Here is a 50,486-nt window from a genome sequence, read left to right as displayed (position 1 = left end):
CTTTAGAATACTTTAGTTTACCAAAATACCACTGGTTTGTAAAATTACTAGAATACCCTTGGTTTATAAAATCACTAAAATACCCCTGATTTGTAAATTACCAAAATACCCCTGGTTTGTAAAATTATCAATACCCCTAGCTTGTAAAATTACCAAAATATCCCTGATTTGTGAAATTAGTGAAATACCCTCGACCTGTAAAATTATTGAAATACCCTCGACTTGTAGAATTACCAAAGTACCCCTGATTTACAGAATTACCATTTTACCCTCGATTTACAAAATTACCAAAATACCCCTGTAGGGTAGAATTACCGGAATACCCCTGTAGGGTAGAATTACCGGAATACCCCTGTAGGGTAGAATTACCGGAATATCCCTGTAAGGTAGAATTACCGGAATACCCCTGTAGGGTAGAATTACCAGAACACCCTTGTTGGGTAGAATTACCAAAATACCCCTATAGGGTAGAATTACCGGAATACCCCTGTAGGGTAGAATTACCGGAATACCCCTGTAGGGTAGAATTACTAAAATACCCCTGTAGGGTGGAATTACCGAGATACCTTGTGGGGTAAAATTACCATTTTGCCCCTAAGGTGTTAAATGACTATTTTGCCCTTGTGGCCAAGTGACTAACTTGGACTATGTGGTTGACGAATTTGATTGTGAATATATGTTGGTATATGAATGACTTGACTGTGATTGTTTGATTCAAATATGGGTATGACATTCTGCATACATGACATGTTGCATGGGTTAGGATTTTGTACGGAAGAAGATCTCATCTGTTAGGATCGCATAGTTGCTTGACGACTGTGGATCCACCGAAGGCTTAAGAGCCGTATATTCGTACTGATTTGATAAGGTCGCACGGGTCGCCTAAGACGACTGTGGACCGATCAATGGCTGAGTGCCAATCATATTTACCCGAGGTCGTGTGCCGATCAGATTCACGTGGGTGATGGCTATGTGCCTAACATGATACTGACTACCGATGGCTTAAAGCCTTCGATTATGGCTTTGTGTTAACCTACATATGGCTCTGTGCCAACCTGATTATGGCTGTGTGCCAAATGTATTTACCTAAGGCTATGTGCCAATATATGGTTATTGACGACTCTGTGTCGATCACATTTACCTAGAGGCGTGCCGTTATGTTATTCTAGTTGATGGCTATGTGCCTAACATGATGCGATTATCGATGGCTTTGTGCCACGTATTACGCTAAGTGGCTTTGCCACATTATTCGATACGGTGGCTCGCCACAATATCTATTCTGGTGACTCGTCACAATATTCGATAACCGAGCGACAATGCCGCAAGCTGTGGAGTGTAAATGGGTGGGTTGAGCTATTCCCCATATGGGGTGTAGAAATACGGGTGGAGTGTAGCGGTTGGTTATAGGTGGGTTGGGATTGCATTCACATTCGATTTTGATTCATTGCTGATATCGATTCGATTTTGATTCATTACGATCTTGATTTTGATTTTGATTCGGTTACTTGATACTGATTCTGATTCTGATTCTGTCACCTAATTCTGATTCTAGTTCTGATTCTAATTCTGATTCTGATTCTAGTTCCGATAATGTTTCTTATTCTGTAATTGGTTAAAGCCCATCCGCATCGTCATTATAGTGGGCTAAGGCCCAATTGATAATGAAATCGTAAGTAAGGCTAGGGCGACTTTTAATTCTTTTATATGACCGATTGTTCCTTTTATAGTAGGGATTTCTGCGAGTTTTCGTAAACTCACCCCGCTTATTAACCTTCGGTAATTTCCACCTTAGACGGATCGGACCGCGAGGGGCTCGGAGGAAGCCACACACACTGTTTATGTTACAATTTTGATTATTACTTTTAAATGTTTTATGTGGGTTGTAGTAAAGCCATTGCAATTTTCTAGATTTCAAATTTGGAATTTTATTTATTGTTCTCATAATTGCTAGTATTAGAACACGATTTTCCAAAGCAACTACTGTTGTTCAAAACATCACGTAACCGCAATTGTTTTTAAATTAAGCTTCCGCAACTGCCAGGATTTTTACAAAGTTGTTGAGAATGTTATTCAACTGAGGTTTTCTAACAAGGTTTAAAAAGGGTATAAGTTTTTAATTATTAAGAAGGGTTTTTAATGGAAACATAGTATTCGAAAAACACTTCAATGTGACACACCAAATTCGAGCCAAACTTCCAGGCCGGGTTTGGGGTGTTACATTTAGTGGTATCAGAGCCTGGGTTGCAACAACTCGGCTATGGATTGGGTTTTCAAAGGTTGAATTTCAGAAAATTATTTTCAACCACGTGGTCGGTTTGAAGTATTTCTTTTAAAAAGTGTGGCACACCGAGTCTCCGGCGCCGAATCCGTAAGTCTTCTGAATACTTTTATCTGTTTAGAATTTGAAATACTGTGGATTTTTTAGATATTGGTCTGAATTTAAATTTGGTATTTATTTTATGTGGATGTGATGTTTGGATATAGAAATTGTATATATGTGTGATAAATATGTGTCCTCTTCAGTGAATAAGTGTTGTATGTATAAGATGTTTCAAGTTCTAGTTGAAGTGTGATAATGATAGTAGGATCAGAGTACGCAGCGGTAGCGTAGTGGGGTAGATGTTACACGACTACCCTGTTAGATGGAAATTTCGGGGACGAAATTTCTTTAAGGGAGGTAGAGTTGTAACACCCTGAATTTGGGCCTAGAAGTTTTGGGCCTTGAGCATGGGAGCGGCTGAAGGTAGCTTATAATATTCTGTTGTACGTGAAAATTTCGTTAATGAAGGCTTGTTTTAGTGGTTAAGTATGCTGAGAAGTGTTGGAGAAGTCCTGGGTTCAAACCTAGACTCTAGCAAAAATTTTGGTTTAAGGTGAATCAAACCCTGAGTGTAGTAGGTAGGCCTTAAGAATATTGTTGGAGAAATTGTGACACAAAAGCCTTGTGGCTTAGTGGCAAGTGGCGTGTGGAGCATTTAAGGGAGGCATGGGTTCGAATCCATGGCAAGCAAAGAGCATTTATTTTACTAACGGGGCGGCAAGAGTTGGTGTTGAATTTAAACTCGATGATGGAGGATCCCACATCGAGAAACTAACATAAGAGTGGATCTGTCGGCTTTAAATAGAGAGAACCATGAGGAGAGTAAGGTACCTTTCTTGGTGATCCTTTCGCTTTATGGCGTGCTCGTTTGGGTTGGGCGTCGGCTAAAAGTGCTCGGAGCGTGGATTAACTCCAGTCTCCAATCAGGTGTGTATTTCTTACTACTCTAGCTGTAGAGTGCCTACTCCGGGCCGCGATGGGCCGAAAGGGATCATGTGGGCCTAATGGGCCTACAGGTCCAATTGGATAAGTTGTTTGATTGTGTAGTAAATATTGGACTAGACTAGGTGAATCTCATATCTGTGGCTAGATTTGGGCTAAAAGGGCCACACGAGCGTGTGGGCCCATTTGGGCCGAGAATAGGCTTTAGGGCCATTCGTATTGGTATCCCTCTTTAGAATACTTTAGTTTACCAAAATACCACTGGTTTGTAAAATTACTAGAATACCCTTGGTTTATAAAATCACCAAAATACCCCTGGTTTGTAAATTACCAAAATACCCCTGGTTTGTAAAATTATCAAAATACCCCTAGCTTGTAAAAGTAACAAAATATCCCTGATTTATGAAATTACTGAAATACCCTTGACCTGTAAAATTATTGAAATACCCTCGACTTGTAGAATTACCAAAGTACCCCTGATTTACAGAATTACCATTTTACCCTCGATTTACAAAATTACCAAAATACCCCTATAGGGTAGAATTACCAGAATACCCTCAGAAGGTAGAATTACCTAATATCCTGTAGGTAGAATTACCTAATACCCACAGTAGGGTAGAATTACCAGAATACCCCTGTAGAGTAGAATTACCGGAATACCCCTGTAGGGTAGAATTACCAGAATACCCTTGTAGGGTAGAATTACCAAAATACCCCTGTAGGGTAGAATTACCGCAATACCCCTGTAGGGTAGAATTACCGAAATACCCTTGTAGGGTAGAATTACTAAAATACCCCTGTAGGGTGGAATTACCGAGATACCTTGTGGGGTAAAATTACCATTTTGCCCCTAAGGTGTTAAATGACTGTTTTGCCCTTGTGGCCAAGTGACTAACTTGGACTGTGTGGTTGACGAATTTGATTGTGAATATATGTTGGTATATGAATGACTTGACTGTGATTGTTTGATTCAAATATGGGCATGACATTCTGCATACATGACATGTTGCATGGGTTGGGATTTTGTACGGAAGAAGATCTAATCTGTTAGGATCGCATGGTTGCTTGACGACTGTGGATCCACCGAAGGCTTAAGAGTCAGATATTCGTCTCGATTTGATAAGGTCGCATCGGTCGCCCAAGACGATCGTGGACCGATCAATGGTCGAAAATACCGATCATATTTACCCGAGGCTGTATGCCGACTATATTACCGTGGCTGATGGCTATGTGCCTAACATGATACAGCTACCGATGGCTTAAAGCCTTCTGATTATGGCTTTGTGTTAACCTACATATGGCTCTGTGCCAACCTAATTATGGCTGTGTGCCAAACGTATTTGCCTAAGGCTATGTGCCAATATATGGTTATTGACGACTCTGTGTCGATCACATTTACCTAGGGCTGTGTGCCGGTTATGTTACTCTAGTTGATGGCTATGTGCCTAACATGATACAGTTATCGATGGCTTTGTGCCACGTATTTTGTTAAGTGGCTTTGCCACATTATCTATTCTGGTGGCTCTACCACAATATCTGTATCTGGTGACTCTGTCACAATATCTAATAACTGAGCAGCAATGCTGCAACTGTGGAGTGTAGGGCTGGGTGGGTTGAGCTATTCTCCACATGGAGTGTAGGGCTGGTACGGATGGAGTGTAGCGGTTGGTTATAGGCTGGGTTGGGATTGCATTCACATTCTGATTTTGATTCTGTTACTTGATATTGATTCTGATTTTGATTACATTTCGATGTCGATTCGATTTTGATTCGGTTATCGACATCGATTCGATTCGATTCGTCACCTAATTCGACTCGGTTCGATTCTAATTCGATTCGATTCTTGTTACGATAATGTTTCTTATTCTGTAATGTTTAAAGCCCATCCGGTACTCGTCATTTATAGTAGGCTAAGGCCCAATTGATATTGAAACGTAAGTAAGGCTAGGGCGGACTTTTAATTCTTTTATATGACCGATTGTTCCTTTTATAGTAGGGATTTCACATCGAGTTTTCGTAAACTCACCCCATTTATTAACCTTTCGTAATTTCCACCTTAGATGGATCGGTCTTTGCGAAGGCTCGGAGGAAGCCACACACAATTTGCTTATGTTACAATTTTGATTATTACTTTTAAATGTTTTATGTGGGTTGTAGTAAAGCCGTTGCAATTTTCTAGATTTCAAATTTGGAATTTTATTTATTGTTCTTATAATTGCTAGTATTAGAACACGGTTTTCCAAAGCAACTACTGTTGTTCAAAACATCACGTAACCGCAATTGTTTTTAAATTAAGCTTCCGCAATTGCCAGGATTTTTACAAAGTTGTTAAGAATGTTATTCAGCTGAGGTTTTCTAACAAGGTTTAAAAAGGGTATAAGTTTTTAATTATTAAGACGGGTTTTTAATGGAAACATAGTATTCGAAAAACACTTCAATGTGACACGCCAAATTCGAGCCAAACTTCCAGGCCGGGTTTGGGGTGTTACAGAACCTTCTCCATGATCGTTTTGTTCATTCGTTCTGTGACACTGTTTTGTTGTAGAGTATGACGAACTGTCAAGTGTCTCACGATCCATCGTCTATGCGAATGTATTTTATTTATTTTCTCATCTATTTTTCAATAATAGTTTTTCAATACTTAAATGCAGAAAACACATCGATTTTCTGCTTCAGGAAGAACACTCAAACTTTTCTGGAAAAATCATTAATAAAAGTTAGCATATAATTAGCTCCACCTCTCGAAGGCACTTTAGATGGGCCTCACAGATTAAAATGAATATACTCTGACGTTCCCTTCGTGTTATGGATTCCTTTAGTGAATTGAACTTTCTTTTACTTCCCAAAAATGTGGTACTCACAGAACTTTAGTTTGAAAATTCCTTGTCCATCAAGAAGTCATCTTTTACTTAATTCTGCCATGCCATTCTCACTCATATGCACTAGGTGTATAGGTCAAAATTTAGTGATATCATCATCTGAAAAGGAAGAGGAAGCGACAGCTGCATCACCAGTAATAGTAGAACCCTGTACAATATATAACTTGACAGTCTTTTTCTGCCCTTTCATCACAACAAGGGAACTTTTGGAAATATTCAAAACCCCACTTTCAGCTGTGTATCTGTACCCTTTTGAATCAAGAGTACTCGATGAAATTAAATTTCTCTTCAACCTGGAACACGTCGCACGTCACTAAGTGTTCTAACAACTCCGTCAAACATCTTAACTTTAATCATTCCAACACTTGCAATTTTACAAGAAGCATTATTTCCCATCAAAACAACACATTCAGATACTATTTCATAAGTTGTAAACCAATCCCGATTGGGACTCATGTGGAAGGTGCAGCCCGAATCAAGGATCCATTCCTCGCTCACTTTAGAATTATTAATAAAAGCGACTAAAAGTTCACCATCGTTGTAGTTTTCTACAACATCAACTTGACATGATTTTTCTGGTTGTTTTCCCTTTTGATTCCAGCCTCCCTTTTGATCTTTTCTGCAGCTTATAACACTCAGATTTAAAGTGCCATTTTTTCTTGCAGAAGTTACAAGTTTTACCTCTGTTTGAAGACTTTGATCTACCTTTAGATTTACCTTGAGGATTTCGTTCCTGTGTCCTTCAATGATCATCATTAGTATTTCGATCTTGTCTCCCACGAATAATGAGACCATCCCACTAAGAGTCCGGTTTAACCACAAAATGCTTTATCTTATCATACGAGGTTAAAAAATCATAAACCTCATCAATTGTAAGAGACTCGCGGCTATATAAAATCGTGTATCTAAAGGTTGAATAAGACAGGGGCAACGAACAAAGTAAAATCAACCCTAGATATTTCTTGTCATACTAAACCTCCATGGCTTCCAAGTTTGAGAGAATTTCTTTAAACGCTGTTAAGTATTCGTGCACAGACGCACCACCTTCTTCCAAACGATAAGCATAAAGACGCTGCTTCATATGCAACTTGCTAGTTAGAGTTTTCGACATACATATTTGTTCCAGCCTTTTCTGTAACAGTCCGATTTTAGCTAAATCGAAACAGTGATTTTAGAACCGCAAATCTAATTTTAAAAAATTATTTTAATATTATTTTATGTGTTTATAGCATGATTGTATATATGTGTGAAAATTTCGTGAACTAATTTTATCGTATAATAGCTTAATTTGATAAAAAAGGACTAAATTGCATAAAATACAAAAGTTGTATTCTATTTATTTAAAGTGTTTAATTGCTATGGTTGATTAAATTTAAAGTCCTTATGATATATTAGACCATTAGTTGTGTTAATGGACATAAATGGGCTTAATATCATGAAATTTGGTGGCTTTAAATTAAGGTTAAATTGGTAATTAGCTTAATAACATATTATTAATAAAACAAAACAAATATTTGGCTTCATTATCATCTTATAGCTGAATTTTAAAGAGGGAAAAGAAGCCATTGAAGCTTCCTAGGGTTCGGCACTTGTGAGCTTAATTGTACGTTCACCCGGTTTTGATGATTTTTACGTTTTTTATATCGTTGTTTTGTATTCTAGCTAGCCCATGCATTAATTTTTGAAGTTGTAAATGATTTTTTGAAGTTTCATTGATGAATGCTTGAGTTTTTGAATATTGATGATGAAAAATGAATATTTGTTGATAGTTACACAAGTTTTTTTAAGTGATTTTAGCTAAAAATGTATTTTAGGGATTTAATTGTGAAAAGTGTAAATTGAGGGGTTGAAATGTGAAATAAATAAAAGTTTAGGGCTGTTAAGGACCCTATAGAAATTCGGAACCCATGAATTTAGAAAGAAAATTGTGTAATTTTGTGTATTTGTGAAATAGAGACTAAATTGTAAAAATGTAAAACTTTAGGGGCTAAAGTGTAAAAATGCCAAAATATGTGTTTGTGGATTGAATTGAATGATTTGATGAATAAATGAGTTAATTTTGAATGTATATAGATCAAGAACAAAAGAAATCAGATTTAGATCAAGGAAAATCAAAGGTTATCTAATAGTCAATCCAATCCGTTTATCCCGAATACAAGGTAAATTTATATGCAAATAAATGTCTTTAAATTGAATTATATATGTTTAATTGTCATTGAACTGCTATGAATGTTGAATGATCAAATAGAACAAGAATCGACAGGGTTACAATATCTGAAAGTCCCGTACGAACCTCAGGAATAGTATAGGATACAAATGTCATGACAGTAGGATTAACGAGATGTGATTATGTGTAAGATCATATCTGGGACATTGGCATCATTATGTGATTACGTATAAGACCATATCTGGGACATTGGCATCGTTATTTGGTTTCGTGTAAGACCATAGCTGGGCTATCGGCATCGATATGTGATAACATGTAAGACCATATTTGGGATATGGAATTGTACGAGCTATATGTGATTTCCAGGTATCCTTAACAATTCCAAAATGTTCAACGGGCAAAAGTCAAGTCGAGAAAGAATGTGTGAATGAGTTAAATGACTCAGGTACGTACGAGATTCATACGAGTATTGAAAAGGGAAGTATTTGATGATATCACTTATGATATTAAATATGTACATAGTCATAGTTTACCTATTGATAAAAATGATGTTGATACATGTGGTAATTTTATTTGTATATGGCTTACTAAGATTTTAAAGCTTTTGTATATGGCTTACTAAGATTTTAAAGCTTACTTTGTGTGTTCTTTCTCTATTTTATAGATAATCGAAGCTAACTCAGATTCGGGGATCATCAGGAACATTGTCACACTATCGATCAACTTTTTGGTACTTTTGATGTTTTGTAAATATGGTATATGGCATGCATATGCTAGTGATATGATGATGTGTTTTAAGATATGATATTAGCTATGAGATTTGGCTCATAAATGATATAAATGTTGGTATGTATTTGGCCATTTGGGTTGGCTTATTTTATGAGTTTGGTAAGTGAAATATGATGTATATAAATGGCCTTGTGTTTTGGCATGTTTGTCATTGATGTTGTGATGATTAATTGGTATGATTTGAGGTTTAAAATAGATGATAAGATGATGAGAAAAATGTATAGAGAAGATAGGTGAAATTGTTGGTAATGGCATATTGTTTTGGTATGTTTTGGATTATGATTTGAGTAATGAAATGGATGGATTTTAAATGGTATGATTTGTATGTGAAATAGCATTTTTGGTTAAATGTATTGAAATGGTATGAAATGAAGTAGTTTTGGTTTGCTTGAGGAGGGTTAGAAATGTGGCTTAAACCAAGCCTAATTTCGCCTCACACGGTTGAACACATGGGCGTGTGACTCGACCGTGTGCCTGCTGTAATATAGTTAAACAAGTCAATGAGTTACACGGCTTAGACACACGGGCGTGTCTACTGGCCGTGTATGACACAGGGCTGGCACATGAGCGTGTGGCCGGTCGTGTGACCCAAGTCAGTATACTCTCCAGATTTCACACGGCCATGGCACACGAGCGTGTCTCCAGCTGTATGGTACAAGTCAGTATGTATGCCCTATTTCCATACGGCTTGTGACATAGGCGTCTTTGGAGGCTGTGTGAGGCACACGGCCTATTCACACGGCCTATACACACGGGCGTGTGATCCCTGTATGCATGAAATTTTATAAGTTTCCCAAAGTTTTCAAATGTTATTGGTTTAGTCCCAAACCTCTTTCAAGCATGTTTTAAGGTCTCATAGAGCCTTATAAGGGACAATGCAATTATGTTTGATTGATATTTAAGTGATAATGAATTTATGTTTGAGAAATGTATGTCGTATATTGCGATTTGATCGGTAATGCCTCGTAAGCTTATTCCGGCAGTGGATATGGGTTAGATGTGTTACATCTTCCATAATGCAGCTGCGGTCTTTTCTTTCATCACATCCTGCAAAATTTCGTTAGACAAATGCAGATGTAATTGTGTTAACGCCTTTCCATCCTTACGCTTCTTCTCTTCATCTGTTAATGTCGAAAGCATATTATCTATCCCTAGCAAGGTTTCCTCCAGATCCATTTGCACATGAACTGCTTGCATCTTAATCTGTCACAACGCAAATCTGGCGTTGCGATCCAACAGTGGAATTTCATACTTCAAAAATGCCATTACCATGATCGAGATAAACAATTCGGAAGCTCTGATACCAATTTATAAAATAAATAGAATGTCGGTAATGACAATATATAGCAAAGAAAAGAAAAATAAAAATAAAGAACATAGATTTTTACGTGAAAACCTTTTCGGTAAAAAACCACGGGTAAAGAAGAAGAAAATTCACTATGTCGAATTTGAATGATTATAAGAGGAATAGACTATGTCTATTTATAGGCTTGTAAAACCATATTCTAATAGAAGTGTAGTAAGATTGAAACGAATTGTTCTAATCAATATAAAATAGATGGAATTTAATAAGGTTTAAAAATCTTATTCTAAAATAAAATAAAAGAAGTGTAATTCTATATGAATTTTGCTTTTATTTTATTTTACTATTGTATTTTATTTAAATAAAGATTCGAATCACTTAATTCTAACAATTATAGAGGTATTTACCGATTAAGTTACTATTATTTTAGTGCTATTTAAGTATAAAGATTTTTTAATATATTTTCAATTTATTAAAATATTTATTTTAATATTTTAAATCTATTTAATTTATTATATTTTTAGATTTATTCTTATATAAAAATTAATATAATTTTTTTAATACAAGCGGTCCTAATTTAAGTTATATTTTATTTGAGTCTACTTAAATCTATTTTTCAGAAGTAGTTGATCTCGATCCTATATAAAAAAGGAAACACAGAAGCCAAGCAAGCAAAGGAAGAAAGCCTTTCAAACTTGTTGAATTTGAAAGAGAGAAGAAAAAAATGTATCATCCAACCAGAGGCGGCGTTCGTGGTGGCAGAGATCGTAAGTTTCCCCCTTCTTTATCCCCTTATTAGCTTTATGCGTTTCTAGGGTTTTCTAGGCTTTCGTCTTCTTAGATTCCATAATTCAATGTAATTTTAACAAAATTTTGCTATAGCAACAATTTTATGATTCTGGGCCCTTATGTTTGGGTTTTCTTTAATTGAATGATAAGAGATAAAAGGAATTGGAAACTTAAATTTATTTATCGATTAAAAATAATTGGTTGCGCTAGAGAATTTTGCGATCTGGATTTATGGGTTAGTTTTGCCCTTTTAGGTAATTTTAAATTCTGAAATAAGTTCAATTTAGATTTTTGAGTGGTAATTTTAGTTTTGTCATGTCATATAGCTATGAAGTACTTGTCTTCTTCGTTCCTATTATTTTAAATAATATGTTGTCATTCTGGAGCCGGATTACTAAAAAATATACGCAATTTGTTTCCTCAGAAACCTGAAATAAATATTAAGGGGTATTAAATATGTTTGAATTCCATGGAAGAAAACTTGAAGTTGAATTTCCAATTCATCTAACCTGATAGGCCTGTCTTGTGTAATCGAATAAACTTTTGCTGATGAGCATCATGTTTGAAGTTAAACTACTGTCATTCTTAATCTAGTTTAACTTCGAACATAAATATATATTTCTTAACTTCAACTTTGTGGATGTATATTTCTTGATGGATAAGCCACCTCTGGTTAGCTTAATATTGAAATTAAGAAGCAAACTTCAACTTGTGTTTCGATTGCTGCTTCTGAATGCGCGAATAGAGAAACTTCAGGAGCTAGCATTATTTACCAATTTGATATGGCTGAGTCTGACCATGAAGGAGACCGGGTTTCTTTCTCATTTTCCATCTCCATTATGGAACTTTTTTGAGATCTATTATAAATGTTGGCATCTTTTAAAAATCTAGGAATTTCTCAATTCTCATTAGATTACAAGAACTTGGAAAATTCCAGTTTTTATTTTTCCAATATAACTTCTTTTTAAATTTTGTTTTGGAAATTTGAAATTCTCTTTACAAAAGAAACCTTTCGTTGACCTCCCTCACCCTAATGTGCCCTTAGAGTTCAGATAAAGGGTTAGACAAAACGATTACAAACCGAAGAAGCTATGCAATAAATGAAATAAACTTCTAATTTTTACATGATATCCATTAAAACCAATGGTTTGAAAATATAAAAGATATTGGTTCTCCTTGTTGAAAATAAATTGAAAGAAGAAAAGCACGTTACCTTTAGTGCATTTTATGAAAAAGAAAGTTTTTATGTATCTATATTTCTTGACGCCTTCATGCATAAGTAGACACATAAATATAATCTTTATGGATATTGGTCCACTTCCTTTATTTGAGAGAGTGTTGTGAGTGATTTCCAATATATTTTGAAGAAAAAGGGGAAAAAAGAAATGCAAGGATTATGTTGGTATAGCAGGAGTAGAGGAATTTCCGGTTACTAGACACTAACTATGGATATGTTGTTGGCTACCTATGGGCAACCTGGGACTATCATGTTATCAAATGCTGTAGTGGCCACTTGGAGAAGTGTGAATGAAAAGAGTAAAAATGCTAGATCTAAAAGTACAGTTCTCCCACCTTAGTTGAGGGTTAACTCTATTGATTTTTCAATTCCTACTAGTCTTTGACATTTTAAATTTTGAGATCTTCAGTGCTTTTCATTATTTAGTATATTAATTCTTAGACATGGGATTAGAGATTTTAGCATTTGAGGGGTTTATTATTATTTTTTCTTGCGTATTTGATTAAAATATTTGTTTCTACATCTTGTTTGCATATTAGTTACATAAAAAATTCTACTATAGCTTTGCTTAATGTTTATGAGTTTGTGTTTATTTTGCATGTACTAGTCTAGGTGAATTATACCAATGAGTATTTTTTCTGTGACATGCAGAATTTAGTTGGGAGGATGTAAAGGTTGATAAACATCGGGAGAATTATCTTGGTCATAGTATTAAGGCACCTGTTGGGAGATGGCAAAAAGGTATGGTTTTCTCTTACTTTTTCTGTGTGCAGTACAAAGTTATTGTATTTTTTTTAAGCTACAGGATAACTTTATGTCATCCTCTCTCTCTCTCTTTGAATAGTTGCTGGAATACATAGTGCTATGAAAATTTCACCCTAAGCAAAAGCCTATCAGCACATGAAGTTGTTCTTTTAAATTACAGGGAAGGATCTGCACTGGTATTCAAGGGATAAAAATTCCAAGGGTTCAGATGCTGAGGCTCTAAAAGAAGAAATTAGAAGAGTCAAGGAAGAGGAGGAGCAGGCCATGAGGGAGGCTCTTGGACTGGCTCCTAAGCGTTCTAGTCAACCTCAAGGCAATCGTCTTGATAAGCATGAGCTTTCGGAACTTGTGAAGCGAGGGTCTACTGCAGAGGACTTAGGTGCAGGCCATGCTGAAGCAGCACGAGTCCACGGTCTTGGTTTTGCAAGGTATGTGGTAGATTTATATAATGCGAAATAGATGAGTTCTCAAGATATATGATTGTACGAAAGAAGAGTCAGTAGGCTTTTATATGTTTTTTCCCTTCATATTATGCTCAATTATGAATACTTTATAAAGAACATTTATAAAGAAACTGCTGCTATATTGGGTTCTTGGGAGTGAGGAAGATCATTTTAGGTACTATCTCTGAGGAGTGGTTGTAGATAATTTGTATCTTGTTGAATGTGCTCTGTTTGATCAAGCACCCAAAATAGCAGCATCTACGGACACATCAATGCTTTTTGGTTAAAATATCTAGGCAATTACCATACTACGAAATTGAGTAATTTAATCCTTCTACATTTAATAGTCAGCAAACAAGTAAGATTGGTAACAATGTTAAATGGTAAATTGTAGCCTCCTGAAATTTAAAATATAGATCTATGGGTAGCACTAGGGCAGCAAAAGAATTCTTCTATCTAGAACGTATGATATTATCAAATTTAACTTTTGCTTGTTTGCACCAATATCAAGCATGCAAGGATCAAATTGCTTAGTTCTACAATATAGAGACAGCTATACTTTTGACTATTGTACGAGAATTGCCTAGATATCTCATAAGAAAAAGTGCATGGCTGCTATTGCTAGAGCATTAACGGCATCAAATCTTTGAGAATATCATTTTTTTTTACAGAAGCTTTCACCCTTTTTAACTTTCCCTTTGGCCTCTTTTTTCCTAAATCTTTTGCTCTTGCTGCAGATTGCCACGTGCATGGGAAGATCCAACTACACTTCCATCCACTCAGAAGGAAGCCTCACCTGAGCCAGTCAAGGTAGATGAACCCGCTCCATCAACCACCAATGCTGAAGAAGGTGAATCAGACTATGAAAGCAGCAGGAAGAGAAAGAAGCGCGAGGAGAAGCGACAGGAAAAGCATGACAGACATGAGAAGCAGCATGACAACAAACACGAGAAGCATGAAAAGCGACATGAGAGACATGAGAAGCGGCATGAAAAGTACGGGAAGCATGAGAGACATGAGAAACCATATTCCCGTGAATCAGATGATAAGAGAAGTCGTAGGAAGGACAAAGAAAGGAGGGCATGAATCCAATTTTGGACTGAATGTCTTTTCTTTCTGGCCACCTCTGTATCGTTTTCCTGTGTTATGGATTGATATCTTAGTTCTCTTCTGCTCTTTTTCTTCTTTTTCCTTTGTGCAATGGTATAAATCATACGGTATGATATGTTTTTAGTAATTTGCAGGAGAATGTAGATCACTGTCTGTTGACATCTCGCCTGGAAATCTATGAGACATAGTTGAAAATTTTATTGACCAGTTGAAATGGGGGTTTGTCAGGTCAGGTCTGGTCCCATATAGAACTAGGGATCACTTAGAATCAATTGAAAGTGAATCGAAAATCAATTCAACCGATATAAAACCTTACAAATTTTCAAGAAATCAGTATGTTAAGGGTTTAATAGGTACAATTTGAAGTTTCGAGAGATAGTATGTACCATATTTAAATAAGCTCTTATATAAAACCTAGTAAATGGTATCAGGAGAAACATTCATAGAAAGAGAGACAGTAAGTTCCATTTTCCAACATAAGGAACACCAACCGTCATAAGGATCTGGTCCTGTTTGTAGCTTGGTGACAGTTCGTGTATAAAATGACATGGGGTAACATCTCCTGTGATAAAGTTAAATAATGGAATTGCTTGTACAATACCGTTTTCTGCGCACACGTCAGCCAAGAATAAGTGGCATTGATGCAAAATCTCGCCTTACAACTCTTTTCACACCCTCACGGTTGTTTATGTATTGTTATGGATAGGCTTAATTCAATTGGAGCATATTAAACTAGTCTTTAACTATTTTTTAACTGGTTTGGGTACTTAAATTTTGATTTCGTTATTGAAATTAGCCCCGTTAGAGCTGTTAAAAAAAAAGTTGCAGCCAATGGGACAGTGCTACATCATTTAAAATTATATTTCCTTTAATTTTCATTTAACAAAAGAAAAATAAATAAACATAAATTAAACAATAATCAAATTATAAGATGAAATCATAACTGTTCTTTTTGGATAATTTGTATTACTCCTACACTAACAACAATATTAATATCAATCGAATTAAGATTCAATCGGTAATAAAAATAAATTGTTAAAATTTAAAAGAATGGTAAAAAAAAAAAGAATTTCACCCATGTTTACCCTAATTCTTCAGTTCCCCTAAATCACGCATAAGATGAAAATGGTTTTAAAAGGAAAATTGCACGGTTCGACTTATTTACACCGTGGTTGCTGGGATTTTTCTGTTTCATGGAACGCAACAAGATTTGCGTTGTAATGCTTTATGATATTCATTTATTTTTCTTCTGCAAGAGAAAGAGGGCTTCAAGAAAAAGATCCAGACTAACCACCACCACTGATTTGTTTCCTTTGTAAATATGAAAAAGAAAAGTTCGACATTTTCAGCCTGCTTTCTAATCAAAATTCAATAAAAATCTTTTTACTTTTACAATAAATTCCTAAACGCTAATTGACTGCAGTTGAAAGCCCAAAGCTGGGATGAGATCCCTTACCAAAGCAATGTTGATTATCCTTTGAAAAGGGCTAATATTAATTTAGGAGAGAATCTTTCATCAACTCTTATATATGAATTTTATGCACCATTTATGAATAAATAATGATACTTCATTATTAAATAAAATAAAAAGTGGAGGATTTATAAATAAACACTAATAACTTTATTTAAACCTAATTAGATAATATTTAACTATAACTAAATGCTAAAACTCTAAACTTGAGACCCTAAATCTTAAATTTGAGAACTATTAATATTGAGGGTATCTTAGGACAAGTTCAATGATTTTCTGGGAGGGAGTTGCAAGTACATCAACATACAGAGGGTAGTTTCACCCAATATGGCAGGGGAACATGTTGGTGGTTACCGAAGATTGGTTGGTGTGAGGTTAACACAGGTGGCGCAAGGATGTTGGAGTTTGGACATGCATCATCTGGTGGTGTTATTAGGCATGATACGGGGCAGTGGAGGATGAGATTTGCCTCAAAGATTGGAATATGCTCAATTGTAGAAGTTGAGTTGTGAGAAGCTTATGATGGTTTATGACAAGCTTGGAGTATGGGTATTAGGAAAGTGATCTTCGAGGTGAACAACTTAGATGCTATCCAAATGTTACATAACTCTATGTTAGATGTACATCGATATACAGTGGCTCGAGATGTTAAACAATTGAGTCAGAACCAATGGGAAGTGAATATACAACATGTCAACAAGGAAGTTAATAGGGTTGCAGATACTTTGGTTAAACAAGCCCTTAGATGGGAGCTAAGTTTTTATAATTTCTTGCAGCCAACTAATCATATTTTGAAGCTGATTCATGATGATTTAGAGGGATTGACGAGAATTGAATGAGTTATTTGTAATAGTTTTCAATATCTTTATTTACTAAAAAAATTACGTTTAAATAAAATTATTAGTATTTATTTACAAATAGTCTATTTTTTTATTTAATATAATGATGATGTATGATGTTATTATTCATCAATGGTGCATATGACTTATACATCATGCTATTGTCGTATATATACATATGCATACACTCTTGCATTTGCTGGAACTGCATGTAGCTTTCATAAATACATTCAACAACTGGATATATCCATCCAGTTACAGGAGGAAGGATTTCTGAAACTGAGCCTCAGAAGTTTGCTCTTCCAGCGGATTTCGAACATAAGGCGACTGAGTTTTGTTTCTTCTTGATGGCTACATCGCACATAGCTTTCATATATACATTCAACAAAAAATTTTCTAGATTCCAGTCGACAGATTACTTGAACGAGGAAGGATTTTTTTAAGCTACTTTCATCTGATGCGTGATTTAGGGCAAGGATATTGAAGAATTAGGGTAAAAAAGGGTGAAAAGTTTTTTCTCTGTCTTTTTTTAGCAATTTATTTTGATTTTTTTTTCTTTTTAAAATGAAAATTAAGGGAAATACAATTTTAAATGACGTGACACTATCCCATTGGCTGCAATTGCTTTTTCTTTAACAGCTTTAACAATAGTAGTCAACTTTAATAACAAAATCAAAGTTTAAATGCGCAATTTGACCAAAAAATAGGTCAAATACTTAATTCAAACAAAAGACGATAGTTTAAGGTTTTTTGTTGAATTAAACCTTATAAATAATTGGTAATTTTGATGTTGCGGTTTATTTACAATAAATTATTTAATGTCCTTAAAATATAAATATATTTAATCAAAGGCTTTCAATTGGCGAATGCAATGGAACTTATCTAAAAGAGTCTCATTTCATTGAGATTTCTTTGGGTGATAAAAAAAGGTTATTTCGATTGAATTATTTGAAAAAAATATATCAACTTATTTTTTTCGATAATAGCAAAGGTTGAATATCAATAATAAAAGAGATAAATAGGAGAATGATCATACCTAGCCTGTTTATAGGCAACTTATTTGGTGGGATTGGGATTATCAAAATTAGAGAGTGAGCATATTTTGTTAATAAAGTAAAATTATTTGTTTATTTTTAAAAGATTATTTGTTTTCACTCTTAATGAGTGTAGAAAGTTTCAATGGAAAAGTTTATACTAAGTGTATTTAGATGATGTTGTAATTATCTAAGGGTTAAGATAGATTGAGCTTAAAGTCTGAACCACGTTAACAACTCTCTATGTTCTATTCTCCAGATTTATCTTTATGTGTGTCAAATTATATAACAAAAGATTTGTCTACTACACTTGTCACACCTCACTACCAAACTTGAGATTTTTCAATTGGTATCAAAGCCTACCACATAAAGTACTTAGTGTGATTTTAGTGTCTGGTTGATAGCGATAAACTTCATGAAAAAGGGAAGCTTAATAGTTTGATCACCACAACTCAATGGGTGAAATTATGTTTGTTAGAAACCTTAAATGAAAACATTTATTAAGTCAATGGATGAAAAGACATGGAGGGCTTTTTTGACTGGATGGAACCATCTTACACTAGAAAAGTGGTGGAGCTTAAAAAGTAAAACCAAAAACAACTAGGACTACCAACAAAGAAAGGATTGTAATTTCAAAATCCTCGTGTTATATTTAATGGTGCAAATGGTAGAGTGTTTAGGAAAATTTCAAGATTTGTTTTTGCCAAAGAAGCATAAGGCATTCTCAAAACAATCCATTAAGATATTTCTGGAGTGAATTAAATTGTCAAAACTACAAATGCTCACAGTTAGGTTTGAAAACCTTATAATATTTAATGATAAAATCTTATTTGATTTTTATGCTAGAGTTTGTGAAATCATTAAAGAAACTTTTGATATTGGTAAACAATATTCTAAAGTAAAATCGATATGAAATGTATTGAGATACTTGCCAAAAAGATTTGCTATCAAAGTTACTATCATAAAAGAAGCAAAAGACACTAACACTATGAACATAGATAAGTTTGGCTCATTACATGCATTTGAGATGAACCTTGAAAAAAACCAAGAGACAAAATTAAGAAAGAGAATATTGGCTCTCACTGTTGCTTTAAGTGTTGCCATAGAGGAACCCATTCTGTAAACAAAACTTGCACATCTTGCCAAACATATCAACAAAGATTACAAGTTCTCCAAAAATAGTATGAATTTATATGCTAATCGATTTTCCAGCAAAAGAAAAGGAAAGGTTGATAAAGAGCCTAAGAAGAAAGAAACCCAATGCCATGACTACTGAGACACACATACAAGTTGAATTCATAAGCACTTAAACAAAAGAATAAATCTCTCAATGTTACTTGGAGTAATGGGGTTCATGAGAGTGAAGATGAAGAATAGATGAAAAACTATGTTACTTTTATTGCTAAATACAAAGTTGTTACTCCTTATGTTGCCACATTCTTTAAGATAGATCCAGAAGGAGGCAATGAATTATATGATATCATTGATATAGAAGAAACATAAGATAAGTTGTTGGATAGATGTGATGTGACATGTAAAGACAATGAACCACTCAAATTTGAAAAAGGTAGAAAAAGAGATGGATGTCGCCAAGGAAATGTTTAAGAAATTGGGATCTAGAAGTGATAAACTTGATTAGATTTTGGCTATTGGCAGAAGAGAAACTAGACACGGAGGTTTAGGTCATATTGATAAATTTGATACATGCATAGATGTGTTAAATCTTATTAACTTAAATTTATGGAAGTTGTTGTTTTCAAACTTAAAAAATTAATTAAATTGTAATAAATTTTTAGATGGGATCTAAATATTTTTAAGTTAAGATGCTTTCATACCGGTTACAGTCGCAGTTAAAATTGTGTTTAATATTTGTGCGTAGCAATGTTGAAAAAAATAAAAATAAGAGATTTAAATTTACTAAGATAATAAAATGAGAAAATATGAAGTGTAATAAAATAAAATAAAAACAAATTCAAAAACTCAAAAATAAAATTTAAAAATAAAATAAATAGATAAATAAAATATTTTTAGGCTTAGCCTTAAACTTCGGTGTACTCCAATCTTGAATCATAGAGAAAATCATGCCTTAAAAGTAGATTTGTGGAATTGTAGCTAATAGAAAAGAGAAGGGACTTAGAATGTAATTAATCCAAAAAGGGTTGAAAGTAAAAAAAATAAATAAATAAATAAATAAAATAAAAGTTTGCAGTATGAAAATGGCGTAGGAAAAGGAGAAAAATAAGAATTTATTAAATGTCAAATGTGAAGGTAAAGTGTGTGTTTATTTGATTGTAGCCATTAGACATTTATATAAATTTTAGTGTTAAAATTTAGTTAGATTTTTTAAAATATTATTACTAAATAATCTTAAATATTATCACTAAATATTTTAAAATTTTAAATTTAAATTTAAATTAAAGATTAAATTTAAATTAATTATAGGGTTGTAACAACATAAAAATATTTTTGTTCCAATTTAACCTCTTTTTATAAGAGTTTGAATTTAACACATCAATTTTATTATTGATAAGAAAAATTTAAATTTAATATTATTTTATTCGATAACTAACTAAAAATAAATATAATAAAAATATAAATTTATGTTGTTAATTTAACATTTGAATCGCAACCTAACATAATTACTAATGTTCACAAAAGGATAAAATAGAACACTGTCAAGGACGCCCTTCTATGTTACAAACTTACAATAAGGGGAAAATAAATAAATAAGGGAAAAACATAGTTATTTTCCCTTAAATTATTTAAGTGACCGAAACCAAAACAAATGAATATCTCTTTCTCACTTTTACTTTATTTATTTGCTTTTTATTTAATTAATTATTTTATTTAATTAAAATTAAATAAAAGGGCAAAACAATGACGTGGGGGAATAAAAAAGGGTAAAGGGGGTGCACTCGGCGAAGGAAGTTTGGAGGGGAAGAAAAAAAACACTCTGATACGGAAAAAAAAATCTTGTAAAATTGACGAAGATGGTGTTGGCAAACAAGGAAATGGTGGTCTACTGCTTCGACACTTTGATCGCCCATTATAACAGCGAGGAGGCTGCTCCGCCCGCTTTCGATGAGGGCCAACAGTATTTTCTCTTATCATTCTTTTTTTCTTTTTTTTTTGAAACCCATTTGTTTTTTCATCCCAAGTTTCTTCTTTTTTTTCTCTCTCTCTTTCGTAACGATGGGTTGCATGCTGTTCGATTCTATTTTATTTTATTTTTCTTGAGTTTTCTTATTCTTTTCTGTGTCTGTCATTAGTTGTTGTTGCTGTTGTTTTTTTTTTTTTAAGTGGAAGTTGGGGAGTCAATCTTATGTCAATGTTGTTGTTAGATCTTCCAAAATTTTGTCATCTGTTCATGTTTTCGCCGATAACATAAATCAAGGTTGTCAGTTCAAAAAATATGTGCCTGGTTTTAAATTTTTAAGCAATTTGGCTCTTTTAAGAATTAAAGAAGAAAAAAAAAACTCTCTTTTAAATTTTATTTGCTTTTACTACTTTTAAGTACCTGGATATGATCCTTCAAAGACCCTCCAAATATATGTAAATTTTGAAACAAAATCCGTGTTGGTTGTTTACCCATGTTGGACGCTCATACCCAAGTCCAAGTAACATAGGGCTTTCACTGTGTATTATTATCTTTACTTATCCTACTATAGATGGCCTGCATAATTAGCTTGTCTTTGCAATTTGCCCCCAAATGTGCGACAAAGGAAATTTCATACTTTCTTTTAGTCTTAAACTGAGTTACATTAACTATATGCATAAAAGAATATCAATATATCCGCCGTCTCTTACATCCATCACCTAGTTGAAACTAGCTTTCATTATCAAACCAATAATTCAAGTCAAAATTCTGTATATAAGGTATGTGTGTGTATACATGTACAATATTTTTTTCTTGTAAAACAAGTCCAGACACCAATATCCTTCTCATAGACCTTAATTTGTCATATCCTTGTCTTTTAAGTTCAAAGCAGTTCACGAGTCAAAGTTCTATGAGCATACAAGGACACACTTGTATACTCGAGTCTGACCAACATTGGTTTTAATGTAGCCTCAAAGCATTTGTAGAAGAGATATACTCTTCCTTAAACAATGTCTATTTATGTAAAGCATTTTGAATGGAAACACACATTCTGCAATCAATTTCAATTAAGCCATTTACTAGCTTTGACTTGGAAAAATGTGATAGTTAGTGTTTACTTGGTTATTTATTTTCTACCTGTAATACTGCGTTGATTTAATTATCGAGAAATGTTTTTGTTGGCTTCTTCTCCTTAGGTTATATCACCCCCCCTTTCCTTTGTAAAGTTCTTCTAGCAATGTTTATTTCCTGATTCGTTTCTGCCAAGGTCATGCTGATGTTATGGCACAGATTGGTATTAGAGAATATGAATGTTCTTATACACTTTCTGGTGGCTTTTCACTATCAAGTAGATTCTTCTGCTGTGTTGCACATATTTCTTTTTGTTTTTCTTCTATTGCTGTTTTTCTTGGATATGTCTTTTCTGTTGGATGTTCTGCAATATCAGTGTCAGTTTAAACTGTTCCTGTACTTTTAGTCTTTTAGTTTTTATTTGTTCTCATTGTATTTCTGTTTACTTTGAAAATAATGCTTTCATTTGCGACTCATTTTGTTCTGTTTTCAGCCCATTGTTTGTCACTTGGAAGAAGGTTGTGAATGGTGGGGAGCCTCGTCTACGAGGATGTATTGGCACACTTGAAGCTTGTCAGTTGATTAATGGGTTTAGGGACTATGCTCTGACGAGGTATTAAGACCAAAGTGAAAAACATGTACTTTGGAATTTAAATTCTCTCTCGTTCTCTCTTTGGATATGTATGTGTACAACCCTGGTAGGTGGGATATCTACAATGAGTCCAAGATGATGTGTATAGTGAGCTCATTCTTAAAACTCTCATATTTGTCTTGATTTTTTTTGTCTTTTAAATAAAATTTAATTCCTTTTTCCTAACCATGAATCATAAATGGTATATATAAGAAAGAAAATGATTTTCATATTTGGAAAGTGCATTCTAGAAATAGCACTTCGGATAGACCTAAAAGAAGATGAAAAGAATGGGAAGGCTTTATAAAAACAAGTTATTGGACATTGAAGATATGCTATCTCTTTAGATTGATTGTTCCTATCTTATACCAGAATTAGGTTGTTAGCATGCTTTTATTACAGATAATATGTTCAATTATGAATATAGAATTAAAGTTGGGGGAGTTACATGGAAGAAGAGTGGTTTGTAACCTCTTGCCAGAAGGAGTGTTATAAAAAGAAGTGGCCATACTTATAATCTGGCAAGTACTAAGAGAAGTGGCAGCATTGCAAATCATGTGTCAATTATTAGCTTTTTTACTGCTCTGATGGACTTGTGAACATGGTTTGACCAAAATTCGGCTGCATTGTTTCGTTCTACCTCTATTCCAGAAAACTAAATTTGATTTTGAATCAATGCTTGTTTTGATGGGAAAAAGGTTCGGCAGAGGGTAAAAGTCCTGAGAGCAGCTTATTCTTGTAAAAGTAATAGGATGATGCTTGAATATCAGTATCAATTTATTAGTATTTATTTATTTTGCTAATGGAATGCCATTAACAATTTTCCTCTGTATGATTACTCTAAAGAAATTAACAAACCTTGAATCCCAATACTACTCTCCATCATTAAGATTTTTTCCTATTAATATCCAACCCTTCTGGTGTTGTAATACAATATGCATCATGATCTATAAAGGCCATTAGAACTCTTTCCTACTTTCGTTTGGTTTGCAACCAAATGATTTTGGTCATTTTAAAATTGTCTTTTACTCCATGTGCTAAATAAACTAGAAGTTCTAATCAATTCATTTTGTTGCTTCTTCCAATTTGGCGTGCTTCTTGTTCTTCTCATGGCATGCCTTGTGATATTTTCAAATTTCTGTTATCTGCAGTGCTTTGAGGGACCGCAGGTTCCCTCCTATTCAAGCTAAAGAACTGCCTAACTTAGAATGTACAGTTTCTATTCTGACTGATTATGAAACAGCTAATAACTACCTTGATTGGGAGGTATGTAATTCATCTCAATTTGGATTGTTTAACGTCTGATCTGTTAATATAGACTGCTGTCTTTGTGAGTAATATATCATGAGCATATTTCACTGCCTGAATTGGTCGATCAAATAATCTGCAGTTTTGAAGAACCTGATTGGAGTACAGTCTTCCCTTTTGTAGGGCTGTTATGGTTTTATTTTCTTTTGGATGGAATGTTGGTGTGGTATTGACATGTTTATGTACTTGGTAATGTGATGGCAGATGCAAATATGTGAGTTGAACTATTGAAGGATTAAATTATCTAGGATTTCATTTAAATTTTATGGGTTTAATTGCTACGTATATATTTTGGATATTTAATAATCTTTTAGGTTATTAGGATTTTTAGTTATTTTCCAAGTATTAAGGTTTAGGGTTAGTTTTGTTTGACCTTTTATTGGGATTAGTCATAAATACCTGTCATTCTTAGTTTCGGGTGTTGAGTATTTACTATTTGAGCTATTGGCTGTCAAATATTTTTCTCTCTTTTCTTCTGTTTCTCCCTAAATCTTTCAGTCTACTTCTGATAGCTTGTCCGGTTCCATCACTTCCTTCCTACTTTCTAATATGCAGTCACATTTTTCTTTCAGGTAGGAAAGCATGGCATAATTATTGAGTTTGTTGATGATTATAATTCAAGGCGAAGTGCCACATATTTACCTGAGGTGCCGGCACATGAAGGTAGACTTTATTGCCCGTTTTAAGTTAATATTGATATGATGTGATATAAAATGGAATGATATGATATGGAGACCTTTCTTTGCTTTTCTTTCTCTTATTTTTTTATTTGTGATATATATATGTGTGTATGCATATATGAACAAGTAAAAATATTGCAAAAAAAACTAGATTGATAAAATGTATATTTACTCAAAAAGTATTATATTTCAATGGGCCTCGCCTGGAAGGGTCTGAGGTGTTTCTGTCGTATGCTAAGGTGCAGGCGTGCCTAGCTGCACGCATTGCCAACACTGTTAGGACCAAGAAATAACCCTACCCTGTACCATGTAATAGTAACAATGGTATTGTTGAAACTTGCTTGAACATAAATAATAACTCCATTTGGCATCTTAATTGTCGATGACATGAAAGCAGTCCTTTTATTTGTATTTTATTTTGGAACTTTAGTTTTAAGGATTTATATATATTTTATGCATGATGATCTTCCATTGAAAGGTTTAGCCCATTTGAAAACTTATCGAGCATTTATTTTTGGTTTCAGGTTGGACTAGAGTGGAGGCAATTGACTCACTTATCCGGAAGGCAGGTTTCAGTGGCCCCATAACGGAGTCGCTCAGGAAGCGTATAAAACTGACCCGTTACCAAAGCACATTATTTACCATGCACTACAGTGACTATGCCTCCCATGTTAAGGCAACCAGGGGCGCAGCGCCTACTATTGCTGGCGCTAAGCTCGGAAACCACTGATTCTTCCAACAGCTTTTTACCAGAAAAGAAGGTAAAGCTGCTTTGGCTAAAATATAAGGACATTATATTAAAACAAAAGAAAAATGGGTGGAATAGGTTCGATTGTGTTCCGACCCAGTTGTTTTAGTAATTACAAGACACCTTTCAAATAACATTCTTCAAATTCATTTGATTTTGAAGAAAGAAACCAAAAGAAAAAAAAAAGAAAAGAAGAAGCAATGCCTGATGTAAACTCAGGCATACAAGTTTGTGTTTGCTTTCATTTAGACATCAGGCATACAAGTTTGTGTTTGCTTTCATTTAGACATTCATATTCCTGCAACTTGTGGGAAACCTGTTTGCTGTAAGACAAATCTCAATTTGACCTCGAAATGGTTCTGGGAAATATGTATGTTCCCAGCACGACAATGTTTGTGTCTTTTGGTTTTAGTTAACTTTATGCAATTGCAGTCTTGAATGTGTTGAATGCGGGTTTTTAGTTCTTGGAAGGTTATATTTCCATATCTTTGCTAGGGTATACGTTGGATGCGAATACAATTCTAGAAAATGAAGTCATTGGTCATAATTTGCTTGCTTCAACTTTTGATGAAAGGAAAAGTCCATTTCCTAAGTCATTCTGGTTCATCTTTTGATGTTCTCGATTTCAAGTTTATTTTTGATAATTCGTTTTCGATTGCGAATTTATTGCCAAGATGTTTTTAATGCATTCTTATCATTGTTTTTGACAATGTTCCTAATTATTTCTATTATGAATGCAATTTTTTTTTTTAAAAGTTGCTTTTTTTGTATGTATTATTAAGCTTTAAAGATGAATAAAAAAATACTGATACTAAAGCAAAAAAATGAATATATCAATTGTTAGTGTTATATGATGAATTTAATAATAAAATAACTTAGTACTAGTTTTGCCCGAGATTTGAATTAGTGTCACCGGCTTTTATTTTATTCTCAACATTTGTTCCTCCTATTGTAATGAGTAGCTTAGAGTAAAATGTTTTTCTATGTTTCCCTTTGAAAGCGATGGAAAATTATCACCTTTTAAGAATTGGTTGAAATGTGTTTTCAATGTTTAAAAGAAGCAAATAGTTTAATTTTTTAGAAATCTAATATTCTTTTGAGTTATTTTTTCACAATGAAGGGAGAACTTCATTCATTTGATAATTAGTGATGTTATAGGCCAATTTTGGGCCGTTTATAAACCACTCAGGCCCAAATACATTACAATTAAACCTAACTACTCATTTATAGCCCAATCCCTAAACCCACTAACCCAACATGATCCATTTACACAAACCCAAATATCATCAGCCCAATACCTAATTAAACTAAAGTAGCCCAACATCAAAAAAACAAAAATAAAAATAGAAAAACCCTAGCCCCATACCCTGCCACGCACGCCTTTGCAGCACCATGCCCTGGTGCCCCAGCCCCCATGCCACCATGTCGGCCACCATCCCTGCACACAGTAAGGAGAAAGGACAGAAAATAATAGAAAATAAATTGTAAGGCTATAAGAGCCAGGAAATCAAATGTAAAGGGGTTCCTTTTTTTCGGTTTTTCGATAGTTTAAGAACAAGAAGCAGAGAATACGCATATCAGTTTTTAAGAACAACAATAGATCAGTATTAGTATTACCAAAAACCCAGATCAAAGAAAAAGGTGAAAAACCCTATTCTCTTTCGTATTGCCGAATCTTTTTTTCTTTTTTTTCTTTTTTTGCTTTTTTCTAGACTCTAATACATTCATACATATATATATACAATATTATCAAAAAAAATCAAATTTTTTACCTTTCCGCCATCAGGCATTGGTGGCATTGCCATGTATGGACCTCCGTGATCGTCCGGATGGCCAACCCCTGGCGGAGCCCTCTCCTTTCCCCCTTCTCCTCTCTTCCTTCTCTTCTCTCCTTTTTTTTTTTCCTTTTCAGCTGCACAAATGAAAAAAAAAAATTTTTTTAACTTTTATAGGGGACCAAAACGGTGCGTTTTGGTCCCCCCCCTTTAAACAATAAAACGACGCCGTTTGAACGCAAGTCGGGTCGACCCGACCCGCACCAGGTCAGATCCGCGTGTTTTCTAAAGCGGAAGGGCTATTTGCGCAATCAGCCCTTCCGCATTTTACAATTTTGCAATCAAACTCGTTGTTATTTTTTAATTTGGCCCAACTGTTTATTTCGACTTCTGATTTCATCCCTGACGGTGCGCTGCGTTTTGAGGAAAGGGGGTTTATTTCGTTTATGGCCCCTCTACGTTGAGCGCGAGTTATAATTTCATCCATTTCTTTAGTTTTTTATTCAAATTTGCCCTAGGGTTCCGTTATTAATTCGATTTAGTCCCTTTTCGTGTATTTTCAATTTTTTTTTTCTCTTTTCGTATTATTAATATTATTACTATTATTTTATTTCTATCATTATCTTTATTATTACAGTTACTATTATTTTCATTATTGTCATTTTATTAACATATTAATTATTTAAAAAAGAGGTATTATTATTACAAATAACAATTATTATTATTATTAATACTAATATTAATATATGTATATTATATATGTATATATTCGTACATTTATATGTATAGTACTGTTTTAATAACTTTATTTCAATATTACTATTATATTATATTTATCTTTAATACATATACTTCATTATACTTCTAATAGTATTATTATTCGTTGTTATTTATTTTAAATATGTATATAATATGTAAGTGTTTTACTATTATATGTATTTTACTCATACGTTATGTATATAAATTTTAATATTATATTTTGTATACATCATTGTATATATTTTAATATTATTAGTTATATTTTTCTTTTACACTATTATACACATATTTCTAATATTATATTGTATATACTATTGTTTATATATCTATACATATGTGTGTATGTATTTATGTAGTGTAAAAATAGCTTTATTATTATTCTTATCATTTCTAAGGTATGCATATCTTGTATTTGTTTTATGCGTGTTGTATGGATTTTTAATATTGCTAAATATACATATATCATCTTACGCACGCATTCTTAATATTATTACGTGTATACATTCATTATTTTCATTTCATGTTCAATTCTATTACGACATTATGCCTTCATCTTTTCTAATATTATTGTCACCTTGATTATTTGTTTCAATATATTCCTAGCTCTTTCATTTATTGATTTTTATTTCATATTATTTTACTCTGCATTATTTCGACAAATATTCTTATTCATGATCTAAATCAATTTCAATAATCAAGGCAATATACCGATTTAACATTAAGTCATCGAGTTCATCGCTATGTTGGGTGAATATCAATTGACTCATGTTAAGACGATATATCCTTCTCAAAAATCAAAAAAATTAAAAACTTTTTGTCTTCTTTAAATCGGATCACGACTAAATGTTACATTGAACTCGTATTTTTAAAAATCAAGACAATACTGTTTATGAGATACCAATTTTGGGCGTCGCGAGGGTGCTAATACCTTCCTCACGCGTAACTGGCTCCCGGACCCTACTTTTTCTCTGGATTTTAACGTGGACCTAAATTCATTTCTTTTCATTTCAAAATTAAATTTATAAGGTATCCGATCACACCTATAAAAAGGATCGGTGGCGACTCCCTTTTATTTCAAAATCGAACTTCAGTTTCCAAACTCTTTTCACTAGATCGCCACAATTAGCGACCCCGAAACCAATTTTTTACGTCGCTACAAGTGAGAAAGTTATTTTTTCCATGTAGATTGAAAGTGAAAAGAAATTATTTGGACAATTGTTTTTTTGTGTGTTTAGGATATTAATTGACTTATTCATATCATAGGGGTGTAAATAAACATAACATTTGATTAACCGTTCGTTTATGTACGTTTATTAAGTTAAATAAACGAGTATGAACAAAATTTTTATGTTCGTTTAATAAACGAACGAACATGAACAGAGGTGTGTTCGGTTTTTTTATTAAACGAACAAGCTCGCTTATTAGCTTATTTATAAGTTTATTTATTTATTGATGATATTTTCTTATAAAAATATTAAAATAATATTTGTGCGTATTTATTTATTTATCTATTGTTTGTCTGTTATTCATTAACATTGTTCGCAGATATGTTCAATTATATGTTCATGAACATGTTTGTTTAATGTTTGTGAACATGTTCGATTAAGTTAAATGAAAACACATAATTTTAAAAAAATAATATAAACAAAAATTTGAAATTCTTAACAAACACAAACTGAGCACAAATAAGCTTAAAAATAAACAAATGAATATGAAAAGATGTTTGCTCGTTCAAGCTCAGTTCATTTACAACCTTACTTACTCAACGGAAAAAAACAGTTGTTTATTCTGTCATCTTTTGATTTCAATTATTCGATTCATTATTCTATAATAAGTTTTTTTAATTGTTAGTTTTAATTTTTAATATTTTGCTACAACAACTAATCTTTTGATAAATTATGTTTTAAGAAAATATCGTAGGTAATTTCGAATATTTACAATCAAATCAAAAGAAGTTATTATAAGAAATTTTAAATACTTCAAAACTTTCTTTTGATTTGATTGTAAGTAATTTCTTAAAACATAACTTAGTAATAAGCGTCTTCTTGGGCATCGGACTTTATGGCAAAGGAATTGATACCCACATTGGTAGTATGTAATTTTCCATAAGGGTATCAGACCTAATGCCCTATATGGTTTGGACTATTAAGTTTGGTCCAACTCAAGAGGTACCAGACTTCCTCTATTTTAGTTTGATACTTACAATCTTAGCGATCACATTGTTAAGGAAGGAGTTAGACCCCAAAAGGTTAAGGTGCCGATACTATGCTTTTACAACTATATTTAATACTCGAATGAATAAACCCACTTATAATACCCAAGGTTGTATCTCCTTCCATCCATTGACGAACTAATGATGACAACTACTACATACCTCGAAGAGTTTACTTCATAAACCCACTTATAATATGTATTTTAAAGCAACGATTGGATTTCAATCCAACCAAATTAGATACATATTGTGGTTTCCAACAGTTGATAGAGAATATCGAATGAGAAATGGCTTGCTTTAGTTGATTGAATTCTCTACATTTTGCTATATTCTATATTGTAGAACAATTTCATTAAATTCACACCTTAAAGACTCAATTGGGAAGTGAAAAATATGATTTGAAAATTACTGCATTGGTGTACTTGTTTTTATATTTGTTGTTGGTCTTGCTATAGTTTGTATATTGATGCAAACGTATAATGTCAGCATAACTCCAAAAAAGGAAAAAAGAGTAGATATTTTTATTTAATTTTAAATGAAAAATATCTCATTTTTTGTAAAGTTAGCGATTAGCCTTTTAGCTCAATTGATTGAAATGGGTGATGGTTAGGGTAGTGGTTGCCTAAAAGAAAGGAAATTTAATATTAATCTGTAATTTCTATAGGCTCTATATTGTTCTAGTGGTGATACTTATAACTTTAACTTGGATAACTAAGATATAATTTAATAATTGTCTATGATATTTTCCTGGCTACTTTGCAAGGTTCATATTGGTGTTTTATTGTAACTTTTATGTATTTATGATTTAAATTTATGCATCACATTCTGTTCTGAGATTAATTTATATTATGATTTGAAGATATGTAACATTTTATTATCTTGCAGTAATGGCTCGTTTGCCTTTAATAGTACAAAGTGAGGCGAAAAAGAATTGGTCTTGCATTGACAGTATGGTTGCAAGTGTGCACAGTTGCGAGTTGGTTCTTAGTTTTGTTGGGTGTCGTCTCAAGCCTACAAACTTATAGACCCATTATTAGATCATACATTTTAGATTTTTAATTATGCTCAAGGAGATTATGTGAAGCGACTTGTACATGCTAGTGACGAGACTTGTATTGAACGAGTTAAGATGAATAGATTTTTTTTTTAATTATGTGAAGTTACAAACTTTAGGAGGATTGAAGTCATCAAAGAACATGCTTGTAGATGAACAAGTGGAAATGCTCTTACATATTATTGCTCACTTTAAAAATCAAGTTATCAAGTATCACTTTAATAGGTCTGGGAAAACTGTTAATAGATCATTTCACAATGTATTAAATGGTTTGATATGCTTACAAGAAGTGTTATTTAAAAAGCCAGAGCCAGTTCCAGTTAATTCTACAGACACAAGGTGGAAATGATTCAAGGTATTGGAGTGGGTATATATATTATTTGGAAATAACTCACTTGATTTATATTTCAATAGAGTATCCTAACTTGACCTTTTACTTTATTTGTAGAATTGCTTAGGTACTTTAGATGGAACCTATATCAAGATTTGGGTTTCATCCGTTGATAAATCTAGATATCGAACTAAAAAAGGTGACATAGCAACAAATATGTTAGGTGTTTGTAGATCTGATAGGCAATTTGTTTATGTTCTTATTGGTTGGGAAGGTTTTGTTGTTGATGGATGAGTTTTTCAAGATGCCATTACTAGGAGACATGGGCTAAAAGTTCCTCCTGGTAAAGTGTAGATATGGAGAAAGTTGAATTATTTTTTTAGATCATACTAATATTGAAAACAAGAGATTGGTAAATAGTGTTTTCTTAATATAAGTTGTTATTATCTAGTTGATGCTGGTTACATAAATTGTGAAGGATTTCTTGCACCTTTTAGGGGAAAAATATATCATTTGAATGAATAGTGCCAAGGTCACCAATCAAGTACTCTAGAAGAATTTTTCAATATGAAACATGCATCAGTGCGCAACATTATTGAAAGATTTTTTGGTTTGTTAAAAATTAAATGGGGGTATACTTAGGAGTCCATCATTTTATCCTGTGAGGATGCACAATCGAATCATTATTGCTTGTTACTTGCTTCATAATTTTATTCAAACTGAAATAAGACTTGATCCTATTGAAGCGGAGCTGAGAGAAAGTTTAAATAGTAATGTGATAAAGGATGTTAAACCTAATATAATCAATATTCTTCCAACTGATGCATGGGAAAATTGGACGATGGAACTAGCAAATCAAATGTTCAACGCATGGCAAGCATCTAGAAATTAATAGGGTTGAAAGTGTTGTTTGAATGAATTTATGTTATTTTGTTTATCTTTGATGTTGTGTTTATGGTATTTTGGTATTCTACTAGACTTGTATTAATTGATTGTTTTTTATCTATTAATTAATTGTATACAATTTTCTTTAAAAGTATGTCAGGCTTTTCACAATCAACTACAACTTCTTCCGAAAATTCTAGAGGAACCTAAAGGAAATGGGTTCCGAAAGAAGACGTTGCATTGATTTCATGTATGGCAGGCTTGCACAATGTTGGAACTTTTAATGTAGATAATGTAGATACGAGATTCAATGCCGGTTATTTACTTGAATTGGAAAGAATGATGGAAAAAGTTTTATCTCATGCAATGCGGCTAAAACAAATCTTGAATTAAGGATTAGGACATCAAAATTGGATTGAACAGTCATTTACGATATGCTTAGAGAAAAAGACAATAGTAGCTTTGGTTGGGACGAGCATAGGCAGGTGGTTGTTGCTAAATATGCAGCGTGGGACTCATATATAAGTGTAAGATTTTATTTTATTTTATTTTTTGTATTTCTTTTCTTGTTTTGACTTACTTATATCCATATAGTATATGATGCTTATGAAATAATTTTTTTATATAGTCATAAAGAAGTCGTAGGGAAATATGCTCAAACAGTTGTTGATATTATTGAAGAATTACGTGCTAAGGATGTTGCTAATGAAAGAAACCCTATTGGAAAAAACAGGTTTGTAAAAAGCAGCGTAAAATAAATTTAAAGAAAAATCATAGTTTTTAAAAAAATTCCAAAACAAGAACTTGGTTATGATATCTAAAGTAATAAACACTTAATCAAAATTGTACATTTTCGATTCGTCTAGGATGAACGCTTTGACCGAGTAGTCTTCCCTGCTATCCTCAAGCTCACATCTACCAAGTGCGAGCTCACTTCGAATCAGAAAAATTTTCACCAAAAATTACCAATGGGGTAATTTCGTAATTTCTCTAAACTTTTGGGTTAAGTTGTAAATCAGAAAAATATCTCTAAAAATTTTCTAAAATAATCTCTTCAGAGAATTTTCTCTTTACAACTTTATCTTAAATTCAAGTGTGTAAAAGAATAATGACCCAAGTCTCTCTTTATATAGGGAGAGTTTAGAGAGTTCAACTATGATTAAATTTATTCACTTTAATAGTAAATTAATATAATATTTATTAAGGTAAATATAAGATTAAATTTAAAATTAAATCTTATTAAATTAATAGAATATTTATCTACAAGATAAACATTAAATTAAATTTAATATTAAGATAATCACTTTAATATTAAATTAACAAAATACTATTAAGATAAGTATTAAATTTGATTTAATATTAAACCTATTAAAATAATATTATTTTTAGAATAATTAATCAAATCAAATTCTCTAGTAGAGTTCCAAGATAATTCTTCTAGTACTCAACCACCGAAGACCCACTTGATTCAGTTGTTGCTGGTTCGGTCCAGTCTAGCCATCGGTTGGATCGTTGGCCCGGTTTCACATACTTGGTCCAGTTCGACGAGTTTTTGGGTTTTGATCTCGGTTTTAGGCTCTTAGGTCCAATTTATGATTTCAAGTCCAATTTTCAAGTCCAATTGCCCAATGAGTCAATTGTCTGACTTGAAAATTAATTTTAAAAATATTATATTAATTTTAATTAATTTGATTAATTTATTTTACTTGATCAAAATTAATTTTTCCAAAAATACTTAGATTTTTCAAATTAATTTTTCAAGAAAATTCTTTAATCAAATTCTCTAGTTGAACAATTCTCACGACCACCTAATTTAATTCCACATCGAATAAATCGACTTAATTAAATTATTTCCAAATTTATAGAATTTTCTTCTGATTCAAATGCAGTCCGATCGAGCTTTTGTTGAGCTAGCGGAGGAACCAATTTGACATATACAATTAGGCTCTAGTAATTACAATTATGTCCAAAAGCATCGTTCTGATAATTCACAATTACTTAATCATGGTGTAACACCCCCTACCCGTATCTATCGCCAGGATAGAGTACGAGGCATTATCGAGGAGTACAAAAACACTTACAGATAATTTAAATATATTTTCATAACAACTTGTCTCGATTTCATACTATTTCATATTTAAGCTTTACTCATCAAAGTATTTGAAATATCATCTTTATGTAAATAGCACACATGAGGTACATAATTCCATAGTTAAAAATGAACATATTTATCAAACATATTCCACATTCATATATCAATGTCTTACATTTCCATATATCAATAACCGTCATTTTTCTTGTTTTTCTGATAATTATGTGTAACCATTGATAAGCATGTAATTCATTGTTTCTTCCTGTCAATCACAATTTCAAATGACAAATTCGTGTGAATCAGCTCAACCTCATTAGGTGTTTAAATTCTGTCACTTTGATTCACATACTCATAATTTACAAACATATCTTGTCAAACACAATCTCTGAATGATAAAATCACATAATTGAGCTCAATAATAATAATGATAACATTACTTACATTTCTTTTTTCACATGTTACATTTACGACTTACCAACTTGTCCATCCAAGGAACAGCTTACGGATTTGAGTACATCGTGATCTGAAGCCCGAAATCTAGCTTAAGCACATAAGTGCTAAACGGCAGCCCGAAGGCTAACTGAAGCACATAAGTGCTAAATGGCAGCCCGGAGGCTAACTGAAGCACATAAGTGCTAAATGAAGCCGGAGGCTAATCAAGCTCATCGAGTGAATCGAAACCCCAAAAGGGTTAACTGAAACTCATATGAGTTAACGGAAGCTCGTAAGAGCTAAACGGAAAGCAAACACGAGAATTCGCAACAAATGCTGAATCTCGGTTTACTTGGGTAATTTATCGTCAATTCATCTTTTTCACTGAAAGATTGTACTCATTTCCTGCGTTCCGTTCCTCCGAAATTCTCAGTTTAATTTCATAACTTTTGTACATAATTTACTTATTTTCAACAATTAACATACATAAATATCAATCACCATTCATAAAATAATATTGAAATTTAATAATATTAATAAATGGTCACTAAATTTAGTTATATAAACTCACAAGTTCGATTTTTGTATTATAGCGATAATCATAATTTCATAATAAATATTCCAAATAAAACATTATATCGTTTCTAATTCAACACTTATCGATTATAATAAGGCATGTAATCAATTTATACACGATTCATTCATATATTTTGTATATTTTCCTCCTCCTCCTCTCCATCCACATCCTTAGTATAAACAACACACTTGTATGTAACATTATCTATAATTTGCACTATCTATTTATGTGAATATTCAAGCTGTCCATCTGTATCATAGTCACTAAATTATTTTTATCTTGAGCTAAAGAATTCCAAATTAAGATCCATGAATTTTCCCAGAAACTATATTCACATATCTTCTTACCATAAAATTTTCATAATTTTTGGTTGGGCCAATTAATACAGTTTATTCATTGAAGTCTCCCCTGTTCTGCTGTCTGACATTCCGACCCTTCTTCACTAAAACTTAATTATCTTCTTGTACAAGATCCGAATGATGTCCTCGTTTGTTTCTCTTGAAAATAGACTCATTCAGTATTCTAAACATATAAATATAAGCCTCTAATTATTTTTATCCAATTTTTTATGATTTTCCAAATTCAAAACAGGGGAACCCGAAATCATTCTGACCTTGTCTCACAAAAGTTATTGTATCTCATGATTTAAAATTTCATTGCTCACATAATTTCTTTTATAAGAAACTAGACTCAATAAGCTTTAATTTCATGTTTTATTCATCCTCTAATTCCATTTCTACAATTTTTGGTGATTTTTCAAAGTTAGACTACTGCTGCTGTCCAAAACAGTTTTAGTGCAAAATGTTGATTTCCATTTTGCCCCAAATTTCACAATTCATACAATTCAGTCCTTGCTCAATTAACCCCTCAATTAAGATAATTTTCTCAATTAATACTTTTCTTAAACATTATAAGTTATTTCATAACTATTTAAATTCATAATTTCCACATAAAACTCTAACTTCAAACTCTTTTACAATTAGGTCCCAAACATTCACTTTCTATTCAATTCTTACAATAAAATCAGCATATAAATAATTTAAAACTCTAATTCCATGCCAAATCATCATATACTTCCAGCACATATGTATATAAACTTTCAATTTCTTTCATAGAATCAAAAACTAATGAATTCAACAGGGATTGAATTCTACATATGCTTCTCTTCTAGTCACTTGTAAGAGACTTTCAGTTCTCCAGATTGCTTTCTATATTTTTAAGTGGTATTAAAAAGTTTAGAATTCATATTTTGGATTTAAATTTAAAATTTTATATTAAATTAATATTATTTTAATTATATTTTTATACAAATTTTATATTAAAGCTTATAGTAATAGATATTGTGCGTCACTATCTTATGGAATAATTGGGAACCCCAAATACATTCCCAAATTATGGATCTCCGATCCCTTTCCAAGATGATATGTGGGTGTTTTTCCATTGCCCATAGAAAAAGATACATATAAAAGGAAAGTCGCCTCACCTTAGCTAAAAGCAACAAGTTGTTAGGCCTCTACCTTTTATTTCCTTTCTAATATTTATATGCAAGAACATGTTATATATTGAAATTTTAATTTAATTATATTTACTCCCTTTATTTTTCTACTCCTTTTCATTAACAACTTTTAAATAATGATCACAAAAATATTTTAATGAATTAATCTCAAGCTTACTAAATTAAATATAAAAATTTGAAATACTTGATTCTAATTGAAGTTGATTGTAATTTTTATGAAAAAATTAAATATAATTTTAATTTAATTATATTTACTCCTTTATTTTTCTACTCCTTTTCATTAACAACTTTTAAATAATGATCACAAAAAATATTTTAATGAACTAATCTCAAGCTTACTAAATTAAATATAAAATTTGAAATACTTGATTCTAATTGAAGTTGATTGTAATTTTATGAAAAAATTAAATATATTTAAGGGATAAATTTTAAAATTATATATAAACTTTGATTTAATGTGTAATTTTATACATGAATTTTAATTTTGATTTAATCATGCACATTTAAAGAAATAAATACATCAATTTATTTTTATATTGGATAAATATAATTATTCATTAATGTAATATATAAACATAGGGATAAATATAATATTAGTATCTAAACTTGTTCGCTTCTCCTAGATTGATACCTATGGTTTTTTTGTCCCAGATTAATATCTGTAACTTTTTTTCTCCACTGATATGATACTTAAGCCTAACACCATTAAAATTTTATTGACGTGGCAACACTAGCCGCTCACACACCACCACGTGTCACAATTCCAGGACCCCAATTGAACCATTTTTTTTAACCCGACCCTTAGAATTTATTTATTTTAATTTTTTTCTTTAAAGTTATTTTTCTCTGCATCGTCTTCTTTGTAGGGCACATAAGTGGTGAGCTGGATGGAAAAATTCTAAGCACATTGGCAACGCATTCTATGGAAGTAATGGTGTAACAGTGAGTGGGATAACGATATAAAACAGCCTCTAGACACACTTCAAATTCGATGACTGCACCGACGTTCAGGTTTCCAACTTCGTTGCTTCATTCCCGGTGACAGCCCTAACGCTGATGGTATTCACCTCCAGAACTCCCAAGCTATTTTTTCACCATCATCTTCAACATTTTTCAACATCTTTCTCTTTCTCCGCATCCGTGACTCGACTTTCAAATCCAGCTCTTTCACTTTTCCAAAATAAAAATCAACTTTTTCCCCCATTTCAACCTTAACAACAATCACCTCCAACCCACTAAGATTTTTTTTTTTAAATTACAGCTTTTCCTATCAACTGGTTCTGAATTCCAAACCCTAATTTTCCTAATTCGTAATCTTAATCGAACTAATTTTTAAATCAATTAAGAATTTCCCATCGAATCAGGAACCCTAGATTCCATAGCGTCGAGCAACAGCAAGAGCCTTTTGTTTCTTCATCGCAACAACATCAACCTTTGGTTTCGTTGAAGAGAAGTGAGGAGGAAGGCTGACCATTGTTGGTTATGGCCACAATAAAGCTACCATGTCACCGGAGCTCAAGAAATAAGAATGAAATATGTTGAAAAAAAAAAAGAGAAACAAATGGAAGAGAAAAGGTTTAGAGCAAAAATAACTTTTAAGGCAAAAAAAATTAAAATAAAAAAATTTCAAGGGTCGAGTAAAAAAAAAACACGAGTCAAAGGAGTGGGTCAAATGGGCCTTAGGATTGCGACACGTGGTGGCGTGTGAGTGGTCAACGCTTCTACATCAGCAAAATTTTAACGACATTAGATTCAAGTACCAAACCAGTGGACGAAAAAAAAGTTCGAGTACTAATTTAGGACCAAAAAATCATAAGTACCAATTTGGGAGAAGTGGACAAGTTCAGGTACTAATTTTATATTTAACCCATAAATATAAAATGATGTTATATCAATAATTGTGTTAATAATTTACAAGAATTGGATCAAATCAAAATTTTATATATAAAATTGCATAAAATCAAAGTTCATGTATACAATTAAACATTAAACAATAGTTCATGTATAGTTTTGGGATTTATCCTTATATTAAACTTTATAACACTTTTAAATTTCATTGCTAGAAATTATATAGACAATAATAACAAGAGTATAATTAATTGAAAAAGTTATGGATTTCTTGAGTAGGGGTAAAAGTTCAGAGTGTTCTCTCTTAGTTTTCTAGAGAAACAATGCTTGCTGTGGTTGGGTTGGAGTAGAGTGGCAACTTTTTCTAACAAATGGAGAGGGACAATATCTCTTTATTGGAGGAGGAACTTGTTTAGTTGACGGTAAAAAGCTCATTGGTAATTCTATGCGAAAATCCAACGCTTTTGTGTACTGTATAGACTAAGAAATCTCACAATTCGAATAGTTTTCATGCACAAATTAGGAGTATTTGGAAAACACGAAAAAAATTTGAGATCCAAGTGGCAAAGCAGAATCTATTTTTAATTTCGTTCGAACACAAGGATGATTTGGAGATGATTTTGGAGCGAGGCCTTGGTTGTTTCAAAAACAACTTATTATTTTTTACCACTTATCACAACTTAAAGAACGTAGTAAGTTATGACTTGTTATGTCTTCGTTTTGGATCAAGACTGGTATTTGCCCACTAAAATGTGATAAGAAAGACCTGATGCATACTGTTGAATCTACCTTTAGAGTAGTGATTAGATAAAAAATCAAAAGGGATTCTTGCCGAATTCGTGTTCAGTTGGATGTGCAGAAACCATTAAAGAGAGGGATTTTTGTAATAATCGGTGGTCAAGAGAAAGTTTGGATATCCTTTAAATATGAGAATTTACCATACTTTTGTATTGGATGCAGACGTATGGGACATAGGATTAATGAGTGTCATGAGAGTCCTGCTAGGGTCAAAGTGATAGCGGATGATGATCTCTCTTATTCCCTGGCGTTGAGGGTCGAGTTGAATGTGATGGGAAAAGAGAGTTTCCAATTTGGTTCCTCTGTAAAGAAATCAATGATGCAACATTCATATATTGGTTATGAGGATATGGTTCATAGGTGGAAAATAAGGGCGACTTAAGTGGGGTGCCCAACTGTGTGCAACGGTGATTTAACAGATGGAGGAGAAGGCAAAAGATAGGAAAGTTTTTTTACAGCCAAAGAAACTATTGATTCAAGGTAAAATTTTAGGGATTTGAGGGATTCAAAATTTTCCCCAATTAAGGGCGAAGATTTGGAGGCGATAGATACTGTAGATATAAGTTTGAATGAGGAAAGTCCAAATGAGGATACGAGTGATAGTTATAAAAGTGGCGATAGGCCAATAGAGGATAGGACAAAATGGACTAAAAAGGGTAGTTGGAAAAGATTGGTTAGTGGGGGCATAGTTGACAAAAATAAGGTGGATTGGGCGATAGGGAAAAGGAAATTGGAACGGGTATTGATAGAGGTATTTCAGCCTGAAGGACTTAGTGAAGAAGGTTTAAAAAAGATGAAATATGACTTGAATATTTTAGGTAATTCAATGCCTATTGATGTGGAGATGACCATCTTGGAGCAAGTTTATACTCTATCATAACTAAGATTGGCAGCTGCCAAGAGACAAGCCAGCCGGACACAATGAGAACAATATGTTGGAATGTCTGTAGTTTGGGGAATCCACAGACAGTTTGAAGTCTTCGGCATATGTTGAAGATATATAATCCTCGTATGGTCTTCTTTATGAAGATAAAAATTGATGACAAACGAATAGAAAGAGTGAGCAGGAGGTGTTGTTTTATGTTCGGAGTTGAAGTAGAAGCTCAAGGTTCTCGTGGAGGTCTTTGTTTGGCATGGAAAAAGGATACCACTATTAACTTGAGGAGTTTTTCAAAGAACCATATCAATGTTCTAGTTAAGGACGATAGCACTAATAAAGAGTGGCGATTTACTGGCTTTTATAGTGTGCCGTATGAAATAAACAGAAGTGATACTTGGAATTTGCTTCGAGGGCTCAAGATTATCCTTAGTTAATGGCAGGTGACTTTAATGAGATTATGTTTTCTTTTGAGAAGGTAGGTGGCATGCCGATGGAAGAAAGAAGAATGGATGTGTTTCAAGAAGTTTAAGAAGAATGTTGTCTTATTGATGTAGGATTCTCAAGGACGTAGTTCAATTGGGAAAGAGAGAATTTGGTAGAAATGAATATAAGGAGAGATTGGATAGGGGTTGCAAATGACCAATAGTTGTTGACTTATCCAAATTCATAAATACGATATTTTCCATTTTTTTTTCAAATCACTGTCCATTATTTATAAACCTGAATCATGAGTAGGCATGAGAAAGGGATTCGAGGTTTAAGTTTGAGGTGTAGTGGACAATGGAGGACTCGTTTGAAGGGGTGATAAAAAAGGTTTAGGGCTCTTCCTCAGGGACAGTGTTAGACAAGCTGGACATTTTGAATAAGGAATTGAAAATTTGGGCCAAGTCAATCAAGGATAGTAGTGATGGGTTAAAAGACCTTAATAGAAAAGTGGCACATTTGATGGAATCGAAAAGGGATGATGATACACTGGCAAATATCATAGATACCAAAATTCAGTTAAATTAAAAGATTAACAAGGATGAAGTTTTTTGGGAGCAACGCGCTAGGGCTAATTAGCTCCGTTTGGGGGACAAAAACACAGCATTCTTCTATAAATTTACTTCAGCATGACGACGAATGAACATCATTTCCCGACTGAAGAAGAAGGATGGTAGAGAAGTATGCGATATGGAAGGCATGGGGGAAATAGCTACAAATTGTTTTGTAAATTTGCTTACATCAAATGGAGTAGTAGACTTGTTATATGTCTTATCTGGGATAGAGGTATGTGTTTCTCCTAAAAATAATGAGTTTTTAACGTTGATTTATAAGGAAGAGGAAGTATTTGCAACTTTAAAAGATATGGGCCCAACGAAAGCATCGAGGGTGGATGGCTTTCCGACCAAGTTTTTTTAAAGGTATTGGCATATTGTAGGGGGATGTTACAAGATATTGTTTAAACATTTTAAATGATGGAGATAGTCTTACTTCGGCTAATATAACAAATATAGTGTTGTTTCCCAAAATCTCAAACCCAACGAATTTGGTGAATTTTAGACCCATTAGCCTTTGCATGGTTCTTTATAAATTTATAGTGAAAGTTGTTGCTAATAGGCTTCAAGGTGTAATAGGTAATTGTATTGATTGCACTAAAGTGCGTTTGTCCCTGGATGACTAATCTCGAATAATTTACTTTTAGCCTACGAACTATTGCATACCTTTTGCCAAAAATGATATGGGAAAAAAAGGTTATATGGCTTTGAAGTTGGGCATGAGCAAAGCTTATGATTGAGTTGAATGGGGCTTTTGAAAAAAATAATAATTCGGATGAGATTTGCACAGAATTGGATGACACTTATTATGAAACGTATTACCTCGATCTCTTATTCGGTGAATGTAAATGGGAAAAGTGGGAGGATTTTTCATCCTACTAGAGGTATCTAAAAAGGTGACCCTCTAAGTCCGTTTCTTTTCCTTCTATGTAGTGAAGGTCTTTCAATATTGATAGGTTGGCAATTAAGGGAGGGTTGATGAAATGAGCCAAAGCCAATTGAAGGGGTCCAAAAATTTCACACTTATTGTTTGCAGACAACAGTATTTTATTTGGGGAGGCGACTGATAAAGGGGCAACTCTTTTGAAATATATTTTACACAAATATGAAAACTGCTCAAGTCAGTGTGTGAATTTCCATAAATTCACAATCTTTTTTAGCATGAATACAATCGATGAGGACAGAGTTCGGGTTTCAAGGTTGCTGGGGATAAGGTTTTCCTTGGATCCAAAAAAATATTTAAGGCTCCTTAATATGGTGGGCAAGCAAAAGAAGGCTTCATTTCAAAACCTTAAATATAAGGTCAAAATGCGAATCAAAAGCTGGAGTATAAGATTCTTATCTAAAGGAGGTAAGGAGGTATTTATAAAGTCCGTATTACAGGCCATTCCTATATATGCTATGATGTGTATGATATGTTTCCTTTTACCAAAATACTTTTGTGGGGAATTAGAAAGTTCAATGGCTAGATTTTGGTGGTAGAAGGGGCATAGACAAAGGGGAATACATTGGTGTGCTTGGGAGCAGACGTGTCAACTTAAAGAAGAAGAGGGTATGGGCTTTCAAAGTATGGGCAAATTTAATATTGCTTTGTTAGCAAAACAGTGCTGGAGACTTATAAATTTTCTGAATTCTTTACTTACGTGCGTCCTTAAAGCTAAGTATTTTCCTAATTCTGATTTTGTTAATGCAAATTTAGGAAATATGCCATCTTACACTTGGAAAAGTATTTGGGCTTCGAAGGGAGTATTATGTGAAGGGCTAGGTTGGAGAATGGGGTCGAGTGAAAATATTGTCATTAACAAGGATGCGTAGATCCCAAGGATAGATGATTATAGATTGTCAGATATTGTTCAAAGTTTGCATAATTGTAAAGTTGCAGAGTTAATAGATGCAAACAATAAAACTTGGAAAAGGGAGTTAATAGTGAAAACCTTCCCGATAGTGGATGCAGAAAGAATTATCTGAATTCCCTTAGTGATGACTGAGGTCGATGACATGCTGGTATGGCGGGGGGAACCCTCAGGAGAGTTCTCAGTACGTAGTGCCTAAAAACTATTACAAAACTTTCCAGATAGTCGAAGTGCTTATGCTTTACAGACAAACAATAGGAACTTTTACAAACAATTGTGAAACATCAACTTACCTTCTAAGCTATTGGCTATAATATGGATAATTTCATGGCATTACATCCCTAATCTAGTTATTTTGCATCAGATGAAGCTGATGGCTAATGTATCTTGTGCACGATGTAATCAAGTAGCGGAGTCCATGGATCATATATTTCGAGGTTGTTCTGTTTCAATCGAGGTTTGGTCAGTTTTTGGTGTTGCCCATTTTCTGAATAGATTGGAGTTAGATTTCTTTAATTGGCTCACCTGGATTTTTGAAGTCTGTTCGATCAAGCAGAGGCGTTCGGTGGGAGTTGTGCTGTGGGCTATCTGAGGGGACAGAAATGCAATAATTCACGAAATGAAGGTTAGCATTGGTTTTGATTTTGCTAGATTTATCAAACAATACTATACTGAGATTGAAGAACTAGATAAGAGAAAACTTACGTACTTTCAAACAGAGGCAAAGTAGAGGAATCCATCTAGGTCAGTTATCAAAATCAACTTCGACATTGCTTTTGATATTTACAGTTCAAGATCGACATCAGGGATTATAGCGAGGAATATGGCAGGACAGGTGCTAATTTCTTGTTCAATTATTCACAACTGGGTTCCGTCAAGTTTTGCCGGAAAGCGCTCGCATGTCTCCGGGCAATGCAAATTGGGATAGACAAGGAATGGTCGGAGGTTGTAGTGGAAGGAGATGCATTAGTGATAATAAAAAAATGCCAGTAAAATGAAACAGACAAATCCCAAATACGAGCATACATTCATGATATTCAGAAGCTTAAAGCTAGATTCCAGTATATTACTTTTACTTATACTCTGAGATCAGCAAATAGTTTAGCACATGTTTTAGCCAAAGAATCGTTCAAAAGAAAAGAATCATTGTACCTGATAGGAAATGTTCCAAAGCATGCGAAGCAACTGTTGACGTTGGAGCGTCTGAGAAAACCAGATTGAGACTTTAGTGGATGAAGGTAACAGAAAGGATAGTCACAGAATAAATGAAAAGTTTTGTTTAGAGAGACTCTTTGATAATTACAACCGTCTGCAGAAACAATGAATGAAGCATTGGGACGGGTGTGAAATGGCATCTGATTGGGCACAATGTAGGTGAGTATCTAGATTTTTCTATTTAATGGACTTTATGTATTTGGGCATTATTGAGGTCTAGTTTTGGTTTGTTCAGATTTTGGTCTTTGTGGTTTGCTTGGGTTTAATTCTTTGCAGTGTGGTTGTGTAACGCCTTAAAGATTTAATTTTTGCTATGATAAAATTCATCATAGTTAAATATTTACTTCAGTGGTTAAGGGACTTGGGTGTGAATGGTGGGTCGTGAGTTTAGTCATTGAGAGTGTCTTTTGCTAAGTAATTTTAAAATTTGAGTTAAAGTTTAACTCTAAGAGTGGGGGGATATCTGTTGCTTGATTATAGGGATAAGAGGTGGGTAGTTGTATTGGTTTAAATTTTAAGTTTACATTTGATTACTTGCAATTGGTGGCTGCTCGTTTGGCTTCTTCACTTTCGTATTTTAGGTAACTTTAATGGATCTTTAATCGTTTAATTTTTGGGTTATGAAATGCTAGTGGTGTTGTTGTTTTATAGTCGTTAATTATTTAGTTCTGCATTTAGGTGAAAGTCTCCTTCAACATCGTAGTTTTGTATGGTTGTGGTTTGATTAACGGTAAGACTATGGAAGAGTTTTAGTGTTGGAAGAGTTTGATTCTTGATTGCCTCGTGCCTTGTTACCGGTTTGATTCTTGATTGCCTCATGCCTTGTTACCGTTATAATCGTTTTATTTGTTGTATTTAGGTTATGGGGGTCTTGTAGTTGCGTTCCCATTGAAATTTGAAATTGAACCAAGTGTGTAACGAGAAACCTGAAAATTAGTGAATTATAAAGGCCAAAATTAGGGCCCGTCAATGCCACACGACTGTGTGCAACACACGATCTAGGCTATTTTGGGGTGTGTGGACCACACGAGTGTAACACCCCCTAACCCCAAACCGTTACTGGAACGAGGTTATGAGGCATTACCGGACATATCAGACAACTTACGAATAATTTACAATTAATATAACTTTCATAGTATAATATAATAATTAAGTCACTATCTTGGACTCTCGAAGTTCAACACGTATTAAAAGAAGAACGGAACTTGTTCGCGTATTCCAAATTTTTTTTTATTTTATTTTATTTTTTTATAAAAATTTCGGCAGCATTTCTGCTTATTTTTACTTAACCCTCCTGCAAATTCAAACCAAAACAACCAACACCAATATTTCACATTCATATAACTAATATTTATATCATTAACAAAATTTTAACTTAATTACTATCATAGCATCATTCAAAATTGATTAAAAACTTCATTCATTTAATAACTTAATGTTCCTGTATCAAAATATCATATACTTTTCTTACCATTTCATTTAAACTATCTAAATCTTATAATTCAACCTTCACTACCCAAAGTAATATGCATATTCAAGTGACTATACAACACCTATGTACATGCCACCTTTACCCAAAAGAAAAATATACATCACCAAATTTGTGTTGAGTCGGAATGTTCGGATGTTGAACCGGGACACTTGACTTTTACTAACTCAAGACGGAAACAACCGTCTGACGAGTATGGATATACTCAAGGATATTACCATAATTCAAATTATATCAACAATAGTAAAAACATAAATATTAAAATACCTAACAATTAATGTCAAATGTACTAATTCATAAATCAATGTATTTTCTCAAACTTAAATTTATATCACTTATGAATATACGTTTCATACTTTTCTCTTATTATCACAATTCCCATTTCAATTCATAATTCTTCTCGTTTCAATGCCTCAATTCACATTTCAATTTTTCACCCTATTAACGTAACTCGGACTTTGGCGGATACACGGATCCAACCAAACACACCAATATGGCACCCAGTGCCTCATCGGATAGTTCAAGTAATAGTTGACACCAGTGTCTCATCGGCCTAGCAAGTAAAGTTGGTACCCAAAGACCTCATCGAATCTATCCGAAGAAATATAGTGACACCAGTGTCTCATCGACTCGAGGTCGAAGAATCCCTGAACACTTCCAATCCTATGGCATGCCAACTATATCCGACTCAGCCCGACTAGTTAATAGGGTATTCAATTCACTTTCTCAATCCTATATCACTTTCAATTCACAATTCAAATCACCAATCATTTTTCAATCAATACACTTTTCAAATAATTACATATTCCATAATTCACTTATTCAATTCAATTTGATTCAATTTGCATCACTTTCATTTTCACTCAATATTCATATCAATTTCACATACTTACCTCAAGTCTTACTTACCATACATAACAATAAAAATTCAGCAATCAATAATAATTAAAATTGAATTATAGTAATACACACCGTAATTCTCTCGTTTTAGTCCTCGATGATTTTCTCCTTTCCTTTCGATGTTGATGCTTCAGGTTCTTTGTTGGCTACTGAAAATAATAATTTATAATCATCAATACAACATGATTCAATTTAATTCATGAGCCTAAACATGCAAATTTAACCATTTTTAATGTATATATATAATTTCACCATTAAGCTGTCTACTTGAGTCATTGTTACTAAATTATTTATATCTTGAGCTACGAAACTCCAAATTAATATCCGTAAATTTTCTTTAAAACTAGACTCATATATCTTCTAACCATAAAATTTCCAGAATTTTTGGTCCAGCCATTTAATACAGTTTATTCGTTAAATACTCCCTGTTATTTCATTTGACAGTTCTGACCTCTCTCTACTAAAATAAATTATCTCATTGTACAAGACTCGAATAAGGTTCTTGTTTATTTATTTTGAAACTAGATTCATTAAGGAGTTCACATATATAAATTACACTCCATAATAATTTTTGTACAATTTTAATGATTTTCCAAAATTAAAACAGGGCATCTCGAAATCACCCCAAACCAGTATTACAAAATTTCAAATATCTCTTGATTCATCAATTAATTGCTTACACTGTTTCTACTATAAGAAACTAGACTCAATAAGCTTTAATTCCATATTTTGTTCATCCTCTAGTTCAATTTATAAAATTTTTAGTGAATTTTCAAAGTCAAACCATTGCTACTTCCCAAAACTGTTTTGATGTAAAATGTTAATAACCAAATTTATAACACCAATTCACACCTTATTCCTATTCAAATTTCATTTAAACTCAAATTTAACTATTAAATTTTCAACATATTTTCTTAATTCCGAATTTTCCTCAATTTAATCCCTAAAACACAAAACTTATAGCTTACTTTGCAATTCAATCCTTATATCTATTCTAACTTGAATTTCATTCAATTAAACCCTATTTCATCATTTTATTCAACATGAACTTTGTTTAAAAACCTAAGAACTTCCAAACTAACAACTTAATTTCATCAAAAACTTGTTTTAAGACTTCTAAAATATCAAAATTATGAGAAAAGGACTTGATTGAGCTTACCAATTAACTCCAAGCTTCATAAACCTTATTTCCCTTTTCTTTCTTCTTTCCTTTCTTTCTCCCTGTTCTTCTCTGTTTCGTTTGCTTTCATTCTGTTTCTTTTAACTTATTTGTTTCTTTTATATATAATAATAATATAATATAATATAATATAATATAATATACTTAATTATTAAATATATATTTTTTTTTAATCAATAAAATCTTTGATATTTTCCACATTAAACCGCCTCAGCTATAGGAAATGGTTTAATTTCCTCTTAAGTCCTTCTAATTTTTCTTTAATCTATAATTAAACTTTTACCCTTATTCAATTTAATCCTTTTTACTAATTACTCTAAATTAAGCTAAATTTACTTAATTAAAACCTAATTAAACACACTACTAGACTCATAAGTATTTTTAATAATTATTTTCGAACTTATTTCACTAAGACGGAGGCCCGATAACACACTTTTCTGGTGCCCACGGATTTTGGGTCGTTACATTTCCTCCCCCCTTAAAAAAATTTCGTCCTCGAAATTTTACCTGAAAATAAGTGAGGATACTGTGATCTCATAGTTTCCTCTGGCTCCCACGTTGCTTCTTCTACACTATGGCTTCTCCACAGTACTTTTACCAGAGGGACTCGTTTGTTTCTTAATTCTTTCACTTCTCGAGCTAGTATTTGAACTGGTTCCTCTTCATATGACAAATCTGGTCTAATATCAATGTTTTCAGTAGAGATAATATGAGATGGATCCGATCGATACCTTCGTAACATGGAAACATGAAAACATCATGAATTTGTTGTAATTAGGAGGTAAAGCTAATCGGTAAGCAATCGGTCCAACTCTCTATAACTTCATATGGTCCGATAAACCGAGGACTTAACTTTCCTTTTCGCCAAATCTTAATACTTTTTCCAAGGAGAAACCTTAAGAAATACCTTGTCTCCGATCAATATTCAATGTCTCGACGTTTTAAATCGGCATAAGACTTTTGTCGTCAAAAGCGACCTTCAATCATCTTTGATCTTCTTAATCGCTTTTTCTCTGTTTCTTGAATCAATTCCGCCCAATTACTTTCCTTTCATTCAACTCCGTCCAACATACTTGGTGATCTACATTTTCGACCATATAACGCTTCATACGGAGCCATCTGAATACTAGATTGGAAACTATTATTATAGACAAACTCAGCTAGTGGCAAATATCGCTCCCAACTCGCTTCAACCTCAATAATACAAGCTCAAGCATATCTTCTAGTACCGAATTACCTGCTCGGATCGTCTGTCGGTTTGGGGATGAAAAGTCAGATCAAACTAAGTTTAGTACCCAACGACTCATGTAACTGTCTCCAAAATCTCGATGTGAACCGAGGATCTCGATCTGAAATTATTGATATCGGAATGCCATGTAGTCTAACAATTTCTCGAATATACACGTCTGCAAGCTTCTGCAACGACCAATCACCCTAATCGCTATAAAATGTGCTGACTTGGTAAGTCTATCAACTATCACCCAAATAGCATTCTTTTTGCTTGCTGACAACGGTAATCCCGTAATAAAATCCATCGTGATGCGATCCCATTTCCATTCAGGAATATTAATAGGCTGAAGCAATCCAGTAGGAACTTGATGTTCTGCCTTTACTCGTTGGCAAGTCAAACATTTACTTACAAATTCTACTATGTCTCTTTTCATCCCCGCCACCAAGATAATTCTCTTAAATCCCGATACATTTTGTGCCTCCGGGTGCATAGCAAATGAACTATCATGAGCTTCTCGTAGAATCAACTTTTTAAGCTCAGAAGTATTTGGAATACAAATCCGATTTTGAAACCTCAAGCATCCACAATCATCAATACTAAAATTTTCTCATTGTGCCATTCTGCACCATCTCTCTTTCTTCAATAATTTGTTATCCTCCAACTGAGCTGATCTAATCTGATCAAACATTACCGGTTTTACTCTCAATTCGGCCAAAAGACTCCCATCCTCACTGATACTAAGTCGTGCAAACATTGCTCTTAATTCAATTACAGCTTTTCTACTTAATGCATCACCACA

The 50,486-nt window shown here is 33.1% G+C and overlaps 2 protein-coding genes and 1 long non-coding RNA gene across 3 annotated transcripts; 2 read left to right on the top strand and 1 right to left on the bottom strand.

The window, feature by feature from the left end:
• Positions 1 to 10,965: 10,965 nt before the first annotated feature.
• On the top strand, positions 10,966 to 14,939 carry LOC108450139 (uncharacterized). The gene is made up of 4 exons (XM_017747629.2): positions 10,966 to 11,167; positions 13,078 to 13,167; positions 13,352 to 13,619; positions 14,372 to 14,939. Exons 1-4 carry the CDS (start codon positions 11,125 to 11,127, stop codon positions 14,718 to 14,720), a joined length of 750 nt encoding a protein of 249 aa, XP_017603118.1. The 5' UTR covers positions 10,966 to 11,124; the 3' UTR covers positions 14,721 to 14,939.
• Positions 14,940 to 20,962: 6,023 nt separating this feature from the next.
• Positions 20,963 to 26,071, top strand: LOC108453858 (uncharacterized protein At2g38710). The gene is made up of 5 exons (XM_017752207.2): positions 20,963 to 21,182; positions 22,750 to 22,869; positions 24,039 to 24,153; positions 24,768 to 24,858; positions 25,400 to 26,071. Exons 1-5 carry the CDS (start codon positions 21,079 to 21,081, stop codon positions 25,603 to 25,605), a joined length of 636 nt encoding a protein of 211 aa, XP_017607696.1. The 5' UTR covers positions 20,963 to 21,078; the 3' UTR covers positions 25,606 to 26,071.
• Positions 26,072 to 43,764: 17,693 nt separating this feature from the next.
• Positions 43,765 to 45,038, bottom strand: LOC108451876 (uncharacterized). The gene is made up of 3 exons (XR_001866307.2): positions 44,382 to 45,038; positions 44,198 to 44,260; positions 43,765 to 44,115 (listed from the first exon to the last, which is right to left on the bottom strand). It is a non-coding gene; the product is annotated as an uncharacterized LOC108451876 (long non-coding RNA).
• Positions 45,039 to 50,486: the final 5,448 nt, after the last annotated feature.

This window comes from Gossypium arboreum, chromosome 5, assembly GCF_025698485.1.
Source record: "Gossypium arboreum isolate Shixiya-1 chromosome 5, ASM2569848v2, whole genome shotgun sequence".
Taxonomy (NCBI): domain Eukaryota; kingdom Viridiplantae; phylum Streptophyta; class Magnoliopsida; order Malvales; family Malvaceae; genus Gossypium; species Gossypium arboreum.
This window is presented reverse-complemented; position numbering and strand designations above follow the sequence as displayed.

Excerpts from the sequence above, each read along its gene's own strand:
- LOC108450139 (XM_017747629.2), top strand. The coding sequence starts at position 11,125 with ATGTATCATCCAACCAGAGGCGGCGTTCGTGGTGGCAGAGATC. Across the intron at positions 11,168-13,077 it reads CGTTCGTGGTGGCAGAGATC|AATTTAGTTGGGAGGATGTA; the intron begins GTAAGTTTCCCC and ends TGTGACATGCAG. Across the intron at positions 13,620-14,371 it reads CACGGTCTTGGTTTTGCAAG|ATTGCCACGTGCATGGGAAG; the intron begins GTATGTGGTAGA and ends CTCTTGCTGCAG.
- LOC108453858 (XM_017752207.2), top strand. The coding sequence starts at position 21,079 with ATGGTGTTGGCAAACAAGGAAATGGTGGTCTACTGCTTCGACACTTTG. Across the intron at positions 22,870-24,038 it reads AGGGACTATGCTCTGACGAG|TGCTTTGAGGGACCGCAGGT; the intron begins GTATTAAGACCA and ends TGTTATCTGCAG. Across the intron at positions 24,154-24,767 it reads ATAACTACCTTGATTGGGAG|GTAGGAAAGCATGGCATAAT; the intron begins GTATGTAATTCA and ends TTTTTCTTTCAG.